This window comes from Camellia sinensis, chromosome 11, assembly GCF_055761805.1.
Source record: "Camellia sinensis isolate YWXY chromosome 11, ASM5576180v1, whole genome shotgun sequence".
NCBI classification, from domain to species: domain Eukaryota; kingdom Viridiplantae; phylum Streptophyta; class Magnoliopsida; order Ericales; family Theaceae; genus Camellia; species Camellia sinensis.
The window spans coordinates 1893531-1965619 of NC_138971.1; positions in this window are offsets into that span (position 1 = coordinate 1893531).

The window sequence follows — 72089 nt, forward strand, 5'->3', positions numbered from 1 at the left end:
TATAGGTGTCCGAGTGTTCCAACCGTAATGCGCAAGAAATGGTTCCGAAACCCCGTATTTACATATCTGCCACTGTGCAGGAGAATCCGTATAGGTGTTGAGTGTTCGAACCGTAATGCGCAAGAAATGGTACCGAAATCCCGTATTTACATATCTGCCACTGTGCAGGAGAATCCGCATAGGTGTTCGAGTGTTCGAACCGTAATGCGCAAGAAATGGTACGGAAACCCCGTATTTACATATCTGCCACTGTGCAGGAGAATCCGTATAGGTGTTCGAGTGTTCGAACCGTAATGCGCAAGAAATGGTACGGAAACCCCGTATTTACATATCTGCCACTGTGCAGGAGAATCCGCATAGGTGTTCGAGTGTTCGAACCGTAATGCGCAAGAAATGGTACGGAAACCCCGTATTTACATATCTGCCACTGTGCAGGAGAATCCGTATAGGTGTTCGAGTGTTCGAACCGTAATGCGCAAGAAATGGTACGGAAACCCCGTATTTACATATCTGCCACAGTGCAGGAGAATCCGTATAGGGGTTCGAGTGTTCCAACCGTAATGCGCAAGAAATGGTACCGAAACCCCGTATTTACATATCTGCCACTGTGCAGGAGAATCCGTATAGGTGTTCGAGTGTTCGAACCGTAATGCGCAAGAAATGGTACCGAAACCCCGCATTTACATATCTGCCACTGTGGAGGAGAATCCGGATAGGTGTTCGAGTGTTCGAACCGTAATGCGCAAGAAATGGTATGTAAACCCCGTATTTACATATCTGCCACTGTGCAGGAGAATCCGTATAGGTGTCCGAGTGTTCCAACCGTAATGCGCAAGAAATGGTACCGAAACCCCGTATTTACATATCTGCCATTGTGCAGGAGAATCCGTATAGGTGTTCGAGTGTTCGAACCGTAATCCGCAAGAAATGGTACCGAAACCCCGTATTTACATATCTGCCACTGTGCAGGAGAATCCGGATAGGTGTTCGAGTGTTCGAACCGTAATGCGCAAGAAATGGTACCGAAACCCCGTATTTACATATCTGCCACTGTGCAGGAGAATCCGGATAGGTGTTCGAGTGTTCGAACCGTAATGCGCAAGAAATGGTATGTAAACCCCATATTTACATATCTGCCACTGTGCAGGAGAATCCGTATAGGTGTCCGAGTGTTCCAACCGTAATGCGCAAGAAATGGTACCGAAACCCCGTATTTACATATCTGCCACTGTGCAGGAGAATCCGTATAGGTGTTCGAGTGTTCGAACCGTAATGCGCAAGAAATGGTACCGAAAACCCGTATTTACATATCTGCCACAGTGCAGGAGAATCCGGATAGGTGTTCGAGTGTTCGAACCGTAATGCGCAAGAAATGGTACCGAAACCCCGTATTTACATAGCTGCCACTGTGCAGGAGAATCCGCATAGGTGTTCGAGTGTTCGAACCGTATTGCGCAAGAAATGGTATGTAAACCCCGTATTTACATATCTGCCACTGTGCAGGAGAATCCGTATAGGTGTTCAAGTGTTCGAACCGTAATGCGCAAGAAATGGTATGTAAACCCCGTATTTACATATCTGCCACTGTGCAGGAGAATCCGTATAGGAGTTCGAGTGTTCCAACCGTAATGCGCAAGAAATGGTACCGAAACCCCGTATTTACATATCTGCCACTGTGCAGGAGAATCCGTATAGGTGTTCGAGTGTTCGAACCGTCATGCGCAAGAAATGGTACCGAAACCCCGTATTTACATATCTGCCACTGTGCAGGAGAATCCGGATAGGTGTTCGAGTGTTCGAACCGTAATGCGCAAGAAATGGTACCGAAACCCCGTATTTACATATCTGCCACTGTGTAGGAGAATCCGCATAGGTGTTCGAGTGTTCGAACCGTATTGCGCAAGAAATGGTATGTAAACCCCGTATTTACATATCTGCCACTGTGCAGGAGAATCCGTATAGGTGTTCGAGTGTTCGAACCGTAATGTGCAAGAAATGGTACCGAAACCCCGTATTTACATATCTGCCACTGTGCTGGAGAATCTGTATAGGTGTTCGAGTGTTCGAACCGTAATGCGCAAGAAATGGTACCGAAACCCCGTATTTACATATCTGCCACTGTGCAGGAGAATCCGTATAGGTGTTCGAGTGTTCGAACCGTAATGCGCAAGAAATGGTACGGAAACCCCGTATTTAAATATCTGCCACTGTGCAGGAGAATCCGCATAGGTGTTCGAGTGTTCGAACCGTAATGCGCAAGAAATGGTATGTAAACCCCGTATTTACATATCTGCCACTGAGCAGGAGAATCCGTATAGGTGTCCGAGTGTTCCAACCGTAATGCGCAAGAAATGGTTCCGAAACCCCGTATTTACATATCTGCCACTGTGCAGGAGAATCCGTATAGGTGTTGAGTGTTCGAACCGTAATGCGCAAGAAATGGTACCGAAACCCCGTATTTACATATCTGCCACTGTGCAGGAGAATCCGGATAGGTGTTCGAGTGTTCGAACCGTAATGCGCAAGAAATGGTACCGAAACCCCATATTTACATAGCTGCCACTGTGCAGGAGAATCCGCATAGGTGTTCGAGTGTTCGAACCGTATTGCGCAAGAAATGGTATGTAAACCCCGTATTTACATATCTGCCACTGTGCAGGAGAATCCGTATAGGTGTTCGAGTGTTCGAACCGTAATCCGCAAGAAATGGTATGGAAACCCCGTATTTACATATCTGCCACTGTGCAGGAGAATCCGTATAGGTGTTCGAGTGTTCGAACCGTAATGCGCAAGAAATGGTACGGAAACCCCGTATTTACATATCTGCCACTGTGCAGGAGAATCCGTATAGGTGCTCGAGTGTTCGAACCGTAATGCGCAAGAAATGGTACGGAAACCCCGTATTTACATATCTGCCACTATGGAGGAGAATCCGTATTGGTGTTCGAGTGTTCGAACCGTAATGCGCAAGAAATGGTACGGAAATCCCGTATTTACATATCTGCCACTGTGCAGGAGAATCCGCATAGGTGTTCGAGTGTTCGAACCGTAATGCGCAAGAAATGGTACGGAAACCCCGTATTTACATATCTGCCACTGTGCAGGAGAATCCGTATAGGTGTTCGAGTGTTCGAACCGTAATGCGCAAGAAATGGTACGGAAACCCCGTATTTACATATCTGCCACTGTGCAGGAGAATCCGCATAGGTGTTCGAGTGTTCGAACCGTAATGCGCAAGAAATGGTATGTAAACCCCGTATTTACATATCTGCCACTGTGCAGGAGAATCCGCATAGGTGTTCGAGTGTTCGAACCGTAATGCGCAAGAAATGGTATGGAAACCCCGTATTTACATATCTGCCACTGTGCAGGAGAATCCGTATAGGTGTTCGAGTGTTCGAACCGTAATGCGCAAGATATGGTACGGAAACCCCGTATTTACATATCTGCCACTGTGCAGGAGAATCCGTATAGGTGTTCGAGTGTTCGAACCGTAATGCGCAAGAAATGGTACGGAAACCCCGTATTTACATATCTGCCACAGTGCAGGAGAATCCGTATAGGGGTTCGAGTGTTCCAACCGTAATGCGCAAGAAATGGTACCGAAACCCCGTATTTACATATCTGCCACTGTGCAGGAGAATCCGTATAGGTGTTCGAGTGTTCGAACCGTAATGCGCAAGAAATGGTACCGAAACCCCGCATTTACATATCTGCCACTGTGGAGGAGAATCCGGATAGGTGTTCGAGTGTTCGAACCGTAATGCGCAAGAAATGGTATGTAAACCCCGTATTTACATATCTGCCACTGTGCAGGAGAATCCGTATAGGTGTCCGAGTGTTCCAACCGTAATGCGCAAGAAATGGTACCGAAACCCCGTATTTACATATCTGCCATTGTGCAGGAGAATCCGTATAGGTGTTCGAGTGTTCGAACCGTAATGCGCAAGAAATGGTACCGAAACCCCGTATTTACATATCTGCCACTGTGCAGGAGAATCCGGATAGGTGTTCGAGTGTTCGAACCGTAATGCGCAAGAAATGGTACCGAAACCCCGTATTTACATAGCTGCCACTGTGCAGGAGAATCCGCATAGGTGTTCGAGTGTTCGAACCGTATTGCGCAAGAAATGGTATGTAAACCCCGTATTTACATATCTGCCACTGTGCAGGAGAATCCGTATAGGTGTTCGAGTGTTCGAACCGTATTGCGCAAGAAATGGTATGGAAACCCCGTATTTACATATCTGCCACTGTGCAGGAGAATCCGTATAGGTGTTCGAGTGTTCGAACCGTAATGCGCAAGAAATGGTACGGAAACCCCGTATTTACATATCTGCCACTGTGCAGGAGAATCCGCATAGGTGTTCGAGTGTTCGAACCGTAATGCGCAAGAAATGGTATGGAAACCCCGTATTTACATATCTGCCACTGTGCAGGAGAATCCGTATAGGTGTTCGAGTGTTCGAACCGTAATGCGCAAGAAATGGTACGGAAACCCCGTATTTACATATCTACCACTATGCAGGAGAATCCGTATAGGTGTTCGAGTGTTCGAACCGTAATTCGCAAGAAATGGTATGTAAACCCCGTATTTACGTATCTGCCACTGTGCAGGAGAATCCGTATAGGTGTTCGAGTGTTCGAACCGTAATGCGCAAGAAATGGTATGGAAACCCCGTATTTACATATCTGCCACTGTGCAGGAGAATCCGTATAGGTGTTCGAGTGTTCGAACCGTAATGCGCAAGAAATGGTACGGAAACCCCGTATTTACATATCTGCCACTGTGCAGGAGAATCCGTATAGGTGTTCCAGTGTTCGAACCGTAATGCGCAAGAAATGGTACCGAAACCCCGTATTTACATATCTGCCACTGTGCAGGAGAATCCGCATAGGTGTTTGAGTGTTCGAACCGTAATGCGCAAGAAATGGTACGAAAACCCCGTATTTACATATCTGCCACTGTGCAGGAGAATCCGTATTGGTGTTCGAGTGTTCGAACCGTAATGCGCAAGAAATGGTACCGAAACCCCGTATTTACATATCTGCCACTGTGCAGGAGAATCCGCATAGGTGTTCGAGTGTTCGAACCGTAATTCGCAAGAAATGGTATGTAAACCCCGTATTTACGTATCTGCCACTGTGCAGGAGAATCCGTATAGGTGTTCGAGTGTTCGAACCGTAATGCGCAAGAAATGGTATGGAAACCCCGTATTTACATATCTGCCACTGTGCAGGAGAATCCGTATAGGTGTTCGAGTGTTCGAACCGTAATGCGCAAGAAATGGTACGGAAACCCCGTATTTACATATCTGCCACTGTGCAGGAGAATCCGTATAGGTGTTCCAGTGTTCGAACCGTAATGCGCAAGAAATGGTACCGAAACCCCGTATTTACATATCTGCCACTGTGCAGGAGAATCCGCATAGGTGTTTGAGTGTTCGAACCGTAATGTGCAAGAAATGGTACGGAAACTCCGTATTTACATATCTGCCACTGTGCAGGAGAATCCGTATAGGTGTTCGAGTGTTCGAACCGTAATGCGCAAGAAATGGTACGGAAACCCCGTATTTACATATCTGCCACTGTGCAGGAGAATCCGTATAGGTGTTCCAGTGTTCGAACCGTAATGCGCAAGAAATGGTACCGAAACCCCGTATTTACATATCTGCCACTGTGCAGGAGAATCCGCATAGGTGTTTGAGTGTTCGAACCGTAATGTGCAAGAAATGGTACGGAAACCCCGTATTTACATATCTGCCACTGTGCAGGAGAATCCGTATAGGTGTTCGAGTGTTCCAACCGTAATGCGCAAGAAATGGTACGGAAACCCCGTATTTACATATCTGCCACTGTGCAGGAGAATTCGCATAGGTGTTCGAGTGTTCGAACCGTAATGCGCAAGAAATGGTATGTAAACCCCGTATTTACATATCTGCCACTGTGCAGGAGAATCCGTATAGGTGTTCGAGTGTTCGAACCGTAATGCGCAAGAAATGGTATGGAAACCCCGTATTTACATATCTGCCACTGTGCAGGAGAATCCGTATAGGTGTTCGAGTGTTCGAACCGTAATGCGCAAGAAATGGTACGAAAACCCCGTATTTACATATCTGCCACTGTGCAGGAGAATCCGTATTGGTGTTCGAGTGTTCGAACCGTAATGCGCAAGAAATGGTACCGAAACCCCGTATTTACATATCTGCCACTGTGCAGGAGAATCCGCATAGGTGTTCGAGTGTTCGAACCGTAATTCGCAAGAAATGGTATGTAAACCCCGTATTTACGTATCTGCCACTGTGCAGGAGAATCCGTATAGGTGTTCGAGTGTTCGAACCGTAATGCGCAAGAAATGGTATGGAAACCCCGTATTTACATATCTGCCACTGTGCAGGAGAATCCGTATAGGTGTTCGAGTGTTCGAACCGTAATGCGCAAGAAATGGTACGGAAACCCCGTATTTACATATCTGCCACTGTGCAGGAGAATCCGTATAGGTGTTCCAGTGTTCGAACCGTAATGCGCAAGAAATGGTACCGAAACCCCGTATTTACATATCTGCCACTGTGCAGGAGAATCCGCATAGGTGTTTGAGTGTTCGAACCGTAATGTGCAAGAAATGGTACGGAAACCCCGTATTTACATATCTGCCACTGTGCAGGAGAATCCGTATAGGTGTTCGAGTGTTCGAACCGTAATGCGCAAGAAATGGTACGGAAACCCCGTATTTACATATCTGCCACAATGCAGGAGAATCCGTATAGGGGTTCGAGTGTTCCAACCGTAATGCGCAAGAAATGGTACCGAAACCCCGTATTTACATATCTGCCACTGTGCAGGAGAATCCGTATAGGTGTTCGAGTGTTCGAACCGTAATGCGCAAGAAATGGTACCGAAACCCCGCATTTACATATCTGCCACTGTGCAGGAGAATCCGGATAGGTGTTCGAGTGTTCGAACCGTAATGCGCAAGAAATGGTATGTAAACCCCGTATTTACATATCTGCCACTGTGCAGGAGAATCCGTATAAGTGTCCGAGTGTTCCGACCGTAATGCGCAAGAAATGGTACCGAAACCCCGTATTTACATATCTGCCACTGTGCAGGAGAATCCGTATAGGTGTTCGAGTGTTCGAACCGTAATGCGCAAGAAATGTTATGGAAACCCCGTATTTACATATCTGCCACTGTGCAGGAGAATCCGTATAGGTGTTCGAGTGTTCGAACCGTAATGCGCAAGAAATGGTACGGAAACCCCGTATTTACATATCTGCCACTGTGCAGGAGAATCCGTATAGGTGTTCCAGTGTTCGAACCGTAATGCGCAAGAAATGGTACCGAAACCCCGTATTTACATATCTGCCACTGTGCAGGAGAATCCGCATAGGTGTTTGAGTGTTCGAACCGTAATGTGCAAGAAATGGTACGGAAACCCCGTATTTACATATCTGCCACTGTGCAGGAGAATCCGTATAGGTGTTCGAGTGTTCGAACCGTAATGCGCAAGAAATGGTACGGAAACCCCGTATTTACATATCTGCCACAATGCAGGAGAATCCGTATAGGGGTTCGAGTGTTCCAACCGTAATGCGCAAGAAATGGTACCGAAACCCCGTATTTACATATCTGCCACTGTGCAGGAGAATCCGTATAGGTGTTCGAGTGTTCGAACCGTAATGCGCAAGAAATGGTACCGAAACCCCGCATTTACATATCTGCCACTGTGCAGGAGAATCCGGATAGGTGTTCGAGTGTTCGAACCGTAATGCGCAAGAAATGGTATGTAAACCCCGTATTTACATATCTGCCACTGTGCAGGAGAATCCGTATAAGTGTCCGAGTGTTCCAACCGTAATGCGCAAGAAATGGTACCGAAACCCCGTATTTACATATCTGCCACTGTGCAGGAGAATCCGTATAGGTGTTCGAGTGTTCGAACCGTAATGCGCAAGAAATGTTATGGAAACCCCGTATTTACATATCTGCCACTGTGCAGGAGAATCCGTATAGGTGTTCGAGTGTTCGAACCGTAATGCGCAAGAAATGGTACGGAAAGCCCGTATTTACATATCTGCCACTGTGCAGGAGAATCCGTATAGGTGTTCCAGTGTTCGAACCGTAATGCGCAAGAAATGGTACCGAAACCCCGTATTTACATATCTGCCACTGTGCAGGAGAATCCGCATAGGTGTTTGAGTGTTCGAACCGTAATGTGCAAGAAATGGTACGGAAACCCCGTATTTACATATCTGCCACTGTGCAGGAGAATCCGTATAGGTGTTCGAGTGTTCCAACCGTAATGCGCAAGAAATGGTACGGAAACCCCGTATTTACATATCTGCCACTGTGCAGGAGAATCCGCATAGGTGTTCGAGTGTTCGAACCGTAATGCGCAAGAAATGGTATGTAAACCCCGTATTTACATGTCTGCCACTGTGCAGGAGAATCCGTATAGGTGTTCGAGTGTTCGAACCGTAATGCGCAAGAAATGGTATGGAAACCCCGTATTTACATATCTGCCACTGTGCAGGAGAATCCGTATAGGTGTTCGAGTGTTCGAACCGTAATGCGCAAGAAATGGTACGAAAACCCCGTATTTACATATCTGCCACTGTGCAGGAGAATCCGTATTGGTGTTCGAGTGTTCGAACCGTAATGCGCAAGAAATGGTACCGAAACCCCGTATTTACATATCTGCCACTGTGCAGGAGAATCCGCATAGGTGTTCGAGTGTTCGAACCGTAATTCGCAAGAAATGGTATGTAAACCCCGTATTTACATATCTGCCACTGTGCAGGAGAATCCGTATAGGTGTTCGAGTGTTCGAACCGTAATGCGCAAGAAATGGGACGGAAAGCCCGTATTTACATATCTGCCACTGTGCAGGAGAATCCGCATAGGTGTTCGAGTGTTCGAACCGTAATGCGCAAGAAATGGTACCGAAACCCCGTATTTACATAGCTGCCACTGTGCAGGAGAATCCGCATAGGTGTTCGAGTGTTCGAACCGTATTGCGCAAGAAATGGTATGTAAACCCCGTATTTACATATCTGCCACTGTGCAGGAGAATCCGTATAAGTGTCCGAGTGTTCCAACCGTAATGCGCAAGAAATGGTACCGAAACCCCGTATTTACATATCTGCCACTGTGCAGGAGAATCCGTATAGGTGTTCGAGTGTTCGAACCGTAATGCGCAAGAAATGTTATGGAAACCCCGTATTTACATATCTGCCACTGTGCAGGAGAATCCGTATAGGTGTTCGAGTGTTCGAACCGTAATGCGCAAGAAATGGTACGGAAAGCCCGTATTTACATATCTGCCACTGTGCAGGAGAATCCGTATAGGTGTTCCAGTGTTCGAACCGTAATGCGCAAGAAATGGTACCGAAACCCCGTATTTACATATCTGCCACTGTGCAGGAGAATCCGCATAGGTGTTTGAGTGTTCGAACCGTAATGTGCAAGAAATGGTACGGAAACCCCGTATTTACATATCTGCCACTGTGCAGGAGAATCCGTATAGGTGTTCGAGTGTTCCAACCGTAATGCGCAAGAAATGGTACGGAAATCCCGTATTTACATATCTGCCACTGTGCAGGAGAATCCGCATAGGTGTTCGAGTGTTCGAACCGTAATGCGCAAGAAATGGTATGTAAACCCCGTATTTACATGTCTGCCACTGTGCAGGAGAATCCGTATAGGTGTTCGAGTGTTCGAACCGTAATGCGCAAGAAATGGTATGGAAACCCCGTATTTACATATCTGCCACTGTGCAGGAGAATCCGTATAGGTGTTCGAGTGTTCGAACCGTAATGCGCAAGAAATGGTACGAAAACCCCGTATTTACATATCTGCCACTGTGCAGGAGAATCCGTATTGGTGTTCGAGTGTTCGAACCGTAATGCGCAAGAAATGGTACCGAAACCCCGTATTTACATATCTGCCACTGTGCAGGAGAATCCGCATAGGTGTTCGAGTGTTCGAACCGTAATTCGCAAGAAATGGTATGTAAACCCCGTATTTACATATCTGCCACTGTGCAGGAGAATCCGTATAGGTGTTCGAGTGTTCGAACCGTAATGCGCAAGAAATGGGACGGAAAGCCCGTATTTACATATCTGCCACTGTGCAGGAGAATCCGCATAGGTGTTCGAGTGTTCGAACCGTAATGCGCAAGAAATGGTACCGAAACCCCGTATTTACATAGCTGCCACTGTGCAGGAGAATCCGCATAGGTGTTCGAGTGTTCGAACCGTATTGCGCAAGAAATGGTATGTAAACCCCGTATTTACATATCTGCCACTGTGCAGGAGAATCCGTATAGGTGTTCGAGTGTTCGAACCGTAATGCGCAAGAAATGGTACGGAAACCCCGTATTTACATATCTGCCACTGTGCAGGAGAATCTGTATAGGTGTTCGAGTGTTCGAACCGTAATGCGCAAGAAATGGTACGGAAACCCCGTATTTACATATCTGCCACTGTGCAGGAGAATCCGTATAGGTGTTCGAGTGTTCCAACCGTAATGCGCAAGAAATGGTACGGAAACCCCGTATTTACATATCTGCCACTGTGCAGGAGAATCCGTATAGGTGTTCGAGTGTTCGAACCGTAATGCGCAAGAAATGGTACCGAAACCTCGCATTTACATATCTGCCACTGTGCAGGAGAATCCGGATAGGTGTTCGAGTGTTCGAACCGTAATGCGCAAGAAATGGTATGTAAACCCCGTATTTACATATCTGCCACTGTGCAGGAGAATCCGCATAGGTGTTCGAGTGTTCGAACCGTAATGCGCAAGAAATGGTAGGGAAACCCCGTATTTACATATCTGCCACTGTGCAGGAGAATCCGTATAGGTGTTCGAGTGTTCGAACCGTAATGCGCAAGAAATGGTACGGAAACCCCGTATTTACATATCTGCCACTGTGCAGGAGAATCTGTATAGGTGTTCGAGTGTTCGAACCGTAATGCGCAAGAAATGGTACGGAAACCCCGTATTTACATATCTGCCACTGTGCAGGAGAATCCGTATAGGTGTTCGAGTGTTCCAACCGTAATGCGCAAGAAATGGTACCGAAACCCCGTATTTACATATCTGCCACTGTGCAGGAGAATCCGTATAGGTGTTCGAGTGTTCGAACCGTAATGCGCAAGAAATGGTACCGAAACCTCGCATTTACATATCTGCCACTGTGCAGGAGAATCCGGATAGGTGTTCGAGTGTTCGAACCGTAATGCGCAAGAAATGGTACCGAAACCCCGTATTTACATAGCTGCCACTGTGCAGGAGAATCCGCATTGCTGTTCGAGTGTTCGAACCGTATTGCGCAAGAAATGGTATGTAAACCCCGTATTTACATATCTGCCACTGCGCAGGAGAATCCGTATAGGTGTTCGAGTGTTCGAACCGTAATGCGCAAGAAATGGTATGTAAACCCCGTATTTACATATCTGCCACTGTGCAGGAGAATCCGTATAGGTGTCCGAGTGTTCCAACCGTAATGCGCAAGAAATGGTACCGAAACCCCGTATTTACATATCTGCCACTGTGCAGGAGAATCCGTATAGGTGTTCGAGTGTTCGAACCGTAATGCGCAAGAATTGGTACCGAAACCCCGTATTTACATATCTGCCACTGTGCAGGAGAATCCGGATAGGTGTTCGAGTGTTCGAACCGTAATGCGCAAGAAATGGTACCGAAACCCCGTATTTACATAGCTGCCACTGTGCAGGAGAATCCGCATAGGTGTTCGAGTGTTCGAACCGTATTGCGCAAGAAATGGTATGTAAACCCCGTATTTACATATCGGCCACTGTGCAGGAGAATCCGTATAGTTGTTCGAGTGTTCGAACCGTATTGCGCAAGAAATGGTATGGAAACCCCGTATTTACATATCTGCCACTGTGCAGGAGAATCCGTATAGGTGTTCGAGTGTTCGAACCGTATTGCGCAAGAAATGGTATGGAAACCCCGTATTTACATATCTGCCACTGTGCAGGAGAATCCGTATAGGTGTTCGAGTGTTCGAACCGTAATGCGCAAGAAATGGTACGGAAACCCCGTATTTACATATCTACCACTGTGCAGGAGAATCCGCATAGGTGTTCGAGTGTTCGAACCGTAATGCGCAAGAAATGGTATGTAAACCCCGTATTTACATATCTGCCACTATGCAGGAGAATCCGCATAGGTGTTCGAGTGTTCGAACCGTAATGCGCAAGAAATGGTATGGAAACCCCGTATTTACATATCTGCCACTGTGCAGGAGAATCCGTATAGGTGTTCGAGTGTTCGAACCGTAATGCGCAAGAAATGGTACGGAAACCCCGTATTTACATATCTGCCACTGTGCAGGAGAATCCGTATAGGTGTTCGAGTGTTCGAACCGTAATGCGCAAGAAATGGTACGGAAACCCCGTATTTACATATCTGCCACTGTGCAGGAGAATCCGTATAGGTGTTCGAGTGTTCGAACCGTAATGCGCAAGAAATGGTACAGAAACCCCGTATTTACATATCTGCCACTGTGCAGGAGAATCCGCATAGGTGTTTGAGTGTTCGAACCGTAATGTGCAAGAAATGGTACGGAAACCCCGTATTTACATATCTGCCACTGTGCAGGAGAATCCGTATAGGTGTTCGAGTGTTCCAACCGTAATGCGCAAGAAATGGTACGGAAACCCCGTATTTACATATCTGCCACTGTGCAGGAGAATCCGCATAGGTGTTCGAGTGTTCGAACCGTAATGCGCAAGAAATGGTATGTAAACCCCGTATTTACATATCTGCCACTGTGCAGGAGAATCCGTATAGGTGTTCGAGTGTTCGAACCGTAATGCGCAAGAAATGGTATGGAAACCCCGTATTTACATATCTGCCACTGTGCAGGAGAATCCGTATAGGTGTTCGAGTGTTCGAACCGTAATGCGCAAGAAATGGTACGGAAACCCCGTATTTACATATCTGCCACTGTGCAGGAGAATCCGTATTGGTGTTCGAGTGTTCGAACCGTAATGCGCAAGAAATGGTACCGAAACCCCGTATTTACATATCTGCCACTGTGCAGGAGAATCCGCATAGGTGTTCGAGTGTTCGAACCGTAATTCGCAAGAAATGGTATGGAAACCCCGTATTTACATATCTGCCACTGTGCAGGAGAATCCGTATAGGTGTTCGAGTGTTCGAACCGTAATGCGCAAGAAATGGTACGGAAACCCCGTATTTACATATCTGCCACTGTGCAGGAGAATTCGCATAGGTGTTCGAGTGTTCGAACCGTAATGCGCAAGAAATGGTATGTAAACCCCGTATTTACATATCTGCCACTGTGCAGGAGAATCCGTATAGGTGTTCGAGTGTTCGAACCGTAATGCGCAAGAAATGGTATGGAAACCCCGTATTTACATATCTGCCACTGTGCAGGAGAATCCGTATAGGTGTTCGAGTGTTCGAACCGTAATGCGCAAGAAATGGTACGAAAACCCCGTATTTACATATCTGCCACTGTGCAGGAGAATCCGTATTGGTGTTCGAGTGTTCGAACCGTAATGCGCAAGAAATGGTACCGAAACCCCGTATTTACATATCTGCCACTGTGCAGGAGAATCCGCATAGGTGTTCGAGTGTTCGAACCGTAATTCGCAAGAAATGGTATGTAAACCCCGTATTTACGTATCTGCCACTGTGCAGGAGAATCCGTATAGGTGTTCGAGTGTTCGAACCGTAATGCGCAAGAAATGGTATGGAAACCCCGTATTTACATATCTGCCACTGTGCAGGAGAATCCGTATAGGTGTTCGAGTGTTCGAACCGTAATGCGCAAGAAATGGTACGGAAACCCCGTATTTACATATCTGCCACTGTGCAGGAGAATCCGTATAGGTGTTCCAGTGTTCGAACCGTAATGCGCAAGAAATGGTACCGAAACCCCGTATTTACATATCTGCCACTGTGCAGGAGAATCCGCATAGGTGTTTGAGTGTTCGAACCGTAATGTGCAAGAAATGGTACGGAAACCCCGTATTTACATATCTGCCACTGTGCAGGAGAATCCGCATAGGTGTTCGAGTGTTCGAACCGTAATGCGCAAGAAATGGTATGTAAACCCCGTATTTACATATCTGCCACTATGCAGGAGAATCCGCATAGGTGTTCGAGTGTTCGAACCGTAATGCGCAAGAAATGGTATGGAAACCCCGTATTTACATATCTGCCACTGTGCAGGAGAATCCGTATAGGTGTTCGAGTGTTCGAACCGTAATGCGCAAGAAATGGTACGGAAACCCCGTATTTACATATCTGCCACTGTGCAGGAGAATCCGTATAGGTGTTCGAGTGTTCGAACCGTAATGCGCAAGAAATGGTACGGAAACCCCGTATTTACATATCTGCCACTGTGCAGGAGAATCCGTATAGGTGTTCGAGTGTTCGAACCGTAATGCGCAAGAAATGGTACAGAAACCCCGTATTTACATATCTGCCACTGTGCAGGAGAATCCGCATAGGTGTTTGAGTGTTCGAACCGTAATGTGCAAGAAATGGTACGGAAACCCCGTATTTACATATCTGCCACTGTGCAGGAGAATCCGTATAGGTGTTCGAGTGTTCCAACCGTAATGCGCAAGAAATGGTACGGAAACCCCGTATTTACATATCTGCCACTGTGCAGGAGAATCCGCATAGGTGTTCGAGTGTTCGAACCGTAATGCGCAAGAAATGGTATGTAAACCCCGTATTTACATATCTGCCACTGTGCAGGAGAATCCGTATAGGTGTTCGAGTGTTCGAACCGTAATGCGCAAGAAATGGTATGGAAACCCCGTATTTACATATCTGCCACTGTGCAGGAGAATCCGTATAGGTGTTCGAGTGTTCGAACCGTAATGCGCAAGAAATGGTACGGAAACCCCGTATTTACATATCTGCCACTGTGCAGGAGAATCCGTATTGGTGTTCGAGTGTTCGAACCGTAATGCGCAAGAAATGGTACCGAAACCCCGTATTTACATATCTGCCACTGTGCAGGGGAATCCGCATAGGTGTTCGAGTGTTCGAACCGTAATTCGCAAGAAATGGTATGGAAACCCCGTATTTACATATCTGCCACTGTGCAGGGGAATCCGTATAGGTGTTCGAGTGTTCGAACCGTAATGCGCAAGAAATGGTACGGAAACCCCGTATTTACATATCTGCCACTGTGCAGGAGAATTCGCATAGGTGTTCGAGTGTTCGAACCGTAATGCGCAAGAAATGGTATGTAAACCCCGTATTTACATATCTGCCACTGTGCAGGAGAATCCGTATAGGTGTTCGAGTGTTCGAACCGTAATGCGCAAGAAATGGTATGGAAACCCCGTATTTACATATCTGCCACTGTGCAGGAGAATCCGTATAGGTGTTCGAGTGTTCGAACCGTAATGCGCAAGAAATGGTACGAAAACCCCGTATTTACATATCTGCCACTGTGCAGGAGAATCCGTATTGGTGTTCGAGTGTTCGAACCGTAATGCGCAAGAAATGGTACCGAAACCCCGTATTTACATATCTGCCACTGTGCAGGAGAATCCGCATAGGTGTTCGAGTGTTCGAACCGTAATTCGCAAGAAATGGTATGTAAACCCCGTATTTACGTATCTGCCACTGTGCAGGAGAATCCGTATAGGTGTTCGAGTGTTCGAACCGTAATGCGCAAGAAATGGTATGGAAACCCCGTATTTACATATCTGCCACTGTGCAGGAGAATCCGTATAGGTGTTCGAGTGTTCGAACCGTAATGCGCAAGAAATGGTACGGAAACCCCGTATTTACATATCTGCCACTGTGCAGGAGAATCCGTATAGGTGTTCCAGTGTTCGAACCGTAATGCGCAAGAAATGGTACCGAAACCCCGTATTTACATATCTGCCACTGTGCAGGAGAATCCGCATAGGTGTTTGAGTGTTCGAACCGTAATGTGCAAGAAATGGTACGGAAACCCCGTATTTACATATCTGCCACTGTGCAGGAGAATCCGTATAGGTGTTCGAGTGTTCGAACCGTAATGCGCAAGAAATGGTACGGAAACCCCGTATTTACATATCTGCCACAATGCAGGAGAATCCGTATAGGGGTTCGAGTGTTCCAACCGTAATGCGCAAGAAATGGTACCGAAACCCCGTATTTACATATCTGCCACTGTGCAGGAGAATCCGTATAGGTGTTCGAGTGTTCGAACCGTAATGCGCAAGAAATGGTACCGAAACCCCGCATTTACATATCTGCCACTGTGCAGGAGAATCCGGATAGGTGTTCGAGTGTTCGAACCGTAATGCGCAAGAAATGGTATGTAAACCCCGTATTTACATATCTGCCACTGTGCAGGAGAATCCGTATAAGTGTCCGAGTGTTCCAACCGTAATGCGCAAGAAATGGTACCGAAACCCCGTATTTACATATCTGCCACTGTGCAGGAGAATCCGTATAGGTGTTCGAGTGTTCGAACCGTAATGCGCAAGAAATGGTACCGAAACCCCGTATTTACATATCTGCCACTGTGCAGGAGAATCCGGATAGGTGTTCGAGTGTTCGAACCGTAATGCGCAAGAAATGGTACCGAAACCCCGTATTTACATAGCTGCCACTGTGCAGGAGAATCCGCATAGGTGTTCGAGTGTTCGAACCGTATTGCGCAGGAAATGGTATGTGAACCCCGTATTTACATATCTGCCACAGTGCAGGAGAATCCGTATAGGTGTTCGAGTGTTCGAACCGTATTGCGCAAGAAATGGTATGGAAACCCCGTATTTACATATCTGCCACTGTGCAGGAGAATCCGTATAGGTGTTCGAGTGTTCGAACCGTAATGCGCAAGAAATGGTACGGAAACCCCGTTTTTACATATCTGCCACTGTGCAGGAGAATCCGCATAGGTGTTCGAGTGTTCGAACCGTAATGCGCAACAAATGGTATGTAAACCCCGTATTCACATATCTGCCACTCTGCAGGAGAACCCGCATAGGTGTTCGAGTGTTCGAACCGTAATGCGCAAGAAATGGTACCGAAACCTCGCATTTACATATCTGCCACTGTGCAGGAGAATCCGGATAGGTGTTCGAGTGTTCGAACCGTAATGCGCAAGAAATGGTACCGAAACCCCGTATTTACATAGCTGCCACTGTGCAGGAGAATCCGCATTGCTGTTCGAGTGTTCGAACCGTATTGCGCAAGAAATGGTATGTAAACCCCGTATTTACATATCTGCCACTGCGCAGGAGAATCCGTATAGGTGTTCGAGTGTTCGAACCGTAATGCGCAAGAAATTGTATGGAAACCCCGTATTTACATATCTGCCACTGTGCAGGAGAATCCGTATAGGTGTTCGAGTGTTCGAACCGTAATGCGCAAGAAATGGTACGGAAACCCCGTATTTTCATATCTGCCACTGTGCAGGAGAATCCGTATAGGTGTTCCAGTGTTCGAACCGTATTGCGCAAGAAATGGTATGTAAACCCCGTATTTACATATCTGCCACTGTGCAGGAGAATCCGCATAGGTGTTTGAGTGTTCGAACCGTAATGTGCAAGAAATGGTACGGAAACCCCGTATTTACATATCTGCCACTGTGCAGGAGAATCCGTATAGGTGTTCGAGTGTTCGAACCGTAATGCGCAAGAAATGGTACCGAAACCCCGCATTTACATATCTGCCACTGTGCAGGAGAATCCGGATAGGTGTTCGAGTGTTCGAACCGTAATGCGCAAGAAATGGTATGTAAACCCCGTATTTACATATCTGCCACTGTGCAGGAGAATCCGTATAAGTGTCCGAGTGTTCCAACCGTAATGCGCAAGAAATGGTACCGAAACCCCGTATTTACATATCTGCCACTGTGCAGGAGAATCCGTATAGGTGTTCGAGTGTTCGAACCGTAATGCGCAAGAAATGGTACCGAAACCCCGTATTTACATATCTGCCACTGTGCAGGAGAATCCGGATAGGTGTTCGAGTGTTCGAACCGTAATGCGCAAGAAATGGTATGTAAACCCCGTATTTACATATCTGCCACTGTGCAGGAGAATCCGTATAAGTGTCCGAGTGTTCCAACCGTAATGCGCAAGAAATGGTATGTGAACCCCGTATTTACATATCTGCCACTGTGCAGGAGAATCCGTATAGGTGTTCGAGTGTTCGAACCGTAATGCGCAAGAAATGGTACCGAAACCCCGTATTTACATATCTGCCACTGTGCAGGAGAATCCGGATAGGTGTTCGAGTGTTCGAACCGTAATGCGCAAGAAATGGTACCGAAACCCCGTATTTACATATCTGCCACTGTGCAGGAGAATCCGCATAGGTGTTCGAGTGTTCGAACCGTATTGCGCAAGAAATGGTATGTGAACCCCGTATTTACATATCTGCCAGTCTGCAGGAGAACCCGCATAGGTGTTCGAGTGTTCGAACCGTATTGCGCAAGAAATGGTATGGAAACCCCGTATTTACATATCTGCCACTGTGCAGGAGAATCCGTATAGGTGTTCGAGTGTTCGAACCGTAATGCGCAAGAAATGGTACGGAAACCCCGTATTTACATATCTGCCACTGTGCAGGAGAATCCGTATAGGTGTTCGAGTGTTCGAACCGTAATGCGCAAGAAATGGTACGGAAACCCCGTATTTACATATCTGCCACTGTGCAGGAGAATCCGTATAGGGGTTCGAGTGTTCCAACCGTAATGCGCACGAAATGGTACCGAAACCCCGTATTTACATATATGCCACTCTGCAGGAGAATCCGTATAGGTGTTCGAGTGTTCGAACCGTAATGCGCAAGAAATGGTACCGAAACCCCGCATTTACATATCTGCCACTGTGGAGGAGAATCCGGATAGGTGTTCGAGTGTTCGAACCGTAATGCGCAAGAAATGGTAAGTAAACCCCGTATTTACATATCTGCCACTGTGCAGGAGAATCCGTATAGGTGTCCGAGTGTTCCAACCGTAATGCGCAAGAAATGGTACCGAAACCCCGTATTTACATATCTGCCACTGTGCAGGAGAATCCGTATAGGTGTTCGAGTGTTCGAACCGTAATGCGCAAGAAATGGTACCGAAATCCCGTATTTACATATCTGCCACTGTGCAGGAGAATCCGGATAGGTGTTCGAGTGTTCGAACCGTAATGCGCAAGAAATGGTACCGAAACCCCGTATTTACATAGCTGCCACTGTGCAGGAGAATCCGCATAGGTGTTCGAGTGTTCGAACCGTATTGCGCAAGAAATGGTATGTAAACCCCGTATTTACATAGCTGCCACTGTGCAGGAGAATCCGCATAGGTGTTCGAGTGTTCGAACCGTAATGCGCAAGAAATGGTATGGAAACCCCGTATTTACATATCTGCCACTGTGCAGGAGAATCCGTATAGGTGTTCGAGTGTTCGAACCGTAATGCGCAAGAAATGGTACGGAAACCCCGTATTTACATATCTGCCACTGTGCAGGAGAATCCGTATAGGTGTTCGAGTGTTCGAACCGTAATGCGCAAGAAATGGTACGGAAACCCCGTATTTACATATCTGCCACTGTGTAGGAGAATCCGTATAGGGGTTCGAGTGTTCCAACCATAATGCGCACGAAATGGTACCGAAACCCCGTATTTACATATCTGCCACTGTGCAGGAGAATCCGTATAGGTGTTCGAGTGTTCGAACCGTAATGCGCAAGAAATGGTACCGAAACCCCGTATTTACATATCTGCCACTGTGCAGGAGAATCCGGATAGGTGTTCGAGTGTTCGAACCGTAATGCGCAAGAAATGGTACCGAAACCCCGTATTTACATAGCTGCAACTGTGCAGGAGAATCCGCATAGGTGTTCGAGTGTTCGAACCGTATTGCGCAAGAAATGGTATGTAAACCCCGTATTTACATATCTGCCACTGTGCAGGAGAATCCGTATAGGTGTTCGAGTGTTCGAACCGTAATGCGCAAGAAATGGTACCGAAACCCCGTATTTACATATCTGCCACTGTGCAGGAGAATCCGGATAGGTGTTCGAGTGTTCGAACCGTAATGCGCAAGAAATGGTACCGAAACCCCGTATTTACATAGCTGCAACTGTGCAGGAGAATCCGCATAGGTGTTCGAGTGTTCGAACCGTATTGCGCAAGAAATGGTATGTAAACCCCGTATTTACATATCTGCCACTGTGCAGGAGAATCCGTATAGGTGTTCGAGTGTTCGAACCGTAATGCGCAAGAAATGGTATGGAAACCCCGTATTTACATATCTGCCACTGTGCAGGAGAATCCGTATAGGTGTTCGAGTGTTCGAACCGTAATGCGCAAGAAATGGTACGGAAACCCCGTATTTACATATCTGCCGCTGTGCAGGAGAATCCGTATAGGTGTTCCAGTGTTCGAACCGTAATGCGCAAGAAATGGTACCGAAACCCCGTATTTACATATCTGCCATTGTGCAGGAGAATCCGCATAGGTGTTTGAGTGTTCGAACCGTAATGCGCAAGAAATGGTATGTAAACCCCGTATTTACATATCTGCCACTGTGCAGGAGAATCCGTATAGGTGTCCGAGTGTTCCAACCGTAATGCGCAAGAAACGGTACCGAAACCCCGTATTTACATATCTGCCACTATGCAGGAGAATCCGTATAGGTGTTCGAGTGTTCGAACCGTAATGCGCAAGAAATGGTACCGAAACCCCGTATTTACATATCTGCCACTGTGCAGGAGAATCCGGATAGGTGTTCGAGTGTTCGAACCGTAATGCGCAAGAAATGGTACCGAAACCCCGTATTTACATAGCTGCCACTGTGCAGGAGAATCCGCATAGGTGTTCGAGTGTTCGAACCGTATTGCGCAAGAAATGGTATGTAAACCCCGTATTTACATATCTGCCACTGTGCAGGAGAATCCGTATAGGTGTTCGAGTGTTCGAACCGTAATGCGCAAGAAACGGTACCGAAACCCCGTATTTACATATCTGCCACTGTGCAGGAGAATCCGGATAGGTGTTCGAGTGTTCGAACCGTAATGCGCAAGAAACGGTACCGAAACCCCGTATTTACATATCTGCCACTGTGCAGGAGAATCCGGATAGGTGTTCGAGTGTTCGAACCGTAATGCGCAAGAAATGGTACCGAAACCCCGTATTTACATATCTGCCACTGTGCAGGAGAATCCGGATAGGTGTTCGAGTGTTCGAACCGTAATGCGCAAGAAATGGTACCGAAACCCCGTATTTACATAGCTGCAACTGTGCAGGAGAATCCGCATAGGTGTTCGAGTGTTCGAACCGTATTGCGCAAGAAATGGTATGTAAACCCCGTATTTACATATCTGCCACTGTGCAGGAGAATCCGTATAGGTGTTCGAGTGTTCGAACCGTAATGCGCAAGAAATGGTATGGAAACCCCGTATTTACATATCTGCCACTGTGCAGGAGAATCCGTATAGGTGTTCGAGTGTTCGAACCGTAATGCGCAAGAAATGGTACGGAAACCCCGTATTTACATATCTGCCGCTGTGCAGGAGAATCCGTATAGGTGTTCCAGTGTTCGAACCGTAATGCGCAAGAAATGGTACCGAAACCCCGTATTTACATATCTGCCATTGTGCAGGAGAATCCGCATAGGTGTTTGAGTGTTCGAACCGTAATGCGCAAGAAATGGTATGTAAACCCCGTATTTACATATCTGCCACTGTGCAGGAGAATCCGTATAGGTGTCCGAGTGTTCCAACCGTAATGCGCAAGAAACGGTACCGAAACCCCGTATTTACATATCTGCCACTATGCAGGAGAATCCGTATAGGTGTTCGAGTGTTCGAACCGTAATGCGCAAGAAATGGTACCGAAACCCCGTATTTACATATCTGCCACTGTGCAGGAGAATCCGGATAGATGTTCGAGTGTTCGAACCGTAATGCGCAAGAAATGGTACCGAAACCCCGTATTTACATAGCTGCCACTGTGCAGGAGAATCCGCATAGGTGTTCGAGTGTTCGAACCGTATTGCGCAAGAAATGGTATGTAAACCCCGTATTTAAATATCTGCCACTGTGCAGGAGAATCCGTATAGGTGTTCGAGTGTTCGAACCGTATTGCGCAAGAAATGGTATGGAAACCCCGTATTTACATATCTGCCACTGTGCAGGAGAATCCGTATAGGTGTTCGAGTGTTCGAACCGTAATGCGCAAGAAATGGTACGGAAACCCCGTATTTACATATCTGCCACTGTGCAGGAGAATCCGTATAGGTGTTCGAGTGTTCGAACCGTAATGCGCAAGAAATGGTACGGAAACCCCGTATTTACATATCTGCCACTATGCTGGAGAATCCGTGTTGGTGTTCGAGTGTTCGAACCGTAATGCGCAAGAAATGGTACGGAAACCCCGTATTTACATATCTGCCACTGTGCAGGAGAATCCGCATAGGTGTTCGAGTGTTCGAACCGTAATGCGCAAGAAATGGTATGGAAACCCCGTATTTATATATCTGCCACTGTGCAGGAGAATCCGCATAGGTGTTCGAGTGTTCGAACCGTAATGCGCAAGAAATGGTACGGAAACCCCGTATTTACATATCTGCCACTGTGCAGGAGAATCCGTATAGGTGTTCGAGTGTTCGAACCGTAATGCGCAAGAAATGGTACGGAAACCCCGTATTTACATATCTGCCACTGTGCAGGAGAATCCGCATAGGTGTTCGAGTGTTCGAACCGTATTGCGCAAGAAATGGTATGTAAACCCCGTATTTACATATCTGCCACTGTGCAGGAGAATCCGTATAGTTGTTCGAGTGTTCGAACCGTATTGCGCAAGAAATGGTATGGAAACCCCGTATTTACATATCTGCCACTGTGCAGGAGAATCCGTATAGGTGTTCGAGTGTTCGAACCGTATTGCGCAAGAAATGGTATGGAAACCCCGTATTTACATATCTGCCACTGTGCAGGAGAATCCGTATAGGTGTTCGAGTGTTCGAACCGTAATGCGCAAGAAATGGTACGGAAACCCCGTATTTACATATCTACCACTGTGCAGGAGAATCCGCATAGGTGTTCGAGTGTTCGAACCGTAATGCGCAAGAAATGGTATGTAAACCCCGTATTTACATATCTGCCACTATGCAGGAGAATCCGCATAGGTGTTCGAGTGTTCGAACCGTAATGCGCAAGAAATGGTATGGAAACCCCGTATTTACATATCTGCCACTGTGCAGGAGAATCCGTATAGGTGTTCGAGTGTTCGAACCGTAATGCGCAAGAAATGGTACGGAAACCCCGTATTTACATATCTGCCACTGTGCAGGAGAATCCGTATAGGTGTTCGAGTGTTCGAACCGTAATGCGCAAGAAATGGTACGGAAACCCCGTATTTACATATCTGCCACTGTGCAGGAGAATCCGTATAGGTGTTCGAGTGTTCGAACCGTAATGCGCAAGAAATGGTACAGAAACCCCGTATTTACATATCTGCCACTGTGCAGGAGAATCCGCATAGGTGTTTGAGTGTTCGAACCGTAATGTGCAAGAAATGGTACGGAAACCCCGTATTTACATATCTGCCACTGTGCAGGAGAATCCGTATAGGTGTTCGAGTGTTCCAACCGTAATGCGCAAGAAATGGTACGGAAACCCCGTATTTACATATCTGCCACTGTGCAGGAGAATCCGCATAGGTGTTCGAGTGTTCGAACCGTAATGCGCAAGAAATGGTATGTAAACCCCGTATTTACATATCTGCCACTGTGCAGGAGAATCCGTATAGGTGTTCGAGTGTTCGAACCGTAATGCGCAAGAAATGGTATGGAAACCCCGTATTTACATATCTGCCACTGTGCAGGAGAATCCGTATAGGTGTTCGAGTGTTCGAACCGTAATGCGCAAGAAATGGTACGGAAACCCCGTATTTACATATCTGCCACTGTGCAGGAGAATCCGTATTGGTGTTCGAGTGTTCGAACCGTAATGCGCAAGAAATGGTACCGAAACCCCGTATTTACATATCTGCCACTGTGCAGGAGAATCCGCATAGGTGTTCGAGTGTTCGAACCGTAATTCGCAAGAAATGGTATGTAAACCCCGTATTTACATATCTGCCACTGTGCAGGAGAATCCGTATAGGTGTTCGAGTGTTCGAACCGTAATGCGCAAGAAATGGTACGGAAACCCCGTATTTACATATCTGCCACTGTGCAGGAGAATCCGCATAGGTGTTCGAGTGTTCGAACCGTAATGCGCAAGAAATGGTATGTAAACCCCGTATTTACATATCTGCCACTGTGCAGGAGAATCCGCATAGGTGTTCGAGTGTTCGAACCGTAATGCGCAAGAAATGGTATGGAAACCCCGTATTTACATATCTGCCACTGTGCAGGAGAATCCGTATAGGTGTTCGAGTGTTCGAACCGTAATGCGCAAGAAATGGTACGGAAACCCCGTATTTACATATCTGCCACTGTGCAGGAGAATCTGTATAGGTGTTCGAGTGTTCGAACCGTAATGCGCAAGAAATGGTACGGAAACCCCGTATTTACATATCTGCCACTGTGCAGGAGAATCCGTATAGGTGTTCGAGTGTTCCAACCGTAATGCGCAAGAAAAGGTACCGAAACCCCGTATTTACATATCTGCCACTGTGCAGGAGAATCCGTATAGGTGTTCGAGTGTTCGAACCGTAATGCGCAAGAAATGGTACCGAAACCTCGCATTTACATATCTGCCACTGTGCAGGAGAATCCGGATAGGTGTTCGAGTGTTCGAACCGTAATGCGCAAGAAATGGTACCGAAACCCCGTATTTACATAGCTGCCACTGTGCAGGAGAATCCGCATTGCTGTTCGAGTGTTCGAACCGTATTGCGCAAGAAATGGTATGTAAACCCCGTATTTACATATCTGCCACTGCGCAGGAGAATCCGTATAGGTGTTCGAGTGTTCGAACCGTAATGCGCAAGAAATGGTATGGAAACCCCGTATTTACATATCTGCCACTGTGCAGGAGAATCCGTATAGGTGTTCGAGTGTTCGAACCGTAATGTGCAAGAAATGGTACGGAAACCCCGTATTTTCATATCTGCCACTGTGCAGGAGAATCCGTATAGGTGTTCCAGTGTTCGAACCGTAATGCGCAAGAAATGGTACCGAAACCCCGTATTTACATATCTGCCACTGTGCAGGAGAATCCGCATAGGTGTTTGAGTGTTCGAACCGTAATGTGCAAGAAATGGTACGGAAACCCCGTATTTACATATCTGCCACTGTGCAGGAGAATCCGTATAGGTGTTCGAGTGTTCGAACCGTAATGCGCAAGAAATGGTACGGAAACCCCGTATTTACATATCTGCCACAATGCAGGAGAATCCGTATAGGGGTTCGAGTGTTCCAACCGTAATGCGCAAGAAATGGTACCGAAACCCCGTATTTACATATCTGCCACTGTGCAGGAGAATCCGTATAGGTGTTCGAGTGTTCGAACCGTAATGCGCAAGAAATGGTACCGAAACCCCGCATTTACATATCTGCCACTGTGCAGGAGAATCCGGATAGGTGTTCGAGTGTTCGAACCGTAATGCGCAAGAAATGGTATGTAAACCCCGTATTTACATATCTGCCACTGTGCAGGAGAATCCGTATAAGTGTCCGAGTGTTCCAACCGTAATGCGCAAGAAATGGTACCGAAACCCCGTATTTACATATCTGACACTGTGCAGGAGAATCCGTATAGGTGTTCGAGTGTTCGAACCGTAATGCGCAAGAAATGGTACGGAAACCCCGTATTTACATATCTGCCACTATGCAGGAGAATCCGTATAGGTGTTCGAGTGTTCGAACCGTAATGCGCAAGAAATGGTACGGAAACCCCGTATTTACATATCTGCCACTGTGCAGGAGAATCCGTATAGGTGTTCGAGTGTTCGAACCGTAATGCGCAAGAAATGGTACGGAAACCCCGTATTTACATATCTGCCACTATGCTGGAGAATCCGTGTTGGTGTTCGAGTGTTCGAACCGTAATGCGCAAGAAATGGTACGGAAACCCCGTATTTACATATCTGCCACTGTGCAGGAGAATCCGCATAGGTGTTCGAGTGTTCGAACCGTAATGCGCAAGAAATGGTATGGAAACCCCGTATTTATATATCTGCCACTGTGCAGGAGAATCCGCATAGGTGTTCGAGTGTTCGAACCGTAATGCGCAAGAAATGGTACGGAAACCCCGTATTTACATATCTGCCACTGTGCAGGAGAATCCGTATAGGTGTTCGAGTGTTCGAACCGTAATGCGCAAGAAATGGTACGGAAACCCCGTATTTACATATCTGCCACTGTGCAGGAGAATCCGCATAGGTGTTCGAGTGTTCGAACCGTATTGCGCAAGAAATGGTATGTAAACCCCGTATTTACATATCTGCCACTGTGCAGGAGAATCCGTATAGTTGTTCGAGTGTTCGAACCGTATTGCGCAAGAAATGGTATGGAAACCCCGTATTTACATATCTGCCACTGTGCAGGAGAATCCGTATAGGTGTTCGAGTGTTCGAACCGTATTGCGCAAGAAATGGTATGGAAACCCCGTATTTACATATCTGCCACTGTGCAGGAGAATCCGTATAGGTGTTCGAGTGTTCGAACCGTAATGCGCAAGAAATGGTACGGAAACCCCGTATTTACATATCTACCACTGTGCAGGAGAATCCGCATAGGTGTTCGAGTGTTCGAACCGTAATGCGCAAGAAATGGTATGTAAACCCCGTATTTACATATCTGCCACTATGCAGGAGAATCCGCATAGGTGTTCGAGTGTTCGAACCGTAATGCGCAAGAAATGGTATGGAAACCCCGTATTTACATATCTGCCACTGTGCAGGAGAATCCGTATAGGTGTTCGAGTGTTCGAACCGTAATGCGCAAGAAATGGTACGGAAACCCCGTATTTACATATCTGCCACTGTGCAGGAGAATCCGTATAGGTGTTCGAGTGTTCGAACCGTAATGCGCAAGAAATGGTACGGAAACCCCGTATTTACATATCTGCCACTGTGCAGGAGAATCCGTATAGGTGTTCGAGTGTTCGAACCGTAATGCGCAAGAAATGGTACAGAAACCCCGTATTTACATATCTGCCACTGTGCAGGAGAATCCGCATAGGTGTTTGAGTGTTCGAACCGTAATGTGCAAGAAATGGTACGGAAACCCCGTATTTACATATCTGCCACTGTGCAGGAGAATCCGTATAGGTGTTCGAGTGTTCCAACCGTAATGCGCAAGAAATGGTACGGAAACCCCGTATTTACATATCTGCCACTGTGCAGGAGAATCCGCATAGGTGTTCGAGTGTTCGAACCGTAATGCGCAAGAAATGGTATGTAAACCCCGTATTTACATATCTGCCACTGTGCAGGAGAATCCGTATAGGTGTTCGAGTGTTCGAACCGTAATGCGCAAGAAATGGTATGGAAACCCCGTATTTACATATCTGCCACTGTGCAGGAGAATCCGTATAGGTGTTCGAGTGTTCGAACCGTAATGCGCAAGAAATGGTACGGAAACCCCGTATTTACATATCTGCCACTGTGCAGGAGAATCCGTATTGGTGTTCGAGTGTTCGAACCGTAATGCGCAAGAAATGGTACCGAAACCCCGTATTTACATATCTGCCACTGTGCAGGAGAATCCGCATAGGTGTTCGAGTGTTCGAACCGTAATTCGCAAGAAATGGTATGTAAACCCCGTATTTACATATCTGCCACTGTGCAGGAGAATCCGTATAGGTGTTCGAGTGTTCGAACCGTAATGCGCAAGAAATGGTACGGAAACCCCGTATTTACATATCTGCCACTGTGCAGGAGAATCCGCATAGGTGTTCGAGTGTTCGAACCGTAATGCGCAAGAAATGGTATGTAAACCCCGTATTTACATATCTGCCACTGTGCAGGAGAATCCGCATAGGTGTTCGAGTGTTCGAACCGTAATGCGCAAGAAATGGTATGGAAACCCCGTATTTACATATCTGCCACTGTGCAGGAGAATCCGTATAGGTGTTCGAGTGTTCGAACCGTAATGCGCAAGAAATGGTACGGAAACCCCGTATTTACATATCTGCCACTGTGCAGGAGAATCTGTATAGGTGTTCGAGTGTTCGAACCGTAATGCGCAAGAAATGGTACGGAAACCCCGTATTTACATATCTGCCACTGTGCAGGAGAATCCGTATAGGTGTTCGAGTGTTCCAACCGTAATGCGCAAGAAAAGGTACCGAAACCCCGTATTTACATATCTGCCACTGTGCAGGAGAATCCGTATAGGTGTTCGAGTGTTCGAACCGTAATGCGCAAGAAATGGTACCGAAACCTCGCATTTACATATCTGCCACTGTGCAGGAGAATCCGGATAGGTGTTCGAGTGTTCGAACCGTAATGCGCAAGAAATGGTACCGAAACCCCGTATTTACATAGCTGCCACTGTGCAGGAGAATCCGCATTGCTGTTCGAGTGTTCGAACCGTATTGCGCAAGAAATGGTATGTAAACCCCGTATTTACATATCTGCCACTGCGCAGGAGAATCCGTATAGGTGTTCGAGTGTTCGAACCGTAATGCGCAAGAAATGGTATGGAAACCCCGTATTTACATATCTGCCACTGTGCAGGAGAATCCGTATAGGTGTTCGAGTGTTCGAACCGTAATGTGCAAGAAATGGTACGGAAACCCCGTATTTTCATATCTGCCACTGTGCAGGAGAATCCGTATAGGTGTTCCAGTGTTCGAACCGTAATGCGCAAGAAATGGTACCGAAACCCCGTATTTACATATCTGCCACTGTGCAGGAGAATCCGCATAGGTGTTTGAGTGTTCGAACCGTAATGTGCAAGAAATGGTACGGAAACCCCGTATTTACATATCTGCCACTGTGCAGGAGAATCCGTATAGGTGTTCGAGTGTTCGAACCGTAATGCGCAAGAAATGGTACGGAAACCCCGTATTTACATATCTGCCACAATGCAGGAGAATCCGTATAGGGGTTCGAGTGTTCCAACCGTAATGCGCAAGAAATGGTACCGAAACCCCGTATTTACATATCTGCCACTGTGCAGGAGAATCCGTATAGGTGTTCGAGTGTTCGAACCGTAATGCGCAAGAAATGGTACCGAAACCCCGCATTTACATATCTGCCACTGTGCAGGAGAATCCGGATAGGTGTTCGAGTGTTCGAACCGTAATGCGCAAGAAATGGTATGTAAACCCCGTATTTACATATCTGCCACTGTGCAGGAGAATCCGTATAAGTGTCCGAGTGTTCCAACCGTAATGCGCAAGAAATGGTACCGAAACCCCGTATTTACATATCTGACACTGTGCAGGAGAATCCGTATAGGTGTTCGAGTGTTCGAACCGTAATGCGCAAGAAATGGTACCGAAACCCCGTATTTACATATCTGCCACTGTGCAGGAGAATCCGGATAGGTGTTCGAGCGTTCGAACCGTAATGCGCAAGAAATGGTACCGAAACCCCGTATTTACATAGCTGCCACTGTGCAGGAGAATCCGCATAGGTGTTCGAGTGTTCGAACCGTATTGCGCAAGAAATGGTATGTGAACCCCGTATTTACATATCTGCCACTGTGCAGGAGAATCCGTATAGGTGTTCGAGTGTTCGAACCGTATTGCGCAAGAAATGGTATGGAAACCCCGTATTTACATATCTGCCACTGTGCAGGAGAATCCGTATAGGTGTTCGAGTGTTCGAACCGTAATGCGCAAGAAATGGTACGGAAACCCCGTATTTACATATCTGCCACTGTGCAGGAGAATCCGCATAGGTGTTCGAGTGTTCAAACCGTAATGCGCAACAAATGGTATGTAAACCCCGTATTTACATATCTGCCACTCTGCAGGAGAACCCGCATAGGTGTTCGAGTGTTCGAACCGTAATGCGCAAGAAATGGTACCGAAACCTCGCATTTACATATCTGCCACTGTGCAGGAGAATCCGGATAGGTGTTCGAGTGTTCGAACCGTATTGCGCAAGAAATGGTATGTGAACCCCGTATTTACATATCTGCCACTGTGCAGGAGAATCCGTATAGGTGTTCGAGTGTTCGAACCGTATTGCGCAAGAAATGGTATGGAAACCCCGTATTTACATATCTGCCACTGTGCAGGAGAATCCGTATAGGTGTTCGAGTGTTCGAATCGTAATGCGCAAGAAATGGTACGGAAACCCCGTATTTACATATCTGCCACTGTGCAGGAGAATCCGCATAGGTGTTCGAGTGTTCGAACCGTAATGCGCAACAAATGGTATGTAAACCCCGTATTTACATATCTGCCAGTCTGCAGGAGAACCCGCATAGGTGTTCGAGTGTTCGAACCGTAATGCGCAAGAAATGGTATGGAAACCCCGTATTTACATATCTGCCACTGTGCAGGAGAATCCGTATAGGTGTTCGAGTGTTCGAACCGTAATGCGCAAGAAATGGTACGGAAACCCCGTATTTACATATCTGCCACTGTGCAGGAGAATCCGTATAGGTGTTCGAGTGTTCGAACCGTAATGCGCAAGAAATGGTACGGAAACCCCGTATTTACATATCTGCCACTGTGCAGGAGAATCCGTATAGGGGTTCGAGTGTTCCAACCGTAATGCGCACGAAATGGTACCGAAACCCCGTATTTACATATATGCCACTCTGCAGGAGAATCCGTATAGGTGTTCGAGTGTTCGAACCGTAATGCGCAAGAAATGGTACCGAAACCCCGCATTTACATATCTGCCACTGTGGAGGAGAATCCGGATAGGTGTTCGAGTGTTCGAACCGTAATGCGCAAGAAATGGTAAGTAAACCCCGTATTTACATATCTGACACTGTGCAGGAGAATCCGTATAGGTGTCCGAGTGTTCCAACCGTAATGCGCAAGAAATGGTACCGAAACCCCGTATTTACATATCTGCCACTGTGCAGGAGAATCCGTATAGGTGTTCGAGTGTTCGAACCGTAATGCGCAAGAAATGGTACCGAAATCCCGTATTTACATATCTGCCACTGTGCAGGAGAATCCGGATAGGTGTTCGAGTGTTCGAACCGTATTGCGCAAGAAATGGTACCGAAACCCCGTATTTACATAGCTGCCACTGTGCAGGAGAATCCGCATAGGTGTTCGAGTGTTCGAACCGTATTGCGCAAGAAATGGTATGTAAACCCCGTATTTACATAGCTGCCACTGTGCAGGAGAATCCGCATAGGTGTTCGAGTGTTCGAACCGTAATGCGCAAGAAATGGTATGGAAACCCCGTATTTACATATCTGCCACTGTGCAGGAGAATCCGTATAGGTGTTCGAGTGTTCGAACCGTAATGCGCAAGAAATGGTACGGAAACCCCGTATTTACATATCTGCCACTGTGCAGGAGAATCCGTATAGGTGTTCGAGTGTTCGAACCGTAATGCGCAAGAAATGGTACGGAAACCCCGTATTTACATATCTGCCACTGTGCAGGAGAATCCGTATAGGGGTTCGAGTGTTCCAACCATAATGCGCACGAAATGGTACCGAAACCCCGTATTTACATATCTGCCACTGTGCAGGAGAATCCGTATAGGTGTTCGAGTGTTCGAACCGTAATGCGCAAGAAATGGTACCGAAACCCCGTATTTACATATCTGCCACTGTGCAGGAGAATCCGGATAGGTGTTCGAGTGTTCGAACCGTAATGCGCAAGAAATGGTACCGAAACCCCGTATTTACATAGCTGCAACTGTGCAGGAGAATCCGCATAGGTGTTCGAGTGTTCGAACCGTATTGCGCAAGAAATGGTATGTAAACCCCGTATTTACATATCTGCCACTGTGCAGGAGAATCCGTATAGGTGTTCGAGTGTTCGAACCGTAATGCGCAAGAAATGGTATGGAAACCCCGTATTTACATATCTGCCACTGTGCAGGAGAATCCGTATAGGTGTTCGAGTGTTCGAACCGTAATGCGCAAGAAATGGTACGGAAACCCCGTATTTACATATCTGCCGCTGTGCAGGAGAATCCGTATAGGTGTTCCAGTGTTCGAACCGTAATGCGCAAGAAATGGTACCGAAACCCCGTATTTACATATCTGCCATTGTGCAGGAGAATCCACATAGGTGTTTGAGTGTTCGAACCGTAATGCGCAAGAAATGGTATGTAAACCCCGTATTTACATATCTGCCACTGTGCAGGAGAATCCGTATAGGTGTCCGAGTGTTCCAACTGTAATGCGCAAGAAACGGTACCGAAACCCCGTATTTACATATCTGCCACTATGCAGGAGAATCCGTATAGGTGTTCGAGTGTTCGAACCGTAATGCGCAAGAAATGGTACCGAAACCCCGTATTTACATATCTGCCACTGTGCAGGAGAATCCGGATAGGTGTTCGAGTGTTCGAACCGTAATGCGCAAGAAATGGTACCGAAACCCCGTATTTACATAGCTGCCACTGTGCAGGAGAATCCGCATAGGTGTTCGAGTGTTCGAACCGTATTGCGCAAGAAATGGTATGTAAACCCCGTATTTACATATCTGCCACTGTGCAGGAGAATCCGTATAGGTGTTCGAGTGTTCGAACCGTAATGCGCAAGAAACGGTACCGAAACCCCGTATTTACATATCTGCCACGGTGCAGGAGAATCCGGATAGGTGTTCGAGTGTTCGAACCGTAATGCGCAAGAAACGGTACCGAAACCCCGTATTTACATATCTGCCACTGTGCAGGAGAATCCGTATAGGTGTTCGAGTGTTCGAACCGTAATGCGCAAGAAATGGTACCGAAACCCCGTATTTACATATCTGCCACTGTGCAGGAGAATCCGGATAGGTGTTCGAGTGTTCGAACCGTAATGCGCAAGAAATGGTACCGAAACCCCGTATTTACATAGCTGCAACTGTGCAGGAGAATCCGCATAGGTGTTCGAGTGTTCGAACCGTATTGCGCAAGAAATGGTATGTAAACCCCGTATTTACATATCTGCCACTGTGCAGGAGAATCCGTATAGGTGTTCGAGTGTTCGAACCGTAATGCGCAAGAAATGGTATGGAAACCCCGTATTTACATATCTGCCACTGTGCAGGAGAATCCGTATAGGTGTTCGAGTGTTCGAACCGTAATGCGCAAGAAATGGTACGGAAACCCCGTATTTACATATCTGCCGCTGTGCAGGAGAATCCGTATAGGTGTTCCAGTGTTCGAACCTTAATGCGCAAGAAATGGTACCGAAACCCCGTATTTACATATCTGCCATTGTGCAGGAGAATCCGCATAGGTGTTTGAGTGTTCGAACCGTAATGCGCAAGAAATGGTATGTAAACCCCGTATTTACATATCTGCCACTGTGCAGGAGAATCCGTATAGGTGTCCGAGTGTTCCAACCGTAATGCGCAAGAAACGGTACCGAAACCCCGTATTTACATATCTGCCACTATGCAGGAGAATCCGTATAGGTGTTCGAGTGTTCGAACCGTAATGCGCAAGAAATGGTACCGAAACCCCGTATTTACATATCTGCCACTGTGCAGGAGAATCCGGATAGATGTTCGAGTGTTCGAACCGTAATGCGCAAGAAATGGTACCGAAACCCCGTATTTACATAGCTGCCACTGTGCAGGAGAATCCGCATAGGTGTTCGAGTGTTCGAACCGTATTGCGCAAGAAATTGTATGTAAACCCCGTATTTAAATATCTGCCACTGTGCAGGAGAATCCGTATAGGTGTTCGAGTGTTCGAACCGTATTGCGCAAGAAATGGTATGGAAACCCCGTATTTACATATCTGCCACTGTGCAGGAGAATCCGTATAGGTGTTCGAGTGTTCGAACCGTAATGCGCAAGAAATGGTACGGAAACCCCGTATTTACATATCTGCCACTGTGCAGGAGAATCCGTATAGGTGTTCGAGTGTTCGAACCGTAATGCGCAAGAAATGGTACGGAAACCCCGTATTTACATATCTGCCACTATGCTGGAGAATCCGTGTTGGTGTTCGAGTGTTCGAACCGTAATGCGCAAGAAATGGTACGGAAACCCCGTATTTACATATCTGCCACTGTGCAGGAGAATCCGCATAGGTGTTCGAGTGTTCGAACCGTAATGCGCAAGAAATGGTATGGAAACCCCGTATTTACATATCTGCCACTGTGCAGGAGAATCCGCATAGGTGTTCGAGTGTTCGAACCGTAATGCGCAAGAAATGGTACGGAAACCCCGTATTTACATATCTGCCACTGTGCAGGAGAATCCGTATAGGTGTTCGAGTGTTCGAACCGTAATGCGCAAGAAATGGTACGGAAACCCCGTATTTACATATCTGCCACTGTGCAGGAGAATCCGTATAGGGGTTCGAGTGTTCCAACCGTAATGCGCACGAAATGGTACCGAAACCCCGTATTTACATATCTGCCACTGTGCAGGAGAATCCGTATAGGTGTTCGAGTGTTCGAACCGTAATGCGCAAGAAATGGTACCGAAACCCCGCATTTACATATCTGCCACTGTGGAGGAGAATCCGAATAGGTGTTCGAGTGTTCGAACCGTAATGCGCAAGAAATGGTATGTAAACCCTGTATTTACATATCTGCCACTGTGCAGGAGAATCCGTATAGGTGTCCGAGTGTTCCAACCGTAATGCGCAAGAAATGGTACCGAAACCCCGTATTTACATATCTGCCACTGTGCAGGAGAATCCGTATAGGTGTTCGAGTGTTCGAACCGTAATGCGCAAGAAATGGTACCGAAACCCCGTATTTACATATCTGCCACTGTGCAGGAGAATCCGGATTGGTGTTCGAGTGTTCGAACCGTAATGCGCAAGAAATGGTACCGAAACCCCGTATTTACATAGCTGCCACTGTGCAGGAGAATCCGCATAGGTGTTCGAGTGTTCGAACCGTATTGCGCAAGAAATGGTATGTAAACCCCGTATTTACATAGCTGCCACTGTGCAGGAGAATCCGCATAGGTGTTCGAGTGTTCGAACCGTAATGCGCAATAAATGGTATGGAAACCCCGTATTTACATATCTGCCACTGTGCAGGAGAATCCGTATAGGTGTTCGAGTGTTCGAACCGTAATGCGCAAGAAATGGTACGGAAACCCCGTATTTACATATCTGCCACTGTGCAGGAGAATCCGTATAGGTGTTCGAGTGTTCGAACCGTAATGCGCAAGAAATGGTACGGAAACCCCGTATTTACATATCTGCCACTGTGCAGGAGAATCCGTATAGGGGTTCGAGTGTTCCAACCGTAATGCGCACGAAATGGTACCGAAACCCCGTATTTACATATCTGCCACTGTGCAGGAGAATCCGTATAGGTGTTCGAGTGTTCGAACCGTAATGCGCAAGAAATGGTACCGAAACCCCGCATTTACATATCTGCCACTGTGGAGGAGAATCCGGATAGGTGTTCGAGTGTTCGAACCGTAATGCGCAAGAAATGGTATGTAAACCCCGTATTTACATATCTGCCACTGTGCAGGAGAATCCGTATAGGTGTCCGAGTGTTCCAACCGTAATGCGTAAGAAATGGTACCGAAACCCCGTATTTACATATCTGCCACTGTGCAGGAGAATCCGTATAGGTGTTCGAGTGTTCGAACCGTAATGCGCAAGAAATGGTACCGAAACCCCGTATTTACATATCTGCCACTGTGCAGGAGAATCTGGATAGGTGTTCGAGTGTTCGAACCGTAATGCGCAAGAAATGGTACCGAAACCGCGTATTTACATAGCTGCCACTGTGCAGGAGAATCCGCATAGGTGTTCGAGTGTTCGAACCGTATTGCGCAAGAAATGGTATGTAAACCCCGTATTTACATATCTGCCACTGTGCAGGAGAATCCGTATAGGTGTTCGAGTGTTCGAACCGTAATGCGCAAGAAATGGTATGGAAACCCCGTATTTACATATCTGCCACTGTGCAGGAGAATCCGTATAGGTGTTCGAGTGTTCGAACCGTAATGCGCAAGAAATGGTACGGAAACCCCGTATTTACATATCTGCCACTGTGCAGGAGAATCCGTATAGGTGTTCGAGTGTTCGAACCGTAATGCGCAAGAAATGGTACGGAAACCCCGTATTTACATATCTGCCACTATGCAGGAGAATCCGTATTGGTGTTCGAGTGTTCGAACCGTAATGCGCAAGAAATGGTACGGAAACCCCGTATTTACATATCTGCCACTGTGCAGGAGAATCCGCATAGGTGTTCGAGTGTTCGAACCGTAATGCGCAAGAAATGGTACGGAAACCCCGTATTTACATATCTGCCACTGTGCAGGAGAATCCGTATAGGTGTTCGAATGTTCGAACCGTAATGCGCAAGAAATGGTATGTAAACCCCGTATTTACATATCTGCCACTGTGCAGGAGAATCCGTATAGGTGTCCGAGTGTTCCAACCGTAATGCGTAAGAAATGGTACGGAAACCCCGTATTTACATATCTGCCACTGTGCAGGAGAATCCGTATAGGTGTTCGAGTGTTCGAACCGTAATGCGCAAGAAATGGTACGGAAACCCCGTATTTACATATCTGCCACTGTGCAGGAGAATCCGTATAGGGGTTCGAGTGTTCCAACCGTAATGCGCACGAAATGGTACCGAAACCCCGTATTTACATATCTGCCACTGTGCAGGAGAATCCGTATAGGTGTTCGAGTGTTCGAACCGTAATGCGCAAGAAATGGTACCGAAACCCCGTATTTACATATCTGCCACTGTGCAGGAGAATCCGGATTGGTGTTCGAGTGTTCGAACCGTAATGCGCAAGAAATGGTACCGAAACCCCGCATTTACATATCTGCCACTGTGCTGGAGAATCCGTGTTGGTGTTCGAGTGTTCGAACCGTAATGCGCAAGAAATGGTACGGAAACCCCGCATTTACATATCTGCCACTGTGGAGGAGAATCCGAATAGGTGTTCGAGTGTTCGAACCGTAATGCGCAAGAAATGGTATGTAAACCCTGTATTTACATATCTGCCACTGTGCAGGAGAATCCGTATAGGTGTCCGAGTGTTCCAACCGTAATGCGCAAGAAATGGTACGGAAACCCCGTATTTACATATCTGCCACTATGCTGGAGAATCCGTGTTGGTGTTCGAGTGTTCGAACCGTAATGCGCAAGAAATGGTACGGAAACCCCGTATTTACATATCTGCCACTGTGCAGGAGAATCCGCATAGGTGTTCGAGTGTTCGAACCGTAATGCGCAAGAAATGGTACGGAAACCCCGTATTTACATATCTGCCACTGTGCAGGAGAATCCGTATAGGGGTTCGAGTGTTCCAACCGTAATGCGCACGAAATGGTACCGAAACCCCGTATTTACATATCTGCCACTGTGCAGGAGAATCCGTATAGGTGTTCGAGTGTTCGAACCGTAATGCGCAAGAAATGGTACCGAAACCCCGCATTTACATATCTGCCACTGTGGAGGAGAATCCGAATAGGTGTTCGAGTGTTCGAACCGTAATGCGCAAGAAATGGTATGTAAACCCTGTATTTACATATCTGCCACTGTGCAGGAGAATCCGTATAGGTGTCCGAGTGTTCCAACCGTAATGCGCAAGAAATGGTACCGAAACCCCGTATTTACATATCTGCCACTGTGCAGGAGAATCCGTATAGGTGTTCGAGTGTTCGAACCGTAATGCGCAAGAAATGGTACCGAAACCCCGTATTTACATATCTGCCACTGTGCAGGAGAATCCGGATTGGTGTTCGAGTGTTCGAACCGTAATGCGCAAGAAATGGTACCGAAACCCCGTATTTACATAGCTGCCACTGTGCAGGAGAATCCGCATAGGTGTTCGAGTGTTCGAACCGTATTGCGCAAGAAATGGTATGTAAACCCCGTATTTACATATCTGCCACTGTGCAGGAGAATCCGTATAGGGGTTCGAGTGTTCCAACCGTAATGCGCACGAAATGGTACCGAAACCCCGTATTTACATATCTGCCACTGTGCAGGAGAATCCGTATAGGTGTTCGAGTGTTCGAACCGTAATGCGCAAGAAATGGTACGGAAACCCCGTATTTACATATCTGCCACTGTGCAGGAGAATCCGTATAGGGGTTCGAGTGTTCCAACCGTAATGCGCACGAAATGGTACCGAAACCCCGTATTTACATATCTGCCACTGTGCAGGAGAATCCGTATAGGTGTTCGAGTGTTCGAACCGTAATGCGCAAGAAATGGTACCGAAACCCCGCATTTACATATCTGCCACTGTGGAGGAGAATCCGAATAGGTGTTCGAGTGTTCGAACCGTAATGCGCAAGAAATGGTATGTAAACCCTGTATTTACATATCTGCCACTGTGCAGGAGAATCCGTATAGGTGTCCGAGTGTTCCAACCGTAATGCGCAAGAAATGGTACCGAAACCCCGTATTTACATATCTGCCACTGTGCAGGAGAATCCGTATAGGTGTTCGAGTGTTCGAACCGTAATGCGCAAGAAATGGTACCGAAACCCCGTATTTACATATCTGCCACTGTGCAGGAGAATCCGGATTGGTGTTCGAGTGTTCGAACCGTAATGCGCAAGAAATGGTACCGAAACCCCGTATTTACATAGTTGCCACTGTGCAGGAGAATCCGCATAGGTGTTCGAGTGTTCGAACCGTATTGCGCAAGAAATGGTATGTAAACCCCGTATTTACATAGCTGCCACTGTGCAGGAGAATCCGCATAGGTGTTCGAGTGTTCGAACCGTAATGCGCAATAAATGGTATGGAAACCCCGTATTTACATATCTGCCACTGTGCAGGAGAATCCGTATAGGTGTTCGAGTGTTCGAACCGTAATGCGCAAGAAATGGTACGGAAACCCCGTATTTACATATCTGCCACTGTGCAGGAGAATCCGTATAGGTGTTCGAGTGTTCGAACCGTAATGCGCAAGAAATGGTACGGAAACCCCGTATTTACATATCTGCCACTGTGCAGGAGAATCCGTATAGGGGTTCGAGTGTTCCAACCGTAATGCGCACGAAATGGTACCGAAACCCCGTATTTACATATCTGCCACTGTGCAGGAGAATCCGTATAGGTGTTCGAGTGTTCGAACCGTAATGCGCAAGAAATGGTACCGAAACCCCGCATTTACATATCTGCCACTGTGGAGGAGAATCCGAATAGGTGTTCGAGTGTTCGAACCGTAATGCGCAAGAAATGGTATGTAAACCCTGTATTTACATATCTGCCACTGTGCAGGAGAATCCGTATAGGTGTCCGAGTGTTCCAACCGTAATGCGCAAGAAATGGTACCGAAACCCCGTATTTACATATCTGCCACTGTGCAGGAGAATCCGTATAGGTGTTCGAGTGTTCGAACCGTAATGCGCAAGAAATGGTACCGAAACCCCGTATTTACATATCTGCCACTGTGCAGGAGAATCCGGATTGGTGTTCGAGTGTTCGAACCGTAATGCGCAAGAAATGGTACCGAAACCCCGTATTTACATAGTTGCCACTGTGCAGGAGAATCCGCATAGGTGTTCGAGTGTTCGAACCGTATTGCGCAAGAAATGGTATGTAAACCCCGTATTTACATAGCTGCCACTGTGCAGGAGAATCCGCATAGGTGTTCGAGTGTTCGAACCGTAATGCGCAATAAATGGTATGGAAACCCCGTATTTACATATCTGCCACTGTGCAGGAGAATCCGTATAGGTGTTCGAGTGTTCGAACCGTAATGCGCAAGAAATGGTACGGAAACCCCGTATTTACATATCTGCCACTGTGCAGGAGAATCCGTATAGGTGTTCGAGTGTTCGAACCGTAATGCGCAAGAAATGGTACGGAAACCCCGTATTTACATATCTGCCACTGTGCAGGAGAATCCGTATAGGGGTTCGAGTGTTCCAACCGTAATGCGCACGAAATGGTACCGAAACCCCGTATTTACATATCTGCCACTGTGCAGGAGAATCCGTATAGGTGTTCGAGTGTTCGAACCGTAATGCGCAAGAAATGGTACCGAAACCCCGCATTTACATATCTGCCACTGTGGAGGAGAATCCGAATAGGTGTTCGAGTGTTCGAACCGTAATGCGCAAGAAATGGTATGTAAACCCTGTATTTACATATCTGCCACTGTGCAGGAGAATCCGTATAGGTGTCCGAGTGTTCCAACCGTAATGCGCAAGAAATGGTACCGAAACCCCGTATTTACATATCTGCCACTGTGCAGGAGAATCCGTATAGGTGTTCGAGTGTTCGAACCGTAATGCGCAAGAAATGGTACCGAAACCCCGTATTTACATATCTGCCACTGTGCAGGAGAATCCGGATTGGTGTTCGAGTGTTCGAACCGTAATGCGCAAGAAATGGTACCGAAACCCCGTATTTACATAGCTGCCACTGTGCAGGAGAATCCGCATAGGTGTTCGAGTGTTCGAACCGTATTGCGCAAGAAATGGTATGTAAACCCCGTATTTACATAGCTGCCACTGTGCAGGAGAATACGCATAGGTGTTCGAGTGTTCGAACCGTAATGCGCAATAAATGGTATGGAAACCCCGTATTTACATATCTGCCACTGTGCAGGAGAATCCGTATAGGTGTTCGAGTGTTCGAACCGTAATGCGCAAGAAATGGTACGGAAACCCCGTATTTACATATCTGCCACTGTGCAGGAGAATCCGTATAGGTGTTCGAGTGTTCGAACCGTAATGCGCAAGAAATGGTACGGAAACCCCGTATTTACATATCTGCCACTGTGCAGGAGAATCCGTATAGGGGTTCGAGTGTTCCAACCGTAATGCGCACGAAATGGTACCGAAACCCCGTATTTACATATCTGCCACTGTGCAGGAGAATCCGTATAGGTGTTCGAGTGTTCGAACCGTAATGCGCAAGAAATGGTACCGAAACCCCGCATTTACATATCTGCCACTGTGGAGGAGAATCCGGATAGGTGTTCGAGTGTTCGAACCGTAATGCGCAAGAAATGGTATGTAAACCCCGTATTTACATATCTGCCACTGTGCAGGAGAATCCGTATAGGTGTCCGAGTGTTCCAACCGTAATGCGTAAGAAATGGTACCGAAACCCCGTATTTACATATCTGCCACTGTGCAGGAGAATCCGTATAGGTGTTCGAGTGTTCGAACCGTAATGCGCAAGAAATGGTACCGAAACCCCGTATTTACATATCTGCCACTGTGCAGGAGAATCTGGATAGGTGTTCGAGTGTTCGAACCGTAATGCGCAAGAAATGGTACCGAAACCGCGTATTTACATAGCTGCCACTGTGCAGGAGAATCCGCATAGGTGTTCGAGTGTTCGAACCGTATTGCGCAAGAAATGGTATGTAAACCCCGTATTTACATATCTGCCACTGTGCAGGAGAATCCGTATAGGTGTTCGAGTGTTCGAACCGTAATGCGCAAGAAATGGTATGGAAACCCCGTATTTACATATCTGCCACTGTGCAGGAGAATCCGTATAGGTGTTCGAGTGTTCGAACCGTAATGCGCAAGAAATGGTACGGAAACCCCGTATTTACATATCTGCCACTGTGCAGGAGAATCCGTATAGGTGTTCGAGTGTTCGAACCGTAATGCGCAAGAAATGGTACGGAAACCCCGTATTTACATATCTGCCACTATGCAGGAGAATCCGTATTGGTGTTCGAGTGTTCGAACCGTAATGCGCAAGAAATGGTACGGAAACCCCGTATTTACATATCTGCCACTGTGCAGGAGAATCCGCATAGGTGTTCGAGTGTTCGAACCGTAATGCGCAAGAAATGGTACGGAAACCCCGTATTTACATATCTGCCACTGTGCAGGAGAATCCGTATAGGTGTTCGAATGTTCGAACCGTAATGCGCAAGAAATGGTATGTAAACCCCGTATTTACATATCTGCCACTGTGCAGGAGAATCCGTATAGGTGTCCGAGTGTTCCAACCGTAATGCGTAAGAAATGGTACGGAAACCCCGTATTTACATATCTGCCACTGTGCAGGAGAATCCGTATAGGTGTTCGAGTGTTCGAACCGTAATGCGCAAGAAATGGTACGGAAACCCCGTATTTACATATCTGCCACTGTGCAGGAGAATCCGTATAGGGGTTCGAGTGTTCCAACCGTAATGCGCACGAAATGGTACCGAAACCCCGTATTTACATATCTGCCACTGTGCAGGAGAATCCGTATAGGTGTTCGAGTGTTCGAACCGTAATGCGCAAGAAATGGTACCGAAACCCCGTATTTACATATCTGCCACTGTGCAGGAGAATCCGGATTGGTGTTCGAGTGTTCGAACCGTAATGCGCAAGAAATGGTACCGAAACCCCGCATTTACATATCTGCCACTGTGCTGGAGAATCCGTGTTGGTGTTCGAGTGTTCGAACCGTAATGCGCAAGAAATGGTACGGAAACCCCGCATTTACATATCTGCCACTGTGGAGGAGAATCCGAATAGGTGTTCGAGTGTTCGAACCGTAATGCGCAAGAAATGGTATGTAAACCCTGTATTTACATATCTGCCACTGTGCAGGAGAATCCGTATAGGTGTCCGAGTGTTCCAACCGTAATGCGCAAGAAATGGTACGGAAACCCCGTATTTACATATCTGCCACTATGCTGGAGAATCCGTGTTGGTGTTCGAGTGTTCGAACCGTAATGCGCAAGAAATGGTACGGAAACCCCGTATTTACATATCTGCCACTGTGCAGGAGAATCCGCATAGGTGTTCGAGTGTTCGAACCGTAATGCGCAAGAAATGGTACGGAAACCCCGTATTTACATATCTGCCACTGTGCAGGAGAATCCGTATAGGGGTTCGAGTGTTCCAACCGTAATGCGCACGAAATGGTACCGAAACCCCGTATTTACATATCTGCCACTGTGCAGGAGAATCCGTATAGGTGTTCGAGTGTTCGAACCGTAATGCGCAAGAAATGGTACCGAAACCCCGCATTTACATATCTGCCACTGTGGAGGAGAATCCGAATAGGTGTTCGAGTGTTCGAACCGTAATGCGCAAGAAATGGTATGTAAACCCTGTATTTACATATCTGCCACTGTGCAGGAGAATCCGTATAGGTGTCCGAGTGTTCCAACCGTAATGCGCAAGAAATGGTACCGAAACCCCGTATTTACATATCTGCCACTGTGCAGGAGAATCCGTATAGGTGTTCGAGTGTTCGAACCGTAATGCGCAAGAAATGGTACCGAAACCCCGTATTTACATATCTGCCACTGTGCAGGAGAATCCGGATTGGTGTTCGAGTGTTCGAACCGTAATGCGCAAGAAATGGTACCGAAACCCCGTATTTACATAGCTGCCACTGTGCAGGAGAATCCGCATAGGTGTTCGAGTGTTCGAACCGTATTGCGCAAGAAATGGTATGTAAACCCCGTATTTACATATCTGCCACTGTGCAGGAGAATCCGTATAGGGGTTCGAGTGTTCCAACCGTAATGCGCACGAAATGGTACCGAAACCCCGTATTTACATATCTGCCACTGTGCAGGAGAATCCGTATAGGTGTTCGAGTGTTCGAACCGTAATGCGCAAGAAATGGTACGGAAACCCCGTATTTACATATCTGCCACTGTGCAGGAGAATCCGTATAGGGGTTCGAGTGTTCCAACCGTAATGCGCACGAAATGGTACCGAAACCCCGTATTTACATATCTGCCACTGTGCAGGAGAATCCGTATAGGTGTTCGAGTGTTCGAACCGTAATGCGCAAGAAATGGTACCGAAACCCCGCATTTACATATCTGCCACTGTGGAGGAGAATCCGAATAGGTGTTCGAGTGTTCGAACCGTAATGCGCAAGAAATGGTATGTAAACCCTGTATTTACATATCTGCCACTGTGCAGGAGAATCCGTATAGGTGTCCGAGTGTTCCAACCGTAATGCGCAAGAAATGGTACCGAAACCCCGTATTTACATATCTGCCACTGTGCAGGAGAATCCGTATAGGTGTTCGAGTGTTCGAACCGTAATGCGCAAGAAATGGTACCGAAACCCCGTATTTACATATCTGCCACTGTGCAGGAGAATCCGGATTGGTGTTCGAGTGTTCGAACCGTAATGCGCAAGAAATGGTACCGAAACCCCGTATTTACATAGTTGCCACTGTGCAGGAGAATCCGCATAGGTGTTCGAGTGTTCGAACCGTATTGCGCAAGAAATGGTATGTAAACCCCGTATTTACATAGCTGCCACTGTGCAGGAGAATCCGCATAGGTGTTCGAGTGTTCGAACCGTAATGCGCAATAAATGGTATGGAAACCCCGTATTTACATATCTGCCACTGTGCAGGAGAATCCGTATAGGTGTTCGAGTGTTCGAACCGTAATGCGCAAGAAATGGTACGGAAACCCCGTATTTACATATCTGCCACTGTGCAGGAGAATCCGTATAGGTGTTCGAGTGTTCGAACCGTAATGCGCAAGAAATGGTACGGAAACCCCGTATTTACATATCTGCCACTGTGCAGGAGAATCCGTATAGGGGTTCGAGTGTTCCAACCGTAATGCGCACGAAATGGTACCGAAACCCCGTATTTACATATCTGCCACTGTGCAGGAGAATCCGTATAGGTGTTCGAGTGTTCGAACCGTAATGCGCAAGAAATGGTACCGAAACCCCGCATTTACATATCTGCCACTGTGGAGGAGAATCCGGATAGGTGTTCGAGTGTTCGAACCGTAATGCGCAAGAAATGGTATGTAAACCCCGTATTTACATATCTGCCACTGTGCAGGAGAATCCGTATAGGTGTCCGAGTGTTCCAACCGTAATGCGTAGGAAATGGTACCGAAACCCCGTATTTACATATCTGCCACTGTGCAGGAGAATCCGTATAGGTGTTCGAGTGTTCGAACCGTAATGCGCAAGAAATGGTACCGAAACCCCGTATTTACATATCTGCCTCTGTGCGGGAGAATCCGGATTGGTGTTCGAGTGTTCGAACCGTAATGCGCAAGAAATGGTACCGAAACCCCGTATTTACATAGCTGCCACTGTGCAGGAGAATCCGCATAGGTGTTCGAGTGTTCGAACCGTATTGCGCAAGAAATGGTATGTAAACCCCGTATTTACATAGCTGCCACTGTGCAGGAGAATACGCATAGGTGTTCGAGTGTTCGAACCGTAATGCGCAATAAATGGTATGGAAACCCCGTATTTACATATCTGCCACTGTGCAGGAGAATCCGTATAGGTGTTCGAGTGTTCGAACCGTAATGCGCAAGAAATGGTACGGAAACCCCGTATTTACATATCTGCCACTGTGCAGGAGAATCCGTATAGGTGTTCGAGTGTTCGAACCGTAATGCGCAAGAAATGGTACGGAAACCCCGTATTTACATATCTGCCACTGTGCAGGAGAATCCGTATAGGGGTTCGAGTGTTCCAACCGTAATGCGCACGAAATGGTACCGAAACCCCGTATTTACATATCTGCCACTGTGCAGGAGAATCCGTATAGGTGTTCGAGTGTTCGAACCGTAATGCGCAAGAAATGGTACCGAAACCCCGCATTTACATATCTGCCACTGTGGAGGAGAATCCGGATAGGTGTTCGAGTGTTCGAACCGTAATGCGCAAGAAATGGTATGTAAACCCCGTATTTAAATATCTGCCACTGTGCAGGAGAATCCGTATAGGTGTCCGAGTGTTCCAACCGTAATGCGTAAGAAATGGTACCGAAACCCCGTATTTACATATCTGCCACTGTGCAGGAGAATCCGTATAGGTGTTCGAGTGTTCGAACCGTAATGCGCAAGAAATGGTACCGAAACCCCGTATTTACATATCTGCCACTGTGCAGGAGAATCTGGATAGGTGTTCGAGTGTTTGAACCGTAATGCGCAAGAAATGGTACCGAAACCCCGTATTTACATAGCTGCCACTGTGCAGGAGAATCCGCATAGGTGTTCGAGTGTTCGAACCGTATTGCGCAAGGAATGGTATGTAAACCCCGTATTTACATATCTGCCACTGTGCAGGAGAATCCGTATAGGTGTTCGAGTGTTCGAACCGTAATGCGCAAGAAATGGTATGGAAACCCCGTATTTACATATCTGCCATTGTGCAGGAGAATCCGTATAGGTGTTCGAGTGTTCGAACCGTAATGCGCAAGAAATGGTACGGAAACCCCGTATTTACATATCTGCCACTGTGCAGGAGAATCCGTATAGGTGTTCGAGTGTTCGAACCGTAATGCGCAAGAAATGGTACGGAAACCCCGTATTTACATATCTGCCACTATGCAGGAGAATCCGTATTGGTGTTCGAGTGTTCGAACCGTAATGCGCAAGAAATGGTACGGAAACCCCGTATTTACATATCTGCCACTGTGCAGGAGAATCCGCATAGGTGTTCGAGTGTTCGAACCGTAATGCGCAAGAAATGGTACGGAAACCCCGTATTTACATATCTGCCACTGTGCAGGAGAATCCGTATAGGTGTTCGAATGTTCGAACCGTAATGCGCAAGAAATGGTATGTAAACCCCGTATTTACATATCTGCCACTGTGCAGGAGAATCCGTATAGGTGTCCGAGTGTTCCAACCGTAATGCGTAAGAAATGGTACCGAAACCCCGTATTTACATATCTGCCACTGTGTAGGAGAATCCGTATAGGTGTTCGAGTGTTCGAACCGTAATGCGCAAGAAATGGTACGGAAACCCCGTATTTACATATCTGCCATTGTGCAGGAGAATCCGTATAGGGGTTCGAGTGTTCCAACCGTAATGCGCACGAAATGGTACCGAAACCCCGTATTTACATATCTGCCACTGTGCAGGAGAATCCGTATAGGTGTTCGAGTGTTCGAACCGTAATGCGCAAGAAATGGTACCGAAACCCCGCATTTACATATCTGCCACTGTGGAGGAGAATCCGAATAGGTGTTCGAGTGTTCGAACCGTAATGCGCAAGAAATGGTATGTAAACCCTGTATTTACATATCTGCCACTGTGCAGGAGAATCCGTATAGGTGTCCGAGTGTTCCAACCGTAATGCGCAAGAAATGGTACCGAAACCCCGTATTTACATATCTGCCACTGTGCAGGAGAATCCGTATAGGTGTTCGAGTGTTCGAACCGTAATGCGCAAGAAATGGTACCGAAACCCCGTATTTACATATCTGCCACTGTGCAGGAGAATCCGGATTGGTGTTCGAGTGTTCGAACCGTAATGCGCAAGAAATGGTACCGAAACCCCGTATTTACATAGCTGCCACTGTGCAGGAGAATCCGCATAGGTGTTCGAGTGTTCGAACCGTATTGCGCAAGAAATGGTATGTAAACCCCGTATTTACATAGCTGCCACTGTGCAGGAGAATCCGCATAGGTGTTCGAGTGTTCGAACCGTAATGCGCAATAAATGGTATGGAAACCCCGTATTTACATATCTGCCACTGTGCAGGAGAATCCGGATAGGTGTTCGAGTGTTCGAACCGTAATGCGCAAGAAATGGTATGTAAACCCCGTATTTACATATCTGCCACTGTGCAGGAGAATCCGTATAGGTGTCCGAGTGTTCCAACCGTAATGCGCAAGAAATGGTACGGAAACCCCGTATTTACATATCTGCCACTATGCAGGAGAATCCGTATTGGTGTTCGAGTGTTCGAACCGTAATGCGCAAGAAATGGTACGGAAACCCCGTATTTACATATCTGCCACTGTGCAGGAGAATCCGCATAGGTGTTCGAGTGTTCGAACCGTAATGCGCAAGAAATGGTACGGAAACCCCGTATTTACATATCTGCCACTGTTGAGGAGAATCCGTATAGGTGTTCGAATGTTCGAACCGTAATGCGTAAGAAATGGTATGTAAACCCCGTATTTATATATCTGCCACTGTGCAGGAGAATCCGTATAGGTGTCCGAGTGTTCCAACCGTAATGCGTAAGAAATGGTACCGAAACCCCGTATTTACATATCTGCCACTGTGCAGGAGAATCCGTATAGGTGTTCGAGTGTTCGAACCGTAATGCGCAAGAAATGGTACGGAAACCCCGTATTTACATATCTGCCACTGTGCAGGAGAATCCGTATAGGGGTTCGAGTGTTCCAACCGTAATGCGCACGAAATGGTACCGAAACCCCGTATTTAAATATCTGCCACTGTGCAGGAGAATCCGTATAGGTGTTCGAGTGTTCGAACCGTAATGCGCAAGAAATGGTACCGAAACCCCGCATTTACATATCTGCCACTGTGGAGGAGAATCCGAATAGGTGTTCGAGTGTTCGAACCGTAATGCGCAAGAAATGGTATGTAAACCCTGTATTTACATATCTGCCACTGTGCAGGAGAATCCGTATAGGTGTCCGAGTGTTCCAACCGTAATGCGCAAGAAATGGTACCGAAACCCCGTATTTACATATCTGCCACTGTGCAGGAGAATCCGTATAGGTGTTCGAGTGTTCGAACCGTAATGCGCAAGAAATGGTACCGAAACCCCGTATTTACATATCTGCCACTGTGCAGGAGAATCCGGATTGGTGTTCGAGTGTTCGAACCGTAATGCGCAAGAAATGGTACCGAAACCCCGTATTTACATAACTGCCACTGTGCAGGAGAATCCGCATAGGTGTTCGAGTGTTCGAACCGTATTGCGCAAGAAATGGTATGTAAACCCCGTATTTACATAGCTGCCACTGTGCAGGAGAATCCGCATAGGTGTTCGAGTGTTCGAACCGTAATGCGCAATAAATGGTATGGAAACCCCGTATTTACATATCTGCCACTGTGCAGGAGAATCCGTATAGGTGTTCGAGTGTTCGAACCGTAATGCGCAAGAAATGGTACGGAAACCCCGTATTTACATATCTGCCACTGTGCAGGAGAATCCGTATAGGTGTTCGAGTGTTCGAACCGTAATGCGCAAGAAATGGTACGGAAACCCCGTATTTACATATCTGCCACTGTGCAGGAGAATCCGTATAGGGGTTCGAGTGTTCCAACCGTAATGCGCACGAAATGGTACCGAAACCCCGTATTTACATATCTGCCACTGTGCAGGAGAATCCGTATAGGTGTTCGAGTGTTCGAACCGTAATGCGCAAGAAATGGTACCGAAACCCCGCATTTACATATCTGCCACTGTGGAGGAGAATCCGGATAGGTGTTCGAGTGTTCGAACCGTAATGCGCAAGAAATGGTATGTAAACCCCGTATTTACATATCTGCCACTATGCAGGAGAATCCGTATAGGTGTCCGAGTGTTCCAACCGTAATGCGTAAGAAATGGTACCGAAACCCCGTATTTACATATCTGCCACTGTGCAGGAGAATCCGTATAGGTGTTCGAGTGTTCGAACCGTAATGCGCAAGAAATGGTACCGAAACCCCGTATTTACATATCTGCCACTGTGCAGGAGAATCCGGATTGGTGTTCGAGTGTTCGAACCGTAATGCGCAAGAAATGGTACCGAAACCCCGTATTTACATAGCTGCCACTGTGCAGGAGAATCCGCATAGGTGTTCGAGTGTTCGAACCGTATTGCGCAAGAAATGGTATGTAAACCCCGTATTTACATAGCTGCCACTGTGCAGGAGAATCCGCATAGGTGTTCGAGTGTTCGAACCGTAATGCGCAATAAATGGTAGGGAAACCCCGTATTTACATATCTGCCACTGTGCAGGAGAATCCGTATAGGTGTTCGAGTGTTCGAACCGTAATGCGCAAGAAATGGTACGGAAACCCCGTATTTACATATCTGCCACTGTGCAGGAGAATCCGTATAGGTGTTCGAGTGTTCGAACCGTAATGCGCAAGAAATGGTACGGAAACCCCGTATTTACATATCTGCCACTGTGCAGGAGAATCCGTATAGGGGTTCGAGTGTTCCAACCGTAATGCGCACGAAATGGTACCGAAACCCCGTATTTACATATCTGCCACTGTGGAGGAGAATCCGTATAGGTGTTCGAGTGTTCGAACCGTAATGCGCAAGAAATGGTACCGAAACCCCGCATTTACATATCTGCCACTGTGGAGGAGAATCCGGATAGGTGTTCGAGTGTTCGAACCGTAATGCGCAAGAAATGGTATGTAAACCCCGTATTTACATATCTGCCACTGTGCAGGAGAATCCGTATAGGTGTCCGAGTGTTCCAACCGTAATGCGTAAGAAATGGTACCGAAACCCCGTATTTACATATCTGCCACTGTGCAGGAGAATCCGTATAGGTGTTCGAGTGTTCGAACCGTAATGCGCAAGAAATGGTACCGAAACCCCGTATTTACATATCTGCCACTGTGGAGGAGAATCTGGATAGGTGTTCGAGTGTTCGAACCGTAATGCGCAAGAAATGGTACCGAAACCCCGTATTTACATAGCTGCCACTGTGCAGGAGAATCCGCATAGGTGTTCGAGTGTTCGAACCGTATTGCGCAAGAAATGGTATGTAAACCCCGTATTTACATTTCTGCCACTGTGCAGGAGAATCCGTATAGGTGTTCGAGTGTTCGAACCGTAATGCGCAAGAAATGGTATGGAAACCCCGTATTTACATATCTGCCACTGTGCAGGAGAATCCGTATAGGTGTTCGAGTGTTCGAACCGTAATGCGCAAGAAATGGTACGGAAACCCCGTATTTACATATCTGCCACTGTGCAGGAGAATCCGTATAGGTGTTCGAGTGTTCGAACCGTAATGCGCAAGAAATGGTACGGAAACCCCGTATTTACATATCTGCCACTATGCAGGAGAATCCGTATTGGTGTTCGAGTGTTCGAACCGTAATGCGCAAGAAATGGTACGGAAACCCCGTATTTACATATCTGCCACTGTGCAGGAGAATCCGCATAGGTGTTCGAGTGTTCGAACCGTAATGCGCAAGAAATGGTACGGAAACCCCGTATTTACATATCTGCCACTGTGCAGGAGAATCCGTATAGGTGTTCGAATGTTCGAACTGTAATGCGCAAGAAATGGTACGGAAACCCCGTATTTACATATCTGCCACTGTGCAGGAGAATCTGCATAGGTGTTCGAGTGTTCGAACCGTAATGCGCAAGAAATGGTATGTAAACCCCGTATTTACATATCTGCCACTGTGCAGGAGAATCCGCATAGGTGTTCGAGTGTTCGAACCGTAATGCGCAAGAAATGGTATGTAAACCCCGTATTTACATATCTGCCACTGTGCAGGAGAATCCGTATAGGTGTTCGAGTGTTCGAACCGTAATGCGCAAGAAATGGTACGGAAACCCCGTATTTACATATCTGCCACTGTGCAGGAGAATCCGCATAGGTGTTCGAGTGTTCGAACCGTAATGCGCAAGAAATGGTATGTAAACCCCGTATTTACATATCTGCCACTGTGCAGGAGAATCCGCATAGGTGTTCGAGTGTTCGAACCGTAATGCGCAATAAATGGTAGGGAAACCCCGTATTTACATATCTGCCACTGTGCAGGAGAATCCGTATAGGTGTTCGAGTGTTCGAACCGTAATGCGCAAGAAATGGTACGGAAACCCCGTATTTACATATCTGCCACTGTGCAGGAGAATCCGTATAGGTGTTCGAGTGTTCGAACCGTAATGCGCAAGAAATGGTACGGAAACCCCGTATTTACATATCTGCCGCTGTGCAGGAGAATCCGTATAGGGGTTCGAGTGTTCCAACCGTAATGCGCACGAAATGGTACCGAAACCCCGTATTTACATATCTGCCACTGTGGAGGAGAATCCGTATAGGTGTTCGAGTGTTCGAACCGTAATGCGCAAGAAATGGTACCGAAACCCCGCATTTACATATCTGCCACTGTGGAGGAGAATCCGGATAGGTGTTCGAGTGTTCGAACCGTAATGCGCAAGAAATGGTATGTAAACCCCGTATTTACATATCTGCCACTGTGCAGGAGAATCCGTATAGGTGTCCGAGTGTTCCAACCGTAATGCGTAAGAAATGGTACCGAAACCCCGTATTTACATATCTGCCACTGTGCAGGAGAATCCGTATAGGTGTTCGAGTGTTCGAACCGTAATGCGCAAGAAATGGTACCGAAACCCCGTATTTACATATCTGCCACTGTGGAGGAGAATCTGGATAGGTGTTCGAGTGTTCGAACCGTAATGCGCAAGAAATGGTACCGAAACCCCGTATTTACATAGCTGCCACTGTGCAGGAGAATCCGCATAGGTGTTCGAGTGTTCGAACCGTATTGCGCAAGAAATGGTATGTAAACCCCGTATTTACATATCTGCCACTGTGCAGGAGAATCCGTATAGGTGTTCGAGTGTTCGAACCGTAATGCGCAAGAAATGGTATGGAAACCCCGTATTTACATATCTGCCACTGTGCAGGAGAATCCGTATAGGAGTTCGAGTGTTCGAACCGTAATGCGCAAGAAATGGTACGGAAACCCCGTATTTACATATCTGCCACTGTGCAGGAGAATCCGTATAGGTGTTCGAGTGTTCGAACCGTAATGCGCAAGAAATGGTACGGAAACCCCGTATTTACATATCTGCCACTATGCAGGAGAATCCGTATTGGTGTTCGAGTGTTCGAACCGTAATGCGCAAGAAATGGTACGGAAACCCCGTATTTACATATCTGCCACTGTGCAGGAGAATCCGCATAGGTGTTCGAGTGTTCGAACCGTAATGCGCAAGAAATGGTACGGAAACCCCGTATTTACATATCTGCCACTGTGCAGGAGAATCCGTAAAGGTGTTCGAATGTTCGAACCGTAATGCGCAAGAAATGGTACGGAAACCCCGTATTTACATATCTGCCACTGTGCAGGAGAATCCGCATAGGTGTTCGAGTGTTCGAACCGTAATGCGCAAGAAATGGTATGTAAACCCCGTATTTACATATCTGCCACTGTGCAGGAGAATCCGCATAGGTGTTCGAGTGTTCGAACCGTAATGCGCAAGAAATGGTATGTAAACCCCGTATTTACATATCTGCCACTGTGCAGGAGAATCCGTATAGGTGTTCGAGTGTTCGAACCGTAATGCGCAAGAAATGGTACGGAAACCCCGTATTTACATATCTGCCACTGTGCAGGAGAATCCGCATAGGTGTTCGAGTGTTCGAACCGTAATGTGCAAGAAATGGTATGTAAACCCCGTATTTACATATCTGCCACTGTGCAGGAGAATCCGCATAGGTGTTCGAGTGTTCGAACCGTAATGCGCAAGAAATGGTATGGAAACCCCGTATTTACATATCTGCCACTGTGCAGGAGAATCCGTATAGGTGTTCGAGTGTTCGAACCGTAATGCGCAAGAAATGGTACGGAAACCCCGTATTTACATATCTGCCACTGTGCAGGAGAATCCGTATAGGTGTTCGAGTGTTCGAACCGTAATGCGCAAGAAATGGTACGGAAACCCCGTATTTACATATCTGCCACTGTGCAGGAGAATCCGTATAGGGGTTCGAGTGTTCCAACCGTAATGCGCACGAAATGGTACCGAAACCCCGTATTTACATATCTGCCACTGTGCAGGAGAATCCGTATAGGTGTTCGAGTGTTCGAACCGTAATGCGCAAGAAATGGTACCGAAACCCCGCATTTACATATCTGCCACTGTGGAGGAGAATCCGGATAGGTGTTCGAGTGTTCGAACCGTAATGCGCAAGAAATGGTATGTAAACCCCGTATTTACATATCTGCCACTGTGCAGGAGAATCCGTATAGGTGTCCGAGTGTTCCAACCGTAATGCGTAAGAAATGGTACCGAAACCCCGTATTTACATATCTGCCACTGTGCAGGAGAATCCGTATAGGTGTTCGAGTGTTCGAACCGTAATGCGCAAGAAATGGTACCGAAACCCCGTATTTACATATCTGCCACTGTGCAGGAGAATCTGGATAGGTGTTCGAGTGTTCGAACCGTAATGCGCAAGAAATGGTACCGAAACCCCGTATTTACATAGCTGCCACTGTGCAGTAGAATCCGCATAGGTGTTCGAGTGTTCGAACCGTATTGCGCAAGAAATGGTATGTAAACCCCGTATTTACATATCTGCCACTGTGCAGGAGAATCCGTATAGGTGTTCGAGTGTTCGAACCGTAATGCGCAAGAAATGGTATGGAAACCCCGTATTTACATATCTGCCACTGTGCAGGAGAATCCGTATAGGTGTTCGAGTGTTCGAACCGTAATGCGCAAGAAATGGTACGGAAACCCCGTATTTACATATCTGCCACTGTGCAGGAGAATCCGTATAGGTGTTCGAGTGTTCGAACCGTAATGCGCAAGAAATGGTACGGAAACCCCGTATTTACATATCTGCCACTATGCAGGAGAATCCGTATTGGTGTTCGAGTGTTCGAACCGTAATGCGCAAGAAATGGTACGGAAACCCCGTATTTACATATCTGCCACTGTGCAGGAGAATCCGCATAGGTGTTCGAGTGTTCGAACCGTAATGCGCAAGAAATGGTACGGAAACCCCGTATTTACATATCTGCCACTGTGCAGGAGAATCCGTATAGGTGTTCGAATGTTCGAACTGTAATGCGCAAGAAATGGTACGGAAACCCCGTATTTACATATCTGCCACTGTGCAGGAGAATCTGCATAGGTGTTCGAGTGTTCGAACCGTAATGCGCAAGAAATGGTATGTAAACCCCGTATTTACATATCTGCCACTGTGCAGGAGAATCCGCATAGGTGTTCGAGTGTTCGAACCGTAATGCGCAAGAAATGGTATGTAAACCCCGTATTTACATATCTGCCACTGTGCAGGAGAATCCGTATAGGTGTTCGAGTGTTCGAACCGTAATGCGCAAGAAATGGTACGGAAACCCCGTATTTACATATCTGCCACTGTGCAGGAGAATCCGCATAGGTGTTCGAGTGTTCGAACCGTAATGCGCAAGAAATGGTATGTAAACCCCGTATTTACATATCTGCCACTGTGCAGGAGAATCCGCATAGGTGTTCGAGTGTTCGAACCGTAATGCGCAATAAATGGTAGGGAAACCCCGTATTTACATATCTGCCACTGTGCAGGAGAATCCGTATAGGTGTTCGAGTGTTCGAACCGTAATGCGCAAGAAATGGTACGGAAACCCCGTATTTACATATCTGCCACTGTGCAGGAGAATCCGTATAGGTGTTCGAGTGTTCGAACCGTAATGCGCAAGAAATGGTACGGAAACCCCGTATTTACATATCTGCCACTGTGCAGGAGAATCCGTATAGGGGTTCGAGTGTTCCAACCGTAATGCGCACGAAATGGTACCGAAACCCCGTATTTACATATCTGCCACTGTGGAGGAGAATCCGTATAGGTGTTCGAGTGTTCGAACCGTAATGCGCAAGAAATGGTACCGAAACCCCGCATTTACATATCTGCCACTGTGGAGGAGAATCCGGATAGGTGTTCGAGTGTTCGAACCGTAATGCGCAAGAAATGGTATGTAAACCCCGTATTTACATATCTGCCACTGTGCAGGAGAATCCGTATAGGTGTCCGAGTGTTCCAACCGTAATGCGTAAGAAATGGTACCGAAACCCCGTATTTACATATCTGCCACTGTGCAGGAGAATCCGTATAGGTGTTCGAGTGTTCGAACCGTAATGCGCAAGAAATGGTACCGAAACCCCGTATTTACATATCTGCCACTGTGGAGGAGAATCTGGATAGGTGTTCGAGTGTTCGAACCGTAATGCGCAAGAAATGGTACCGAAACCCCGTATTTACATAGCTGCCACTGTGCAGGAGAATCCGCATAGGTGTTCGAGTGTTCGAACCGTATTGCGCAAGAAATGGTATGTAAACCCCGTATTTAAATATCTGCCACTGTGCAGGAGAATCCGTATAGGTGTTCGAGTGTTCGAACCGTAATGCGCAAGAAATGGTATGGAAACCCCGTATTTACATATCTGCCACTGTGCAGGAGAATCCGTATAGGTGTTCGAGTGTTCGAACCGTAATGCGCAAGAAATGGTACGGAAACCCCGTATTTACATATCTGCCACTGTGCAGGAGAATCCGTATAGGTGTTCGAGTGTTCGAACCGTAATGCGCAAGAAATGGTATGTAAACCCCGTATTTACATATCTGCCACTGTGCAGGAGAATCCGCATAGGTGTTCGAGTGTTCGAACCGTAATGCGCAATAAATGGTAGGGAAACCCCGTATTTACATATCTGCCACTGTGCAGGAGAATCCGTATAGGTGTTCGAGTGTTCGAACCGTAATGCGCAAGAAATGGTACGGAAACCCCGTATTTACATATCTGCCACTGTGCAGGAGAATCCGTATAGGTGTTCGAGTGTTCGAACCGTAATGCGCAAGAAATGGTACGGAAACCCCGTATTTACATATCTGCCACTGTGCAGGAGAATCCGTATAGGGGTTCGAGTGTTCCAACCGTAATGCGCACGAAATGGTACCGAAACCCCGTATTTACATATCTGCCACTGTGGAGGAGAATCCGTATAGGTGTTCGAGTGTTCGAACCGTAATGCGCAAGAAATGGTACCGAAACCCCGCATTTACATATCTGCCACTGTGGAGGAGAATCCGGATAGGTGTTCGAGTGTTCGAACCGTAATGCGCAAGAAATGGTATGTAAACCCCGTATTTACATATCTGCCACTGTGCAGGAGAATCCGTATAGGTGTCCGAGTGTTCCAACCGTAATGCGTAAGAAATGGTACCGAAACCCCGTATTTACATATCTGCCACTGTGCAGGAGAATCCGTATAGGTGTTCGAGTGTTCGAACCGTAATGCGCAAGAAATGGTACCGAAACCCCGTATTTACATATCTGCCACTGTGGAGGAGAATCTGGATAGGTGTTCGAGTGTTCGAACCGTAATGCGCAAGAAATGGTACCGAAACCCCGTATTTACATAGCTGCCACTGTGCAGGAGAATCCGCATAGGTGTTCGAGTGTTCGAACCGTATTGCGCAAGAAATGGTATGTAAACCCCGTATTTAAATATCTGCCACTGTGCAGGAGAATCCGTATAGGTGTTCGAGTGTTCGAACCGTAATGCGCAAGAAATGGTATGGAAACCCCGTATTTACATATCTGCCACTGTGCAGGAGAATCCGTATAGGTGTTCGAGTGTTCGAACCGTAATGCGCAAGAAATGGTACGGAAACCCCGTATTTACATATCTGCCACTGTGCAGGAGAATCCGTATAGGTGTTCGAGTGTTCGAACCGTAATGCGCAAGAAATGGTACGGAAACCCCGTATTTACATATCTGCCACTATGCAGGAGAATCCGTATTGGTGTTCGAGTGTTCGAACCGTAATGCGCAAGAAATGGTACGGAAACCCCGTATTTACATATCTGCCACTGTGCAGGAGAATCCGCATAGGTGTTCGAGTGTTCGAACCGTAATGCGCAAGAAATGGTACGGAAACCCCGTATTTACATATCTGCCACTGTGCAGGAGAATCCGTAAAGGTGTTCGAATGTTCGAACCGTAATGCGCAAGAAATGGTACGGAAACCCCGTATTTACATATCTGCCACTGTGCAGGAGAATCCGCATAGGTGTTCGAGTGTTCGAACCGTAATGCGCAAGAAATGGTATGTAAACCCCGTATTTACATATCTGCCACTGTGCAGGAGAATCCGCATAGGTGTTCGAGTGTTCGAACCGTAATGCGCAAGAAATGGTATGTAAACCCCGTATTTACATATCTGCCACTGTGCAGGAGAATCCGTATAGGTGTTCGAGTGTTCGAACCGTAATGCGCAAGAAATGGTACGGAAACCCCGTATTTACATATCTGCCACTGTGCAGGAGAATCCGCATAGGTGTTCGAGTGTTCGAACCGTAATGCGCAAGAAATGGTATGTAAACCCCGTATTTACATATCTGCCACTGTGCAGGAGAATCCGCATAGGTGTTCGAGTGTTCGAACCGTAATGCGCAAGAAATGGTATGGAAACCCCGTATTTACATATCTGCCACTGTGCAGGAGAATCCGTATAGGTGTTCGAGTGTTCGAACCGTAATGCGCAAGAAATGGTACGGAAACCCCGTATTTACATATCTGCCACTGTGCAGGAGAATCCGTATAGGTGTTCGAGTGTTCGAACCGTAATGCGCAAGAAATGGTACGGAAACCCCGTATTTACATATCTGCCACTGTGCAGGAGAATCCGTATAGGGGTTCGAGTGTTCCAACCGTAATGCGCACGAAATGGTACCGAAACCCCGTATTTACATATCTGCCACTGTGCAGGAGAATCCGTATAGGTGTTCGAGTGTTCGAACCGTAATGCGCAAGAAATGGTACCGAAACCCCGCATTTACATATCTGCCACTGTGGAGGAGAATCCGGATAGGTGTTCGAGTGTTCGAACCGTAATGCGCAAGAAATGGTATGTAAACCCCGTATTTACATATCTGCCACTGTGCAGGAGAATCCGTATAGGTGTCCGAGTGTTCCAACCGTAATGCGTAAGAAATGGTACCGAAACCCCGTATTTACATATCTGCCACTGTGCAGGAGAATCCGTATAGGTGTTCGAGTGTTCGAACCGTAATGCGCAAGAAATGGTACCGAAACCCCGTATTTACATATCTGCCACTGTGCAGGAGAATCTGGATAGGTGTTCGAGTGTTCGAACCGTAATGCGCAAGAAATGGTACCGAAACCCCGTATTTACATAGCTGCCACTGTGCAGTAGAATCCGCATAGGTGTTCGAGTGTTCGAACCGTATTGCGCAAGAAATGGTATGTAAACCCCGTATTTACATATCTGCCACTGTGCAGGAGAATCCGTATAGGTGTTCGAGTGTTCGAACCGTAATGCGCAAGAAATGGTATGGAAACCCCGTATTTACATATCTGCCACTGTGCAGGAGAATCCGTATAGGTGTTCGAGTGTTCGAACCGTAATGCGCAAGAAATGGTACGGAAACCCCGTATTTACATATCTGCCACTGTGCAGGAGAATCCGTATAGGTGTTCGAGTGTTCGAACCGTAATCCGCAAGAAATGGTACGGAAACCCCGTATTTACATATCTGCCACTATGCAGGAGAATCCGTATTGGTGTTCGAGTGTTCGAACCGTAATGCGCAAGAAATGGTACGGAAACCCCGTATTTACATATCTGCCACTGTGCAGGAGAATCCGCATAGGTGTTCGAGTGTTCGAACCGTAATGCGCAAGAAATGGTACGGAAACCCCATATTTACATATCTGCCACTGTGCAGGAGAATCCGTAAAGGTGTTCGAATGTTCGAACCGTAATGCGCAAGAAATGGTACGGAAACCCCGTATTTACATATCTGCCACTGTGCAGGATAATCCGCATAGGTGTTCGAGTGTTCGAACCGTAATGCGCAAGAAATGGTATGTAAACCCCGTATTTACATATCTGCCACTGTGCAGGAGAATCCGCATAGGTGTTCGAGTGTTCGAACCGTAATGCGCAAGAAATGGTATGTAAACCCCGTATTTACATATCTGCCACTGTGCAGGAGAATCCGTATAGGTGTTCGAGTGTTCGAACCGTAATGCGCAAGAAATGGTACGGAAACCCCGTATTTACATATCTGCCACTGTGCAGGAGAATCCGCATAGGTGTTCGAGTGTTCGAACCGTAATGCGCAAGAAATGGTATGTAAACCCCGTATTTACATATCTGCCACTGTGCAGGAGAATCCGCATAGGTGTTCGAGTGTTCGAACCGTAATGCGCAAGAAATGGTATGGAAACCCCGTATTTACATATCTGCCACTGTGCAGGAGAATCCGTATAGGTGTTCGAGTGTTCGAACCGTAATGCGCAAGAAATGGTACGGAAACCCCGTATTTACATATCTGCCACTGTGCAGGAGAATCCGTATAGGTGTTCGAGTGTTCGAACCGTAATGCGCAAGAAATGGTACGGAAACCCCGTATTTACATATCTGCCACTGTGCAGGAGAATCCGTATAGGGGTTCGAGTGTTCCAACCGTAATGCGCACGAAATGGTACCGAAACCCCGTATTTACATATCTGCCACTGTGCAGGAGAATCCGTATAGGTGTTCGAGTGTTCGAACCGTAATGCGCAAGAAATGGTACCGAAACCCCGCATTTACATATCTGCCACTGTGGAGGAGAATCCGGATAGGTGTTCGAGTGTTCGAACCGTAATGCGCAAGAAATGGTATGTAAACCCCGTATTTACATATCTGCCACTGTGCAGGAGAATCCGTATAGGTGTCCGAGTGTTCCAACCGTAATGCGCAAGAAATGGTACCGAAACCCCGTATTTACATATCTGCCACTGTGCAGGAGAATCCGTATAGGTGTTCGAGTGTTCGAACCGTAATGCGCAAGAAATGGTATGTAAACCCCGTATTTACATATCTGCCACTGTGCAGGAGAATCCGTATAGGTGTCCGAGTGTTCCAACCGTAATGCGTAAGAAATGGTACCGAAACCCCGTATTTACATATCTGCCACTGTGCAGGAGAATCCGTATAGGTGTTCGAGTGTTCGAACCGTAATGCGCAAGAAATGGTACCGAAACCCCGTATTTACATATCTGCCACTGTGCAGGAGAATCTGGATAGGTGTTCGAGTGTTCGAACCGTAATGCGCAAGAAATGGTACCGAAACCCCGTATTTACATAGCTGCCACTGTGCAGTAGAATCCGCATAGGTGTTCGAGTGTTCGAACCGTATTGCGCAAGAAATGGTATGTAAACCCCGTATTTACATATCTGCCACTGTGCAGGAGAATCCGTATAGGTGTTCGAGTGTTCGAACCGTAATGCGCAAGAAATGGTATGGAAACCCCGTATTTACATATCTGCCACTGTGCAGGAGAATCCGTATAGGTGTTCGAGTGTTCGAACCGTAATGCGCAAGAAATGGTACGGAAACCCCGTATTTACATATCTGCCACTGTGCAGGAGAATCCGTATAGGTGTTCGAGTGTTCGAACCGTAATCCGCAAGAAATGGTACGGAAACCCCGTATTTACATATCTGCCACTATGCAGGAGAATCCGTATTGGTGTTCGAGTGTTCGAACCGTAATGCGCAAGAAATGGTACGGAAACCCCGTATTTACATATCTGCCACTGTGCAGGAGAATCCGCATAGGTGTTCGAGTGTTCGAACCGTAATGCGCAAGAAATGGTACGGAAACCCCATATTTACATATCTGCCACTGTGCAGGAGAATCCGTAAAGGTGTTCGAATGTTCGAACCGTAATGCGCAAGAAATGGTACGGAAACCCCGTATTTACATATCTGCCACTGTGCAGGATAATCCGCATAGGTGTTCGAGTGTTCGAACCGTAATGCGCAAGAAATGGTATGTAAACCCCGTATTTACATATCTGCCACTGTGCAGGAGAATCCGCATAGGTGTTCGAGTGTTCGAACCGTAATGCGCAAGAAATGGTATGTAAACCCCGTATTTACATATCTGCCACTGTGCAGGAGAATCTGTATAGGTGTTCGAGTGTTCGAACCGTAATGCGCAAGAAATGGTACGGAAACCCCGTATTTACATATCTGCCACTGTGCAGGAGAATCCGCATAGGTGTTCGAGTGTTCGAACCGTAATGCGCAAGAAATGGTATGTAAACCCCGTATTTACATATCTGCCACTGTGCAGGAGAATCCGCATAGGTGTTCGAGTGTTCGAACCGTAATGCGCAAGAAATGGTATGGAAACCCCGTATTTACATATCTGCCACTGTGCAGGAGAATCCGTATAGGTGTTCGAGTGTTCGAACCGTAATGCGCAAGAAATGGTACGGAAACCCCGTATTTACATATCTGCCACTGTGCAGGAGAATCCGTATAGGTGTTCGAGTGTTCGAACCGTAATGCGCAAGAAATGGTACGGAAACCCCGTATTTACATATCTGCCACTGTGCAGGAGAATCCGTATAGGGGTTCGAGTGTTCCAACCGTAATGCGCACGAAATGGTACCGAAACCCCGTATTTACATATCTGCCACTGTGCAGGAGAATCCGTATAGGTGTTCGAGTGTTCGAACCGTAATGCGCAAGAAATGGTACCGAAACCCCGCATTTACATATCTGCCACTGTGGAGGAGAATCCGGATAGGTGTTCGAGTGTTCGAACCGTAATGCGCAAGAAATGGTATGTAAACCCCGTATTTACATATCTGCCACTGTGCAGGAGAATCCGTATAGGTGTCCGAGTGTTCCAACCGTAATGCGCAAGAAATGGTACCGAAACCCCGTATTTACATATCTGCCACTGTGCAGGAGAATCCGTATAGGTGTTCGAGTGTTCGAACCGTAATGCGCAAGAAATGGTATGTAAACCCCGTATTTACATATCTGCCACTGTGCAGGAGAATCCGTATAGGTGTCCGAGTGTTCCAACCGTAATGCGTAAGAAATGGTACCGAAACCCCGTATTTACATATCTGCCACTGTGCAGGAGAATCCGTATAGGTGTTCGAGTGTTCGAACCGTAATGCGCAAGAAATGGTACCGAAACCCCGTATTTACATATCTGCCACTGTGGAGGAGAATCTGGATAGGTGTTCGAGTGTTCGAACCGTAATGCGCAAGAAATGGTACCGAAACCCCGTATTTACATAGCTGCCACTGTGCAGGAGAATCCGCATAGGTGTTCGAGTGTTCGAACCGTATTGCGCAAGAAATGGTATGTAAACCCCGTATTTAAATATCTGCCACTGTGCAGGAGAATCCGTATAGGTGTTCGAGTGTTCGAACCGTAATGCGCAAGAAATGGTATGGAAACCCCGTATTTACATATCTGCCACTGTGCAGGAGAATCCGTATAGGTGTTCGAGTGTTCGAACCGTAATGCGCAAGAAATGGTACGGAAACCCCGTATTTACATATCTGCCACTGTGCAGGAGAATCCGTATAGGTGTTCGAGTGTTCGAACCGTAATGCGCAAGAAATGGTATGTAAACCCCGTATTTACATATCTGCCACTGTGCAGGAGAATCCGCATAGGTGTTCGAGTGTTCGAACCGTAATGCGCAATAAATGGTAGGGAAACCCCGTATTTACATATCTGCCACTGTGCAGGAGAATCCGTATAGGTGTTCGAGTGTTCGAACCGTAATGCGCAAGAAATGGTACGGAAACCCCGTATTTACATATCTGCCACTGTGCAGGAGAATCCGTATAGGTGTTCGAGTGTTCGAACCGTAATGCGCAAGAAATGGTACGGAAACCCCGTATTTACATATCTGCCACTGTGCAGGAGAATCCGTATAGGGGTTCGAGTGTTCCAACCGTAATGCGCACGAAATGGTACCGAAACCCCGTATTTACATATCTGCCACTGTGGAGGAGAATCCGTATAGGTGTTCGAGTGTTCGAACCGTAATGCGCAAGAAATGGTACCGAAACCCCGCATTTACATATCTGCCACTGTGGAGGAGAATCCGGATAGGTGTTCGAGTGTTCGAACCGTAATGCGCAAGAAATGGTATGTAAACCCCGTATTTACATATCTGCCACTGTGCAGGAGAATCCGTATAGGTGTCCGAGTGTTCCAACCGTAATGCGTAAGAAATGGTACCGAAACCCCGTATTTACATATCTGCCACTGTGCAGGAGAATCCGTATAGGTGTTCGAGTGTTCGAACCGTAATGCGCAAGAAATGGTACCGAAACCCCGTATTTACATATCTGCCACTGTGGAGGAGAATCTGGATAGGTGTTCGAGTGTTCGAACCGTAATGCGCAAGAAATGGTACCGAAACCCCGTATTTACATAGCTGCCACTGTGCAGGAGAATCCGCATAGGTGTTCGAGTGTTCGAACCGTATTGCGCAAGAAATGGTATGTAAACCCCGTATTTAAATATCTGCCACTGTGCAGGAGAATCCGTATAGGTGTTCGAGTGTTCGAACCGTAATGCGCAAGAAATGGTATGGAAACCCCGTATTTACATATCTGCCACTGTGCAGGAGAATCCGTATAGGTGTTCGAGTGTTCGAACCGTAATGCGCAAGAAATGGTACGGAAACCCCGTATTTACATATCTGCCACTGTGCAGGAGAATCCGTATAGGTGTTCGAGTGTTCGAACCGTAATGCGCAAGAAATGGTACGGAAACCCCGTATTTACATATCTGCCACTATGCAGGAGAATCCGTATTGGTGTTCGAGTGTTCGAACCGTAATGCGCAAGAAATGGTACGGAAACCCCGTATTTACATATCTGCCACTGTGCAGGAGAATCCGCATAGGTGTTCGAGTGTTCGAACCGTAATGCGCAAGAAATGGTACGGAAACCCCGTATTTACATATCTGCCACTGTGCAGGAGAATCCGTAAAGGTGTTCGAATGTTCGAACCGTAATGCGCAAGAAATGGTACGGAAACCCCGTATTTACATATCTGCCACTGTGCAGGAGAATCCGCATAGGTGTTCGAGTGTTCGAACCGTAATGCGCAAGAAATGGTATGTAAACCCCGTATTTACATATCTGCCACTGTGCAGGAGAATCCGCATAGGTGTTCGAGTGTTCGAACCGTAATGCGCAAGAAATGGTATGTAAACCCCGTATTTACATATCTGCCACTGTGCAGGAGAATCCGTATAGGTGTTCGAGTGTTCGAACCGTAATGCGCAAGAAATGGTACGGAAACCCCGTATTTACATATCTGCCACTGTGCAGGAGAATCCGCATAGGTGTTCGAGTGTTCGAACCGTAATGCGCAAGAAATGGTATGTAAACCCCGTATTTACATATCTGCCACTGTGCAGGAGAATCCGCATAGGTGTTCGAGTGTTCGAACCGTAATGCGCAAGAAATGGTATGGAAACCCCGTATTTACATATCTGCCACTGTGCAGGAGAATCCGTATAGGTGTTCGAGTGTTCGAACCGTAATGCGCAAGAAATGGTACGGAAACCCCGTATTTACATATCTGCCACTGTGCAGGAGAATCCGTATAGGTGTTCGAGTGTTCGAACCGTAATGCGCAAGAAATGGTACGGAAACCCCGTATTTACATATCTGCCACTGTGCAGGAGAATCCGTATAGGGGTTCGAGTGTTCCAACCGTAATGCGCACGAAATGGTACCGAAACCCCGTATTTACATATCTGCCACTGTGCAGGAGAATCCGTATAGGTGTTCGAGTGTTCGAACCGTAATGCGCAAGAAATGGTACCGAAACCCCGCATTTACATATCTGCCACTGTGGAGGAGAATCCGGATAGGTGTTCGAGTGTTCGAACCGTAATGCGCAAGAAATGGTATGTAAACCCCGTATTTACATATCTGCCACTGTGCAGGAGAATCCGTATAGGTGTCCGAGTGTTCCAACCGTAATGCGTAAGAAATGGTACCGAAACCCCGTATTTACATATCTGCCACTGTGCAGGAGAATCCGTATAGGTGTTCGAGTGTTCGAACCGTAATGCGCAAGAAATGGTACCGAAACCCCGTATTTACATATCTGCCACTGTGCAGGAGAATCTGGATAGGTGTTCGAGTGTTCGAACCGTAATGCGCAAGAAATGGTACCGAAACCCCGTATTTACATAGCTGCCACTGTGCAGTAGAATCCGCATAGGTGTTCGAGTGTTCGAACCGTATTGCGCAAGAAATGGTATGTAAACCCCGTATTTACATATCTGCCACTGTGCAGGAGAATCCGTATAGGTGTTCGAGTGTTCGAACCGTAATGCGCAAGAAATGGTATGGAAACCCCGTATTTACATATCTGCCACTGTGCAGGAGAATCCGTATAGGTGTTCGAGTGTTCGAACCGTAATGCGCAAGAAATGGTACGGAAACCCCGTATTTACATATCTGCCACTGTGCAGGAGAATCCGTATAGGTGTTCGAGTGTTCGAACCGTAATCCGCAAGAAATGGTACGGAAACCCCGTATTTACATATCTGCCACTATGCAGGAGAATCCGTATTGGTGTTCGAGTGTTCGAACCGTAATGCGCAAGAAATGGTACGGAAACCCCGTATTTACATATCTGCCACTGTGCAGGAGAATCCGCATAGGTGTTCGAGTGTTCGAACCGTAATGCGCAAGAAATGGTACGGAAACCCCATATTTACATATCTGCCACTGTGCAGGAGAATCCGTAAAGGTGTTCGAATGTTCGAACCGTAATGCGCAAGAAATGGTACGGAAACCCCGTATTTACATATCTGCCACTGTGCAGGATAATCCGCATAGGTGTTCGAGTGTTCGAACCGTAATGCGCAAGAAATGGTATGTAAACCCCGTATTTACATATCTGCCACTGTGCAGGAGAATCCGCATAGGTGTTCGAGTGTTCGAACCGTAATGCGCAAGAAATGGTATGTAAACCCCGTATTTACATATCTGCCACTGTGCAGGAGAATCCGTATAGGTGTTCGAGTGTTCGAACCGTAATGCGCAAGAAATGGTACGGAAACCCCGTATTTACATATCTGCCACTGTGCAGGAGAATCCGCATAGGTGTTCGAGTGTTCGAACCGTAATGCGCAAGAAATGGTATGTAAACCCCGTATTTACATATCTGCCACTGTGCAGGAGAATCCGCATAGGTGTTCGAGTGTTCGAACCGTAATGCGCAAGAAATGGTATGGAAACCCCGTATTTACATATCTGCCACTGTGCAGGAGAATCCGTATAGGTGTTCGAGTGTTCGAACCGTAATGCGCAAGAAATGGTACGGAAACCCCGTATTTACATATCTGCCACTGTGCAGGAGAATCCGTATAGGTGTTCGAGTGTTCGAACCGTAATGCGCAAGAAATGGTACGGAAACCCCGTATTTACATATCTGCCACTGTGCAGGAGAATCCGTATAGGGGTTCGAGTGTTCCAACCGTAATGCGCACGAAATGGTACCGAAACCCCGTATTTACATATCTGCCACTGTGCAGGAGAATCCGTATAGGTGTTCGAGTGTTCGAACCGTAATGCGCAAGAAATGGTACCGAAACCCCGCATTTACATATCTGCCACTGTGGAGGAGAATCCGGATAGGTGTTCGAGTGTTCGAACCGTAATGCGCAAGAAATGGTATGTAAACCCCGTATTTACATATCTGCCACTGTGCAGGAGAATCCGTATAGGTGTCCGAGTGTTCCAACCGTAATGCGCATGAAATGGTTCCGAAACCCCGTATTTACATATCTGCCACTGTGCAGGAGAATCCGTATAGGTGTTCGAGTGTTCGAACCGTAATGCGCAAGAAATGGTACCGAAACCCCGTATTTACATATCTGCCACTGTGCAGGAGAATCCGGATAGGTGTTCGAGTGTTCGAACCGTAATGCGCAAGAAATGGTACCGAAACCCCGTATTTACATAGCTGCCACTGTGCAGGAGAATCCGCATAGGTGTTCGAGTGTTCGAACCGTATTGCGCAAGAAATGGTATGTAAACCCCGTATTTACATATCTGCCACTGTGCAGGAGAATCCGTATACGTGTTCGAGTGTTCGAACCGTAATGCGCAAGAAATGGTACCGAAACCCCGTATTTACATATCTGCCACTGTGTAGGAGAATCCGGATAGGTGTTCGAGTGTTCGAACCGTAATGCGCAAGAAATGGTACCGAAACCCCGTATTTACATAGCTGCCACTGTGCAGGAGAATCCGCATAGGTGTTCGAGTGTTCGAACCGTATTGCGCAAGAAATGGTACGTAAACCCCGTATTTACATATCTGCCACTGTACAGGAGAATCCGTATAGGTGTTCGAGTGTTCGAACCGTAATGCGCAAGAAATGGTATGGAAACCCCGTATTTACATATCTGCCACTGTGCAGGAGAATCCGTATAGGTGTTCGAGTGTTCGAACCGTAATGCGCAAGAAATGGTACGGAAACCCCGTATTTACATATCTGCCACTGTGCAGGAGAATCCGTATAGGTGTTCGAGTGTTCGAACCGTAATGCGCAAGAAATGGTACGGAAACCCCGTATTTACATATCTGCCACTATGCAGGAGAATCCGTATTGGTGTTCGAGTGTTCGAACCGTAATGCGCAAGAAATGGTACGGAAACCCCGTATTTACATATCTGCCACTGTGCAGGAGAATCCGCATAGGTGTTCGAGTGTTCGAACCGTAATGCGCAAGAAATGGTACGGAAACCCCGTATTTACATATCTGCCACTGTGCAGGAGAATCCTTATAGGTGTTCAAGTGTTCGAACCGTAATGCGCAAGAAATGGTACGGAAACCCCGTATTTACATATCTGCCACTGTGCAGGAGAATCCGCATAGGTGTTCGAGTGTTCGAACCGTAATGCGCAAGAAATGGTATGTAAACCCCGTATTTACATATCTGCCACTGTGCAGGAGAATCCGCATAGGTGTTCGAGTGTTCGAACCGTAATGCGCAAGAAATGGTATGTAAACCCCGTATTTACATATCTGCCACTGTGCAGGAGAATCCGTATAGGTGTTCGAGTGTTCGAACCGTAATGCGCAAGAAATGGTACGGAAACCCCGTATTTACATATCTGCCACTGTGCAGGAGAATCCGTATAGGTGTTCGAGTGTTCGAACCGTAATGCGCAAGAAATGGTACGGAAACCCCGTATTTACATATCTGCCACTATGCAGGAGAATCCGTATTGGTGTTCGAGTGTTCGAACCGTAATGCGCAAGAAATGGTACGGAAACCCCGTATTTACATATCTGCCACTGTGCAGGAGAATCCGCATAGGTGTTCGAGTGTTCGAACCGTAATGCGCAAGAAATGGTACGGAAACCCCGTATTTACATATCTGCCACTGTGCAGGAGAATCCGTAAAGGTGTTCGAATGTTCGAACCGTAATGCGCAAAAAATGGTACGGAAACCCCGTATTTACATATCTGCCACTGTGCAGGATAATCCGCATAGGTGTTCGAGTGTTCGAACCGTAATGCGCAAGAAATGGTATGTAAACCCCGTATTTACATATCTGCCACTGTGCAGGAGAATCCGCATAGGTGTTCGAGTGTTCGAACCGTAATGCGCAAGAAATGGTATGTAAACCCCGTATTTACATATCTGCCACTGTGCAGGAGAATCCGTATAGGTGTTCGAGTGTTCGAACCGTAATGCGCAAGAAATGGTACGGAAACCCCGTATTTACATATCTGCCACTGTGCAGGAGAATCCGCATAGGTGTTCGAGTGTTCGAACCGTAATGCGCAAGAAATGGTATGTAAACCCCGTATTTACATATCTGCCACTGTGCAGGAGAATCCGCATAGGTGTTCGAGTGTTCGAACCGTAATGCGCAAGAAATGGTATGGAAACCCCGTATTTACATATCTGCCACTGTGCAGGAGAATCCGTATAGGTGTTCGAGTGTTCGAACCGTAATGCGCAAGAAATGGTACGGAAACCCCGTATTTACATATCTGCCACTGTGCAGGAGAATCCGTATAGGTGTTCGAGTGTTCGAACCGTAATGCGCAAGAAATGGTACGGAAACCCCGTATTTACATATCTGCCACTGTGCAGGAGAATCCGTATAGGGGTTCGAGTGTTCCAACCGTAATGCGCACGAAATGGTACCGAAACCCCGTATTTACATATCTGCCACTGTGCAGGAGAATCCGTATAGGTGTTCGAGTGTTCGAACCGTAATGCGCAAGAAATGGTACCGAAACCCCGCATTTACATATCTGCCACTGTGGAGGAGAATCCGGATAGGTGTTCGAGTGTTCGAACCGTAATGCGCAAGAAATGGTATGTAAACCCCGTATTTACATATCTGCCACTGTGCAGGAGAATCCGTATAGGTGTCCGAGTGTTCCAACCGTAATGCGCAAGAAATGGTACCGAAACCCCGTATTTACATATCTGCCACTGTGCAGGAGAATCCGTATAGGTGTTCGAGTGTTCGAACCGTAATGCGCAAGAAATGGTACCGAAACCCCGTATTTACATATCTGCCACTGTGCAGGAGAATCCGCATAGGTGTTCGAGTGTTCGAACCGTAATGCGCAAGAAATGGTACGGAAACCCCGTATTTACATATCTGCCACTGTGCAGGAGAATCCTTATAGGTGTTCAAGTGTTCGAACCGTAATGCGCAAGAAATGGTACGGAAACCCCGTATTTACATATCTGCCACTGTGCAGGAGAATCCGCATAGGTGTTCGAGTGTTCGAACCGTAATGCGCAAGAAATGGTATGTAAACCCCGTATTTACATATCTGCCACTGTGCAGGAGAATCCGCATAGGTGTTCGAGTGTTCGAACCGTAATGCGCAAGAAATGGTATGTAAACCCCGTATTTACATATCTGCCACTGTGCAGGAGAATCCGTATAGGTGTTCGAGTGTTCGAACCGTAATGCGCAAGAAATGGTACGGAAACCCCGTATTTACATATCTGCCACTGTGCAGGAGAATCCGTATAGGTGTTCGAGTGTTCGAACCGTAATGCGCAAGAAATGGTACGGAAACCCCGTATTTACATATCTGCCACTATGCAGGAGAATCCGTATTGGTGTTCGAGTGTTCGAACCGTAATGCGCAAGAAATGGTACGGAAACCCCGTATTTACATATCTGCCACTGTGCAGGAGAATCCGCATAGGTGTTCGAGTGTTCGAACCGTAATGCGCAAGAAATGGTACGGAAACCCCGTATTTACATATCTGCCACTGTGCAGGAGAATCCGTAAAGGTGTTCGAATGTTCGAACCGTAATGCGCAAGAAATGGTACGGAAACCCCGTATTTACATATCTGCCACTGTGCAGGATAATCCGCATAGGTGTTCGAGTGTTCGAACCGTAATGCGCAAGAAATGGTATGTAAACCCCGTATTTACATATCTGCCACTGTGCAGGAGAATCCGCATAGGTGTTCGAGTGTTCGAACCGTAATGCGCAAGAAATGGTATGTAAACCCCGTATTTACATATCTGCCACTGTGCAGGAGAATCCGTATAGGTGTTCGAGTGTTCGAACCGTAATGCGCAAGAAATGGTACGGAAACCCCGTATTTACATATCTGCCACTGTGCAGGAGAATCCGCATAGGTGTTCGAGTGTTCGAACCGTAATGCGCAAGAAATGGTATGTAAACCCCGTATTTACATATCTGCCACTGTGCAGGAGAATCCGCATAGGTGTTCGAGTGTTCGAACCGTAATGCGCAAGAAATGGTATGGAAACCCCGTATTTACATATCTGCCACTGTGCAGGAGAATCCGTATAGGTGTTCGAGTGTTCGAACCGTAATGCGCAAGAAATGGTACGGAAACCCCGTATTTACATATCTGCCACTGTGCAGGAGAATCCGTATAGGTGTTCGAGTGTTCGAACCGTAATGCGCAAGAAATGGTACGGAAACCCCGTATTTACATATCTGCCACTGTGCAGGAGAATCCGTATAGGGGTTCGAGTGTTCCAACCGTAATGCGCACGAAATGGTACCGAAACCCCGTATTTACATATCTGCCACTGTGCAGGAGAATCCGTATAGGTGTTCGAGTGTTCGAACCGTAATGCGCAAGAAATGGTACCGAAACCCCGCATTTACATATCTGCCACTGTGGAGGAGAATCCGGATAGGTGTTCGAGTGTTCGAACCGTAATGCGCAAGAAATGGTATGTAAACCCCGTATTTACATATCTGCCACTGTGCAGGAGAATCCGTATAGGTGTCCGAGTGTTCCAACCGTAATGCGCAAGAAATGGTACCGAAACCCCGTATTTACATATCTGCCACTGTGCAGGAGAATCCGTATAGGTGTTCGAGTGTTCGAACCGTAATGCGCAAGAAATGGTACCGAAACCCCGTATTTACATATCTGCCACTGTGCAGGAGAATCCGGATAGGTGTTCGAGTGTTCGAACCGTAATGCGCAAGAAATGGTACCGAAACCCCGTATTTACATAGCTGCCACTGTGCAGGAGAATCCGCATAGGTGTTCGAGTGTTCGAACCGTATTGCGCAAGAAATGGTATGTAAACCCCGTATTTACATATCTGCCACTGTGCAGGAGAATCCGTATACGTGTTCGAGTGTTCGAACCGTAATGCGCAAGAAATGGTACCGAAACCCCGTATTTACATATCTGCCACTGTGTAGGAGAATCCGGATAGGTGTTCGAGTGTTCGAACCGTAATGCGCAAGAAATGGTACCGAAACCCCGTATTTACATAGCTGCCACTGTGCAGGAGAATCCGC